This window comes from Miscanthus floridulus, chromosome 8 (assembly GCF_019320115.1).
Source record: "Miscanthus floridulus cultivar M001 chromosome 8, ASM1932011v1, whole genome shotgun sequence".
In the NCBI taxonomy this organism is placed as follows: domain Eukaryota; kingdom Viridiplantae; phylum Streptophyta; class Magnoliopsida; order Poales; family Poaceae; genus Miscanthus; species Miscanthus floridulus.
Genome location: NC_089587.1, coordinates 117,597,550 through 117,669,638, shown reverse-complemented (window position 1 = coordinate 117,669,638; position 72,089 = coordinate 117,597,550). Strand labels below are relative to the sequence as shown.

The 72,089-nt window shown below is 45.4% G+C and overlaps 2 protein-coding genes and 1 pseudogene across 2 annotated transcripts; 2 read left to right on the top strand and 1 right to left on the bottom strand.

Moving 5' to 3' along the window:
* Positions 1 to 228: 228 nt before the first annotated feature.
* Positions 229 to 844, top strand: LOC136475364 (uncharacterized). The gene is made up of 2 exons (XM_066472885.1): positions 229 to 536; positions 646 to 844. The coding sequence occupies exons 1-2, from the start codon at positions 229 to 231 to the stop codon at positions 842 to 844; spliced, it is 507 nt and encodes a 168-aa protein (XP_066328982.1).
* A 26,077-nt stretch (positions 845 to 26,921) lies between these two features.
* On the top strand, positions 26,922 to 44,116 carry LOC136469791 (predicted GPI-anchored protein 58). The gene is made up of 2 exons (XM_066467852.1): positions 26,922 to 27,300; positions 43,815 to 44,116. The coding sequence occupies exons 1-2, from the start codon at positions 26,922 to 26,924 to the stop codon at positions 44,114 to 44,116; spliced, it is 681 nt and encodes a 226-aa protein (XP_066323949.1).
* Positions 44,117 to 66,789: 22,673 nt separating this feature from the next.
* LOC136469789 (uncharacterized) lies at positions 66,790 to 67,651 on the bottom strand (annotated as a pseudogene).
* Positions 67,652 to 72,089: the final 4,438 nt, after the last annotated feature.

Genomic DNA, 72,089 nt, shown 5'->3' with positions numbered 1-72,089 from the left:
TGCCAACGGTGCCAACAAAAAAGATTCTCTGGACAAAAATAAGCACAAAATGACACAAATTCAGAGCAAGGAAACTCCTTCACTGTGGTCTCCCTCCAACCATATATATACCTCCCCTCATCGCTCCACTATACCCTCCACCAATTGATCACTTCTCTTCTTTTCCCTCTCTAGCACACAGTACAATCGAGCACACGTGCATCCCGAGCAGTAGCAACGTCGGGAAGCATGTCAACCCATGGTGCCCTGCACATCCCCACAAAGAAGCGCTCTGTCTCTGCGGGAGGGCCGTTCGCGACCAGGGTCCCCTGCAACCCAGAGACCAGTGTTGGTCTGCAGGCAGCCCTCGTGGAGCCCGCTTCGGCGCACCTCCCTGTGGCCGAGCCCGAGCGCTGCAGTGCCCGTGGCATCACCCTGGCGTTGACGACCAACCGATACTGCATGATGACCAGCTCGCCATTCTGCGTCGACGATTATTCTATCTTATGCAAACTCTGTGACTGCCACATGGATGACCGCATCATCTACATGTACATGTAAGCCTCGATTGAGCTTGCCGCTTGTTCTCTCTCATGTCCAAGGACCATATAATAATATATATACTAGGCATGGCTGGTTTCAATCTTCTTTTCCTTTGGAATGCAGGAGCATGGGGTTCTGCAAAGAAGAGTGCAGGAATGAGTATTTTCTGGAGTACAGGTATAGGCTCGCTATAGCCATGGAGGCCGAGAGCAGGAGGACCAGGAGCGAGGCGAGAAGGAAGGCGCCGGTGACGGAGGGAGAAGCAGCTATCTGCTACAGGCGCAGCTTCTTCACTTGTGCCGAGGTCGAGTCATTCCCGTAGGCTTAGCTTGAAACAGCCGTATCACCTTGTTGTCATCACTCATATAACTCGCTAAAATTCAGCTAACACCGACCAAAAGTCTGTTGGGCATAAAGACAAATTCCGCTCTAATTGAGCCTGGCTTTACAGCCAAGCTTTCACATAGAACACACTGTCAAAAGGTAACTGATGTTATCTCTTATTTAGAACGTTTCTTATATGCTTGTCGTCACAACAACGAGCCAAGAAATCAAGTTGTAGCCTAGCTAGCTATGCTTTACACGTCTGATGAGCATAGTACAACTGGCTACCAGCACTAACTGGGTTGTTGACTGGATACAAGGATTTTTTTTTTTTGAAAAAGAATGTCGAATTAATTAAAGATTCCCTATTATATTTGACCCGCATCAGGTTGAAACTTGAAAACGGTTCCAGATATATTTCCATAAGCATAGATGTAATACATATGAAAACTATCCCTAATTCCCATGACGACACGCGGGAAATCCATCTGGTATAACAAATTGGGGATCCCAAAGTAATATCATGTGAGCTTGGGGTCTAAATAATATCCTAAGATAAGTTCGAGGATATGAAAATGCAATTTGAGAGTTTGACACCTAAATGACACGTCATAATAGAATTTCTAATGTTCCATTTCTGAAGTACAGAGTAGGCTTCGTACGTGCTGCTCAAGATGCTCCTGCTGATGCTTTAGTTTTGTTTAAGTAATTAATGAACCATTTACTACCCGTACAAGTGAAATGGGGAGATAGAGATTATATTGCACGTGTAGTGAAGTAACAACATAGTACTCCCTCTCCTACGCAAAATAAGTGTTATTCTCACTTCTCGAGAAGTAAATTTTTTTACTTTGACTAAATATATAAAATATAAATATTTATGGTTCATAATTAATATCATTAGATGAATCATCGACCAACACGTATCCCATCGTGAGTACGGAGTAGTACTGCTGAATTATACAAGATAGCAGAGTTTTACCAAACATGCCAAAAAGAAGTGCTGACATGTGATTATTAGCGACTGTGTTTTGACCACAAATTGTTACAGATCGACAGAACGCCACAGAGATAAACATAATAGCAATGCGCTGACAAAATTTATTCAACAACTCACAGTGTCACACTCAGCGTCCTTTTTTCTTCGATGATTAATTTCGAGTAGTTATCAATCACTGCTGCCACCAGCACCGTCGTTATGCTTCTGGTTCTCCTGGATAACCTTCAAGACGGAGGCATAAACCTGTGCCTTCTCATACTTCTGCTTTTCCATCTTTTCCTTAATCGCCAGCAGGCCTATCGTCCCAACATTTCTCAGTGCAGCTTGCTCGAGCTTCTTGATCTTACTGTCGAGTGCATTGATCTGGAGCAACAACCGTTATAAGTGAAACACGTGCTCGGTCATGTTTGCGAAAAAGATATGAGTGACATATATATATATATATATATATATATCACTTCAATATAGATCAATGACATGCAATCGTTTCAATAGATTGTGTACCTGGTGAGTTGGCCAGCGGTCAGTGTTGTTCTTCCGGCAGAGCCGCTTGAGAGATGTGACTGAAATATTCAGTTCCTTGGCGGCATCTTTCTTGCTCATGTGCATTAAGTTGGCTATGTCTTTCATGGTCAACTGGGAGATTCTTCGGCGTTGCTTTGCTAGCAGACTTTCGTAGCCTGTAGCACTGGCATCACTGGACGACAACATTCCATGTTGAACACTAATTGCCCTGAATGGCTAGGTGACTGGCTGTATGTGAAATAGGCACACAGGCAACGTCCTGCATGCGCAACTGCAAAGAGAAGAGGCACTGTGTGTGTGTTTCTTGTGTGCTCTTTCAGCTTGTGTGTTTCGATCGGTAGGCCATGCGGCTAGCCTATGCCACAACTTTGTGGTTCTTGTCCAGCATGTTTTTGGTTTTCTGTACAATGGCATGGCATGGTATTGTTGATTTCATGATAAAAGGCAAATCAAGGTTTCCTGATGAAGTCTTAGGTGGCAATCATCGATATTGTTATAACTCGAGATTAATCGTTGCATCATTTTTTTAGGATCAATTATTCACTACTGGATTCGGGTTCTTTGCCGAGTGCTTGATGCACTCGGCAAAGGCCCAATTGCACTCGGCAAAGCCTTTGCCGAGTGCGGCACTCGGCAAAGAACACTCGGCAAAAAATTGGTCGGCAAAGATCTCTTTGCCGAGTGTCTTTTATCGGGCACTCGGCAACCGGGGGCACTCGGCAAAGAAAAGCGACCGTCACGACGCCGGCCCCGTTGATGATGGCTTTGCCGAGTGCCAACCCTACAGGCACTCGGCAAAGATTTTTTATTTTTTTTAAAAAAAATTCTTTGCCGAGTGCCCATTGACCGACGCTCTGCAAAGACGTTTTATTTTTTTTTAAAAAAAAAATCCCGCACTCCGCAAAGATGGTGACGCGCTTGGCGTGGATGGCGCAGAGGTTGGTGTCCTCGAAGAGCCCGACGAGGTAGGCCTCGGCGGCCTCCTGCAGCGCGGCGACGGCGGAGGACTAGAAGCGGAGGCCGGTCTTCAAGTCCTGCGCGATCTCGCGGACCAGGCGCTGGAATGGGAGCTTGCGTATGAGCAGCTCCGTGCTCTTCTGGTACTTGCGGATCTCACGCAGCGCCACGGTGCCTGGGCGGAAGCGGTGCGGCTTCTTCACGCCGCCTTGGTCGCCAGCTGCCTCCTCGGCGCCTTGCCGTCGGTGGACTTGCGCGCCGTCTGCTTCGTGCGGGCCATCGCGGGGGATTGGGCTGGGGAGAAGGGAGAGTTGTTGCTGGGGTGTTTGAAATGGAGATGGGGCTCTGGATTTGCTGCGGTGGGGGAATGGGGCGAGAAGAGACGGTATTTTGCTACGGTGGGGGAACTGCGTGGACACCGAGGAGGGAGGCGGGGCGTGGAAAATTTTGGGGCAGGGTGGGGATCAGGCTGGACGGGCGCCGTCGGATCGCGTGGGAATGGAGGGCTCCGATTGATTTGGCAGGCTCTCACGCGGATCACGATCCGTGGGTGGTGAATGGTAGCGAATGGCAGACCACCATCTGGCAGCTCCGCTTCGGATTGGTTTTGCTGATTGTTCACGGCTGCATGCGGCCACACAGCGGGAACCTGAGTACACGTGCCTACAGTTTTTTTTTTGTTTTTTGAGGGGAGAGTACACGTGCTTATAGTATGCCGCGCTACCACTCTACCACTGGACCTAAACTGGAATCACAGATTAATAGTAATTTGGTGACACTCCGAATTCAGATAGAAAATCTTTGCCGAGTGCCCTGATCTGGCACTCAGCAAAGTATATTTTAATTTTTTGTTAAATTAAGAGTAAATTGCTTGTTTGAGGCCCTAAACGAATTCAAATTAAAATGTGGTCAACTACAAAGTTTTATAACTTTTCGAGATGTATAATTTTTATTTAGGAAGTTTTTCCATCCGAGGTCGTTTGAAAAATTTGAATTTTAAATTTGAGAGATTCAAACGTAGTTTTGCATGATAAGATGATTTCAAATCAAAAAGGTGTCAACTACATAGTTTTATAACTTTTGGAGATCTACAATTTTCATTTAGGAAGTTTTTCCATCCGAGGTCTTTTGAAAAATTCAAATTTTAAAATTTTCAAATTCAAACGTCGTTTTTGCATGACAAGATGATTTCAAATCAAAATGTTGCCAACTACAAAATTTCATAACTTCTCAAGATCTACAAAGTTTATTTTGGTCATTTGTTCATCCGACATAGTGGTAGTAACATTGTTCACAAATCTTATATATCTTCCTTCTGCTTTCATGAAACTAATATGAGAGATATAAGAGAGATGTGGATTTTATGAACAATGTTATTGTCGTTTTGTCAAATGAAGAAATGACCAAAATAAACTTTGTAGATCTTGAGAAGTTATACAACTTTGTAGTTCAAAAGTTTTTCATTTGAATTCATTTAGGGCCTCAAAAATTGCTTTGAAAAAATGATTTGCCGAGGGCCAAAAAAATGCACACGGCAAAATGCCTCTTTGCCGAGTGCCAATACAAAGGCACTCGGCAAAGACGCATTTTGCCGAGTGCCAAAAAATGGCACTTGGCAAAATACATCTTTGCCGAGTACCAGAAAAAGGCACTCGGCAAAGACGCATTTTGCCGTGTGCCGGGAAAATAGCACTCGGCAAAATGCGTCTTTGCCGAGTGCCGAAAAAAAACACTCGGCAAAGCCATCTTTGCCAAGTGTTTTTTTTTGCCGAGTGTATTCTATTAGGCACTCGGCAAAGACCGTTTTTGCTGAGTGTCCGATAAAATACATTCGGCAAAGCCTCCGGCACTCGGCAAAGTGCCGGTTTCTGGTAGTGATTGTTGGGTCAGTTTAAAACACGGTAGGAGCAAAAGTCAGTGGAAAAGTTGAAATCTAAGCTACTGCAAGCGGCATCAGACCTTTGAATAGTGTAACGAACTGAAAAACACTGAAACATGCTAATCATGTTTACCCACGTTTCTCTCTACACTACCAGAAACAGTATGTATGCCAAGTGCTTGAGTGTTTGCCGAGTGCAATTCATGGGGCACTCGACGAAGATCTAATTTGCTGAGTGTATTCAAGAAGACACTTGGCATACACATTACACTCGGTAAAAAACATAATTTGCCGAGTCTAGAATAAAAGACACTCGGCAAACCACAACACGATACTCGACAATAACTTAGCAGTCGGCAAAATACTATCACGTGACTGGCAAGTGCGACGGCTGTCTGACGGCGTGCTCGTCGTTAGCAAACGTGCAACTTTGCCGAGTGTTTTTCCCTAGCACTCGGAAAAAATGATAAGTTTGCCGAGTGTTTCTCTATAGCACTCGGCAAAATTATAAGTTTGCCGAGTGTTTTGTCTCAGCACTCGGTAAAGTTAAAAAAAATTTCCTCTCCTGCCCTCCAAACTTTTTCTACCATCCACATACAACATGTGTTACTACATGTTAAAATTTAGTATATTTCTAGATTCGTTTGACATATTTAATTAATTTATTGTGTTTAGAGGATTTTTTTGGTACAAGTCAAATTTGAACCGCAAGTGATTCAAATAATGGAATAAAATGAGTGGAAAAATGATATTCATGTTACTGAGTCCATTTTGAGGCCTTACCCAAGAAATGAAAAGAATTTTTGAACATCATGTTCATGAAACCCGACCATGAACGTGTAGCCGAATGATTTTTAAATTCCAAAAAAAGCAAACGAAGTCTGAAAATCATGAGATTTATAAAAATCTCATGATATCATACGTGGAGGCTATGGTAAAAAATTGAGAACGTTTCGGACAATTTGTCACGTACGATGTTTACAATCTGAAGTATCTCAGAAGAAGAATCGTAGCGTACAGAAGGATCCGGTAAGATTTGGATTTAAAGTGACTTTCGAATTGGGGTTTGACTTCAGAACTTTTTGTATAGGAAATAGAGAATATAGATTGATTCATGTGTAATTTTGGTAAATTTATGGATCCATTCGATAATTTTAATTTGTTAAGTGCAATTATAGAATTTTAATTGATATACATTGAATTTGAGCTACAACTGCATGAACTAAAAAGTTTTTTTTCACTCCTGATGTTGAAACTTTTTCTACTCTCTACATACAACATGTGGTGCTCCATGTTAAGATTTAGTGTATTTCTGGAAGCGTTTGCTATATTTAATTATTTTTTTGGGTTTCAAGGAATCTATTGGTATAAGTCAAATTTGAACTGCAAGTGATTCAAATAATATAATAAAATGAGTAGAAAAATGATATTCATGTTATTGAGTCCCGTGTGAGACCTTATCCGGGAAATGAAAGGAAATTTTGAACATCTTATCTCAGAAGAAGAATCGTAGCGTAGAGAATGATCCGCTAAGATTTGGATTCAAAGTCACGATCGAATTGGGGTTTGACTTCAGAACTTTTTGTATAGGCAATAGAGAACATAGATTGATCCATGTGTAATTTTGGTAAATTTTTGGATCCGTTCGATAATTTTAATTTGTTAAGTGCAATTATAGAATTTTAATTGATATACGTTGAATTTGAGCTACAACTGCATAAAATAATAAGTTTTTTTTACTCTTGACCTTGAAACTTTTTCTACTCTCCACAAACAACATGTGGTACTCCATGTTAAGAATTAATATATTTCAGGATCCATTTAGTAGGTACATACAACATGTTAAGATGTGGTATTGCATGAAATAATAAGTTTGCCGAGTGCCCGATATATGGGCCTAGCTAGGTGCTTCTTATTTTTTTGAAGGTTATTTGTTAACTAGGCCTGATTAGCATTGGAAGTTTGTGAGTGTAGTTTCCAATACGTCCTCGTAGATATCAAACTGGCACAATCACATGTGAGTTCTACGTGATGTGGGCAATGCATTAGTACCTCAACGAGAGCACAATGGAAGGAAATAAAATAGTATGTATGTTTCTCATTTTATGTATATCGGTTAATTCAATAAAACACACTACTGTTTTGTCTAACACTTGTGCATGTTGATGTCATCTTGCTTCAACAATAGCGTGAGAAACTTAAAACCCCAAAAGCTATTAGACTTCGACATCAAAGAACTACAAGACATAGCATCCTTCGCCATGGACGATGTCTTGAGCAAAAGAGTTTCTTTCAGCATTGATCAAGCCAAGGATAAGAGTAGTATAGATCCAGAGATGATGAAACTTCTATCGTAGTATATACATTTTTACTATAACGACATATACATTATTGTAACATTTGTAATATAAATCTTGATGGATTTGTGATGTATGTGATGCTTTAAATATCCAGTCCAGTAACCATAAGAAATAAAAAATATATTACATAAAAATAATAAAATAAAATAATGAATAGGCATATGGAAAAATCAAATCAGCTCAATTTTGCTGAGTGTCATACCTGGGACACTCGGCAAACCCCTTCACGGCCCCACCGAGCAGTTTAGTTATTGAAAATGAAAAAAAACAAAATGGGGTTTGCCGAGTGCTAGATCGCGGGCACTCGGTAAACCTCCCTTCTAACAACCCAGTCCCCACCCGGCCGCACACACTACGTCAAAAAGGGTTTTTAGGGGCGGTTGTAGACCATTTGTAGGGGCCGTTTGCTCAGCCGCCCCTACGCAAGGGTCTCTACAAATCATGTATTTGTAGGTGCGGTTCCCAGGCCGCCCCTGCAAATCGATTTGTAGGGGCGGCTGGTTTCCAGCCGCCCCTACAAATCGATTTGTAGGGACGGAACGTATTACCAGTCGCCCCTACAAATAGATTTATAGGGGCGGCTTGTATTACCAGCCGCCCCTACAAACAGGTATTTGTAGGGGCGGTTCAATCTAGAACCGCCCCTATAGTACGTTTTCCCGTAAAAAAATCAAATTTACAATTCAAAATCGCATTGCCGAACGTGCCACGACCAACGTTCCGAACCGCGTTCGTGTTGCCTGAACGTCCCGCGACCAACATTCCGAACCGCGTTCGCGTTGCCTGAACAGCCCCTGCGACCAGCGTTCCGAACCGCGTTCGCGTTGCTGAACGCCCTGCGACCACGACTATAAGCACAAGAGTATTCTATAAACTACAATTACAAGTCCAATTCACAAGAATATGTACAATCCATCATTAAATATATAAATTCCATACATATTGTTATCAACGTCCTAGAGCTAGTCTTTCAGTCTCACGAAGGTGTTGGTACTTGAGGATTTGTACCTAACTCAGACTCTCGATCATGGTAGACGCCTCTGACATGTATAATCTGGTCCAATGTGAAGTTGCAAAGGTCACCAACGAGCTCTAAGAGTTGGTCATCCTTGTATGGGTCTCTTTTCATTCCTTTCTCTTCTCTCCACTACAAGAGAACAAGTTTCGGTTTAGTATTGCATACCATTTACAAAGTTTTTATACTACGGGTGAAGAGGTTCAAACTTACCCTTAAGGAGTGTCTCCTGTAGGCACCGGTGTTACTCATTATAGAACATATATAGTATCCACAATGTACACTCCTAGGCTTCTACTTGGGGCACTGTGTGTTTTGCATATGAAAATATTAAGTAATGCTTTTGATAGCCATGTAATGGAGTACTGAAGAAGTAAGTTACACTTACCGCACATAGTGTTTTTATAGCCAGCTTTTCCTTCCTTGCTGGATCATGCCTTCCATGATGATTAGTGACATAGAACCTAAATGTCCTATTTCGAATTATTTTAGCAAATACAACTTGTTAGTATCCAAAAGTGAACATTACAAGTATGTATACAAACATATAAGCTAATGAGGATTGTCGATATGTATATAGTCTTGAGAATCGGTATGAAGTCTTTGTATGTCGACGGGTCCTTATCTAATGAATCAAAGACCCATGCCATGCTCCTCCCGACATCGATGGCTATACAAATCTAGTGGTTGCTGCATGGATTTAATCATAGAACTAGATAAGCTCTTTTGCATCGAATAAAATATATCGAACAAAGCTTAAGTATAGAGTTGAGCTTACTCGAAGTTGTATGGTAGCCATATAGTAGAGTGTTGTTGGAGATTTTTGAAAGCCAGGGCAATGTATGCCATAACCTTAAGGGACTCTTCCCTTAGTTTCCGTCGTACGGATGTGCTCTTTCTCCCGAAGAGTCTTTGCAGCAGCTAGCTCTTTGGCATCAAGTGTCCACCATTTAGGGTAATTGAAATTTGTTTGGGCTATAGCTTGAGGGTCCACATACTCGACTTTTACACTTGGCATTTGTTTGACAATGTGCACTTGCATTCTACGAATCACGGCGTGGGTTAGTTACAACAAAATTCAAAGATTACATTCATATCATATTGAGAGGACAAGGACTTACAGGCACCACGTGCGAATTAGATTCATCTCCATTTCTCCCAGGTGAAAGCATGTTTGCATGTCATTGAAGTCAAAGACAATTTTCCCAGCTGGACTTCCAAATGTGCCGGTGGGAAAGCATGCTTGTATGATATCTATGCTCGTTGGGAGAACACGCAAGTACCAATCATGGAACCTTCTCATTCCAAGTGGTAGGCGCTGGATGTCCTAGTTTGGTAGGAAGGGCTTGCCTCTTTCATATGTTTTCGGGCAATCCTTTGACCATTTGATGGCATCAACATTTGGATACTGCTTTGCAATTTGGTGGAGTTTGCTAGTGACGGCCTCCTCAGAACCCCGTGATGGGACTTTTTTAACTTGGTTCTCAGGCTTGAACTGGTCATGGGAATACCACTTGGACACCGACTGAGACTGTCTTTGATCGGAACATAAACTAGGCCTTATAGGTGATTGGATGCTTCTTTCAAAGTTCCCATTCAGGCACGTCCTCATCTTCTTGTGCTGCAGCTTCTTCAGGAGGCACTCGTTGTTCATGTATCGGCTGTGCTTGTTGAGAAGACTATGGTATCTCATGATGCACTTGCTCGGTACTGAGCTAGGAGAAGGTTGTGGCATCTCATCAGGCACATGCTCGCTAGGAGGCGGGGAAGAATGTGGCATCTCAGGAATGTGGGGGTCACGAGACGGTGAAAATATCTCCCTAACCTCAACAACTCGCTCCAAATTTGGGAGAGGGGGAGGCGGCGAAGAAGCAGTCAATATAATGTCCTGTTTGTGCCAGAGGATGAACTGCCCCATAACGTCTCCGAGTAACACCAGCCCCTCGGGAGTTGCGTAGTCTATCCTCCACTGCATGAACTCGGGCTTCACTGTATGCACCTCGACCCTAGTGTAGTCTGAGGTATCTTATTATTGTGGTGTAAGCCATCGGGAGGATGTGCCACACCCGTTGCCACCTCCATCATAGTGTTCTGCCGGCCGCTGAGAAACACCAAGGTGCAACTAGTTGGTTCCCGTATGCGATCGACTAGGGTTGTGGCTGCAGTGGAACCTTGGCTGCTAGGAACTTTCGGAGGGCTGCCAACTAATGCCAGTTCTCCCGGCGGCGTCTCTAATATCCGAGGCTCCGTAGACAGTCCTTGCTCCTCCAAGCGCCTTCGCAACTAGATCCTTCACTTGGAGCTCAAGACTAGTCTCTCGGTCTCGACCATGTTTCTTGTACATGTGCCTGTCCTCTTCGAATCCTTGCTTCTAGGTCGTCCTTTTCCCTAGGCCCCCTGGTGCGGCCTGTGTGCTCCTTGTTTCCCAAGCCAATGGCTAAGCTCGTCCCTCTCTCTGGAAGGATTGAATGAGCCCTTCTCCTTGTCTTCAGCATATTTAGTATCCTTGATACCGCCTCTTGGGTCTCTGGCTTATCAAACTTAAGATTATTGCCGGATGATTTTGTACTCCTCGCATATATCCAGTTCCTTGAGCGTACCTTCAAATTCGTCACATCGATATTCCCAGCAGCTGCGGCCTCTTCGTCCATCTTCCTAAACTGTTCTTCCTTGGCATAGTAGCCACCGGGGCCTAGATGATGGTGGTGTTTGTTCCTCTTCGCCAGCTCGGTGTTACGGGCACTAAGCTCCAATGCCTCTGGTGAAGTCTTCTAAGCCACGAGCTCCTCCCATTGACTAGGAGTTATTTTGCCGAACTCATTGAAGGGAGTTAACACCTTTTGGATATACTTCATGTTGAGCTCCGACCTCCAACGTCGGAATGACTCTCCCATCATCCTGATAGCATTTTTTTACCAATTCGTGCTTACCCTCCGGAAATCTAAAATTGACCTTTAGCTGCCTATCTCATAGTGCATTCTTTGTGTTCTCTAGTACCTCTTTCTAGTTAGGGATTGCTAGGTTTAATCTATCTTTTACTAGGGCCCCGATCGCATTACGAAATTTTCCTCTTAATTCCTTCGGCTCAAGGATCTCCCCTGTTGACCCGACCTCCGTTATCACATAGCATGCCTTATCTGGATATAGATTTCCTTTTCTATCCCCTCGTTTCCTCTTAGGCTTGGTAGTCGTGGTTGTGTCTTGAGTTTGTGGAGCAGAGGCATCGTGATCCATCTCTGTGGCTGTTGCCTCCTGCTCTCCTTTCCTCTACTCCATCTTGTCCAATGAGATGTCGCGGACGTCGAACGTCGTCTTTTCCTGAGTTTCAGGAGGGACCTATATATACGATAGGTCAAAGTGTTAGCAGAGGTAACACAGCCAAAGCTTTAGCAAAATTTACAAGCTAAGGCTTTTTCCCTACCTCCTCGTTTCAGGTCAAAATCCTTGTCCAAATCTTCCTCTGTTGGCCTCCTTCTGGCTTCACATGGGAAAGGATCCTCGAGACTTTCATATCCCTCTTCTGAGTCATCCTCTTCTTCTTCACCTTCAGCAGACTCTCCTGCTCTTCCTTCTGCTCCCCCTTCCTTCTCATCACACTGCTCCTAAGTAAGCATCACTTCTAGATCCTTTTCTAACTCGTTATCGAACTAGTCCTAAGTTAGCTGGTCCTCTAGTGCTTGCTCCTCATTGGTTGGGTGCTCATCATGCTCGGGGCATCGGGCTACACTGTATGGTGTCCGCGACATTATTTCGCGCTTTATTCTAATAGATGCAAGAAAGTGTGCTTTAGGTACGTGAGAAAGGTATAAGAAATCAAAAGGGCTATAAACCAAAGTAGTCCTATAAAACAACAATATATCAAAAAAAGAGTAGTAGCAGTGGTAGAGGCCTCAGAAACATGTCAATCATCATCTAATCTTGAACTTGGAGCATCAAGGCATCATAACAGAGAAGAGAGGAGAAGGTAATGTAGGGGCTGCTGCTAATGATGCCAAGTTCCTCATAAGTTCTTGATCATCAGCTCATATTCCATATAATGTATGGACTTGGACAATTTCATCATCGACAAAACAAAGGAGACGAGAGGAGAGGGGAGATTTGGCAAAAAAAGCAATAGCTACTTAACAAACATAGAGAGGAAAAGGTGTAAAAAAAGTAGCTGCTGCTTCCCAAAAAACAGCTGACTGCTGCCAAATGGTTGGAAGACCCCTATAGATCAAAATCTAGTAACTTAGATGTGGTAAATAATGGATTGGGGTAGAGGAGGAGTAATAGTAGATAGAGTAATAGTAGAGGAGTAGAGTAGAGGAGGAGTAGAGAAGTGTAGCAGCTAGTAGTTAAGAGTTGCAGCCAGCAGCTAGGGAAGAGAGTAGAGTAGATAGAGTAATAGTAGTTCCGTAGAGTAGAGTAGTAGTAGTAGTTTAGTATAGTAGTAGTCGTCGTCTTGCCACTTGTACTTAATAATAGCCACAACACTTGAGAAAGAAAGGAAATACTTTCACTTATTAGATCCCACTTTTGCTACCAGCATCGATGCAAACATTACATCTCTGATCCGATTGTTGGCATCGATGAAACTTGGCAGGGGAATCTCTTTGGCACCGACTATGCTGTGGCTAATCTAAAACTACTACTAATAGCAAATTGATTAAGTGCAAGTGGCAAGACTACTACTACTACAATAGCAAATTGATTCGTGCCAGCCAGCAACAAAGCAATAATATAAGCAAGTATGTTCTAGCTTCACAAAAAAAACATAGTCGGCCTAAGCAAGATCAACAAACTAGAAAGAAAAGCCTTTACTAGATTAAATTTGCAGGTGATCACTTAACAGTTTCATAAGCTGAACCTCTACACAATAGGTTTAGTGTATTAACTTAACTCTATGCTAACCATTAAAATATTTGGATGGACATAACAAAGCAAGGATCACTGAAAGCAACGGCCACTTAGGAGTAGTAAGTAGAAAGTAGTTAGTAGCTAGAAGTAGCCACTTAAGAGTAGTAAGTAGAAAGTAGTTGAGTAGAGTAAGTGTAGCAGTAGAGTGGTAGTAGTAGAGTAAGAGCAGTAGCCACTTAGGAGTAGTAGTAGGAGCATCACTGAAAGAAGAGCAGCAGTAGGAGTAGCAAGTACAGGGAGGAGTAATAGGAGTAGTAAGAGGAGTAGTAGGAGTAGTAAGAGGAGTAGTAGTAGGAGTAGTAAGAGGAGGAGTAGTAGGAGTAGTAGTAGTAGGAGTAGGAGTGATAGGAGTAGTAGTAGTAGTAGTAGCAGCAGCAACAGCCACTACACACCGGCAGTATAGAAGCAAAAAAAACAGAGAAGGAGTAGTAGTAGTAGTGGTAGGAGTAGGAGTAGTAGTAGTAGCAACAGCCACTACACACCAGTAGTATATAAGCAAAAAAACAGAGAAGGAGTAGTAGTAGAAGCAGGGGGAGTACTAGTAGGAGTAGTGGTAGGAGTAGGAGTAGTAGTAGGAGCATCACTGAAAGAAGAGCAGAAATAGGAGTAGCAAGTATAGGGAGGAGTAATAGGAGTAGTAGGAGTAGTAAGAGGAGGAGTAGTAGGAGGAGTAGTAGGAGGAGGAGTGGTAGGAGGAGTAGTAGTAGTAGTAGCAGTATATAAGCAAAAAAACAGAGGAGTAGTAGTAGGAGCAGGAGGAGTACTAGTAGTAGTGGTAGGAGTAGGAGTAGTAGTAGTAGGCAAGTGCTTGCACATGCGTCTGACGGGAGAGCCGCAGTCAAGACGATGAACAGTGAAGAAGCTGACTACTGTTGGTACGTGTAAATACTTGTGCATACAAGAAATTTTCCAAAATCATAAGAAAACAATGATACATCTGAAAATTCTGAAACTTGCTATGTAGCTTTGCAGTGTGCTCTCTCTAATCCAAAATTATGAACCAACAACATAGTGTTTGTGATCAATTAATTCATATAAGACAAATTATAGAGCAAATAAAATGCTGAAAGCACTTACATTGGACACTGCTCTACCTATTTCTTCCAGGCTAGGAAAGGAAAAGGTTTAAGGTGAAGTTGTCTCGTGGTTGTGCACTACATTTAGTTGTATCATTACGTAGTATAAAATGCTTGTCCAACTTATTAGTCATGATGGTGCACTATTTTGGACTAGTTAGCTCCTTATTAGTCCTTACTAGTTGGAGCATTGGACCACAAATTGGCAGCGGATTTTGACATTTTCAATCACTTCTAATTGGCCAAACAGCTAGATATAAAGATAAAGATATGTACCAATTCAAATTAAGGTAGCAAAATCAGGCGTCACTCCTTTCTCTCTCAAGCATCAATCAATTAACCGGACACAACGAACCGAGAGGTTTAACAAGAAGCAAGCGCGATAGATTGCACCAAGATGCATGTATTCGAAACTGAAATGGCCGAGCAGTGCTAAACAATACTGTAAACACATACAGTGCTAAACTGAAATTGGAAATGATTATCTAGTTTCTCATCAAACACTTACAGAGCTTAAGTTATGTGGTTTCAGCTAAACATATAGCATAAGTTCTAGGGATTGCAACAAATGCAAGCTGCCTTTTAGTGATGGTGAGTCATGTTATTTCTGACTAATTTATAAAGGTTTGCATCACTAAAAGATTTAAAACAAATTTAAATTATACATAAAAAACAGCAGGCTATCACAAACATGTCATGGTTACTGTCGAGACAAACAAAAATAAGGCCTACTGGAGGCGTCCTTGTATGCACGCAATAGAGAAGAGGGAGAGAAAGGGTGAGGAAAATGAGCACCTGCCGTCCTTGTAGATCGAGATGTGGTGGGGACTAGTGGAGGCTGGAGACGAGGTGCCGGCGACGCGCACAGGTTGAAGACGGCCGTCAACCACCGACGATGCATCATCGGCGTGTGGGGGCGGGATGTCGGGAGCCGGGCGTGGGGCGTCGGGAGCCTACGTTGTCGGCGCGCAGGGGTGGGCGCCGGGGGCTAGGTGCGGGACCGCTGGAGGCTGAAGGCTCCTCGCTCGCCGGCGGCGTCCACTCCTCTGGAAACCCTAGGGCGGGTGCGCAGGAGGGGGCACGGGAGGGGGCGAGGGGGCACGGGTGTGGGGAGATGCGCGGAGATGGGGGCGGGCGTCAAGGGCCGGTGCGGGACCGCTAGAGGCTGAAGGTTCCTCGCTCGCCGGCGGCGTCACCGCTCCTCTAGAAACCCTAGGGCGGGTGCGCGGGAGGGGCGCGGGTGCGGGGAGATGCGCGGAGATGGGGCGCGTGGGTGCGGGGAAGGGGCGCGGGCCGGCTTTGGCGGGGCAGCCTGACGACGTCGGAGGAGAAGAGAGCGCCCAAATGAAGATGACACCCGTGCGCCCTCTGTTTTATAGATAGGATGATTTGTAGGGGCGGTTCCTGATCTAGCCGCCCCTACAAATGCATTTTAAGGGCGGTTCCTGATCCAGCCGCCCCTACAAATGCATTTTAAGTGGCGGTTCCTGATCCAGCTGCCCCTACAAATAGTTTTCTATTTTTAAATAATAAATTCTATATTTTTTATATCATAAAAACACAAAATAATTTAAAAAAATTGTGTATATGCACAAATATAATATTTTGTATTATTCTATATATGAAGAAATATATATAAACAATTGTGGTCAAAACAATATAGAAAACAAAAATTAAAAATTTGAATTTTAAAACTTCGACTACAATTTTATGACATTAAATGAAATAAAATAAAAATGTTGTAAACATAAAAGTTGTATAACTCATCAACATGTACAACTTTTATTTGGCCATCTTGTCATGTGACTTTGCTTGAACGATTCAAATTTTGAAATTCAAACAATTTCAACTTGAAACAATATTTTGAAAGAGTAAATGATTTTAGATGAAAAACTCATGAATACCAAAGTTGTAGAACTCATCAATATGTACAAATTTTATTTTGATCATATTTTCATTTGACCAAATTTAAATAGTTGAAATTTTGAATTTTAATAATTGGCAACTTCAAACAAGATTTTGAAACCTTAAATGATTTCAACAATAAAAGTCTGTGAACATAAAAGTTGTTGAAATCCTCACTATCTACAACTTTTATTTTGGTCACTTCTTCATGTGACAAAGTATTAGTAAACATTATTCATAAATTCACATATGACTCATAGTTTCATGAACTATACGAGAAATATGTTGATTTATGAACAATGTTTACTATCACTTTGTCAGATGAAGAAATGATCAAAATAAAAGTTGTAGATCTTGATGAGTTATACAACTTTGGTATTCATCACTTTTTCAGCTTAAATCATTTAATGGTTGAAAATCTCAGTTCGAACTTATCATTTTTTTAAATTTGAAAATTTGAAGTGCTCAAACTTTGTCAAATGAAAAGAATGACCAAATCAACACACTAACTTTGTCACTAATTTTGAACAATTCAAATTTTAAATTTCAGAAAATGACAGCTTCAAACCTGATTTTCAAACACTAAATGATTCAGCTGTAAAGGTGATGAATATAAAAGTTGTATAACTCATCAAGATCTCCTATTTTTATTTTGATCATTTCTTCATTTCATAAAGTGTTAAGTGATTTTGTAAAGTTTTAGTAGTAATAGAGTGGTAGTCTCACACACATGCATAAAATGTAGTCTCACACACATACAAAAATATGTAGTCATAAACACGTACATAAATATATAGTCTCACACGCATGCATAAATAAGTCTTACAAACACACACTTACACAAACACTACACGTTAAACAACTAGCTAGCCCGCTGTAACGACTTTCCCCTTGACACCTTTTTGTTCCCATGGCATTATGTCTTTGGGAAGGTTCTTTTCCACAACACTGATCTTTTTAGGAAAGTCTTGTGAATAGCGGCATCTCATCATAGTTATTGTAAGCTTCAACATCGTCCACAGCCATCAACTCCAATAATGTGTTGTTTTCCAGAGACAACCACGTGCTTTGTCTTCTTCTTCGAGGGGAGGTTACTTTGTGGGTCAGACATATAGAAAACTTGTGCGACACTGTGAAGCGAGCACCCAAGGGTCATCTTAGTAGCCTAGATTCTCGAGGTCCAGGACTCTCAATCCGATCTCGTTCAGTTGGTGTTGTTTGATCCAGCGGCATCGAAACAGGGCCACCGTTATATCCCTTCCATAGTCAAGTTCCCATATCTCTTCAATGATGCCAAAGTATTGGATCTTTCAGCCCCAATCCATCGATAGCCTCTATTCGAACGCCGTTGTTTTGGTTCACATATTTACTATCCTTTGCGTGGGTATAGTACGTATACCCATTGATGTCATAAGCATTCCAAGATGTCACTTGTCTCGATGGCCCCTCCGCTAACCTACTGATGGTAATAGAGTCTATGGTTTCTCCAGGCGGTATGTTTTGGTCCTTCAACCATGTAGTTAGTCGTTGCTTGTGTTGTTTCATGACCCAATCATCCGAACGGCTATTTCTCTCCGCCATAATGATAGCCAAGTGTTCATCAATGTACGGTTGCATCAGTTGTGTACTCTGCAAGACACTGTAATGCGCCCGACTCACCTCTTTGTAATCATGGTCGATGAACACTTTTCTACCACTGGTGCCCTTCCCAGCCAGCCTACCCTTAGTGACGAGAATCGGGTTTACCAATCCCTTTCTATACTTTTAGGTACTCTTGACAGCACTCGACGACTTCTTCAGTACTATAACCCTCTATCATGGAGCCCTCTGGGTATGCTCGATTATGCACGTATCGACTTAGAACCGACATGAACCGCTCGTAGGACCACATTTCATGCAAGTAGCAAGGACCCAACGCCTATATCTGATGAACCATGTGAATCATGAGATGTGGCATTATATCAAAAAAAGCAGGAGGTAAACACATCTCCAGTTGATTTTAGTGTCTCCACCACAAATTCATGTAGGTCACTCAGCTCTTGCTTGCCAATCGTCTTCTGTGAGATCTTCGAAAAGAAGTAGCACATGCGGGTGATGGCCATTTTCAAGAACTCTAGCTTTATAGCCCTGATTGCAATAGGTAGAAACACTGTCAGCATCACATGGCAATCGTGAGCCTTGTAGTGTGTTATTGACAAGTCCTTCATCGACACTAAGCTTCTTCACATTTGCTGAAAACCCAGTCAGGACTTTGATCCCCCTCAGGAAAGTGCATATAGCTCTCTTCTCGTCTGGTGTTAGGTTGAAGCACGCCATGGGCAGAGTGTATTTTCCATTAGCCTCAGGTACCGGGTGAAGCTGTGGCATCATGTTTAGCTGCACCATGTCTTTCCGTGCTTTCAGACCATCCTTTGACTTGCCTGTGTCCATCAAGGTAGCAATGAGACTCTCAAAGACATTCTTCTGCACGTGCATAGCATCAATGGCATGGGGGACCTCCAAGTCTGGCCAATAAGGCAGATACTGAAAGAAGATCGATTGTTTCTTGAAAGGTACTCCTTCGACAGGAGGTGTGCTTCTATCTCTGTTCGTCCCATCCGGATTCTTCTTTCCATAGACGACGCGTATGTTTTTCACCATTCTAGTACACGTGTTCTCCGTTATGACGTCTCTCCGGAGGGGGTTCAATCTCCGAGGGCGTTGTCATAAAATCTAAAGAACAATTTGCTGTGGTACTTGTGACTTGTCTTTAAGAAGCGTCGGTTCCTTAGGTAAACTATCTTCTTGGATGCATCTAGGTACACCCATGTAGTACCATCCAAGCAAACCAAGCATCCCGTCTTCCCTTTGATCTATCCAGACAAAGCAAACAACGCGGGGTAATCATTGGTAGTAACAAATATTATTGCTCTACATATGAAGTCCTCCTTTCGAACGCATCGTACATCTGCTCCCCATGCCTCCATAGCCTCTCCATTTCTTGCATCAAAGGCTCGAGGAACACGTCTATATCAATGCCTGGTTGTTTAGGGCCAGAAATAAGAATAGTGAGGAGAAGGTACTTTCTCTTCTGACACAACCATGTTGGGATGTTGTACATGGTCAAGATCACTGGCCATGTGCTGTGGTCGCTCATCCTCTCATTGAAGGGATTCATTCCATCGGTGCTCAAGCCAAACCGTACATTCCTTGGGTCATCGCTGAATTCTTTGTGCTTCTCATCAAACCTTTGCCACTGACTACAATCAGCCGGGTGTGCAATCTTATCATCATCCACCTTGCGCTCATCATCCCACCATGTCATGAGTGTGGCTTCTTTAGGGTTTAGGAAGATACGTCTCAAGCGGTCGGTCACTGGTAGGTACCACGTTACCAAGGCAGGAATTCTTCTCTGCTTTGCATCGTTGCCTAATGGAGTGTCCTCTGGGGGCTAAGATTCTTAGTACCACCTTTTTTGTACCCTTCTTATTCCTCTTTTTCCCCATGGAGGCTTCGTCCCCACCGTAAAGGTCATTGTTCTTGTACCGGCTGGCCCCACACCAGGGACATTTATCTAGTGACTTGAACGTTTCGCCACGAAAAAGTATACAGTGGTTGGGGCATGCATGGATTTTTTCAACCCCCATTGTCAATGGACTTATGACCTTCTTCGCTTGGTATGTGTTGGTGGGAACTGAGTTTGGTTGTGGCAGCACCCATGACAGGAGATGCAATAGATCATTGAAACTACAGTCTGACCAGCCGTACTTAGCCTTCAGGATGAGCAGCTCAAGCACAAAACGTAGCAATGTCCAATGTGTCGGACAACCCTTTTCAACACCATACACAGTCTCCTTCGATGCTTTTGTCACCCTTTCCAAATTTTCTAGACCTTTCGGGCTATTTAGTAAAATCTCTAGGTCCAAGGGCTCGAATCATGTCCTCCAAATCATCTTCATCCCCGACACGTGCTCCACCATCATTATTGGCACCACCTTCGTCATTACCATCCCAACCACCAGCATCACCACCTTGTTCATTGCCAAACTCGAAATCCATTCGTGCATCAAGCTCTGCTGAATATTGGGACAAGGATTCTATGGTTTCGTCGTCGTATTCCTCCTCATCCTCGTCGTTAACAATAACCAGTTTCACCATGATGAATCCACACTGTGTAGTCCTCAACAAATCCTCGCATAATCAAATGTGATCTGATGATAGTCACATCTGTCCATGCCATACGGTTCTTGCAATCTTTACTATGGGCAAATAATTGTATCCTTATTCTCTTTCAATGTCGTTGCATGCTTCTTTATGGCTTCAATAAATTTATCCACCTCTTCACGGAAACCTGCCTTGAACCTTAACGAACCATACATCCAAGAGTTCCTGTACTCCATCTTTTACAACAACAACAAAACAAACATTAAAGGACTACTTATTCAGATATATATAAAAATGAAACAAATTAATAATTACTTGAGAATAATTGTATATACTTCAGATATATATGAATATAAATCTAATATAATTACATGAAGCATACAAACACACCATGGTAAAGGAAAATTAATTAATGGCCCATTTATCCATAAATAATTAAAATACATAATTATTGATTACAATAAACAATTTCAAAGACAACAATTAGCAACAATTATACTTTACCCAATATCTTTCATACAAACCCTAGTCCAATTTCATCAAACATAAATTTACAAAAATAAATTAATAAAAAAACCAAACCCTAGATCTAGATCCACATGCACATGAAACATCCATAAAACTAACTAATTGTTCACTAAAATCAAGAAACATGGACCAAATAAGGGTATGATCTTGTTCCCCTCCCTAATTACCCTAGTACATTTAAAACTTGGGTCTAATTTGCTTCATAAGTAGCTCAAGCACCATAGAAGAGAGAGAAAAACAAAACTCTAATTACTCACTAACCAACCATTAAAACTTCAAAAAAAAGTATGGAATAGCATTTTCTTACCTTCTACGACCTCTCCACCAAAGGATTTGAGACCAAAACCTTCCCCCCTTAGTAGAGCAATTTTTGGGAGGTGCCCAAGGCCTCCCCACCTTTTTTCACTGGGTTGGAGTGAGTGACCCGAGGAGGAAGAAGGTGCTGCATATGTTTTATATGGGGGGCATTTGTAGGGGCGGCTGGTGATTGAGCCGCCCCTACAAATCGAAGCTATAAATACGGGGCCATTTGTAGGGGCGGCTCAATCACCAGCCGCCCCTACAAATAGCATTTCCAAGGGCGGCTGGTGATTGAGCCGCCCTTACAAATCAGACCCCATTTGTAGGGGCGGCTCGTAACACCAGCTGCCCCTGCTGTTCCATTTGTAGGGGCAGCTGGTGTCTGGGCACCTGAGCACGCCACTGTAGGGGCGGCTCCATCACCAGCCGCCCCTACAAAAAATTGAACCGTTGCTAAAAATCATTTTTTACATAGTGACACATGCGCGTAGTCAAACCTTTCGGCCGCTGGTCTCGCACACCACACCGCCGGCCGGCCCCGCTGCCCGCCCACACCAGCCCCCGACGCCGTGGGTCACGCGCGCCGCCGCTCGCCCACATGCGCCGATGCCGCTGTTCCCGCGCCTGCCCACAGCAGCCCCCGGTGCTGCCCGACCACACCCGCGTCGCCGCAGAAGCTCGACGCCGCAACCGCTACCGTCCGCTCCAGCCCTGCGCGCGCTCGGTGGCCGGCTCCAACGCCACATCTCGCATGGTGCGTCGGCGTCTGCCCCCAACATACCGCACCCCCGACGCCCGCCCCCAGCGTCCCGCACCCGGCACAGCCAGACTTGGGAAGCTGCGTGGCCGGAGCAAGTCTTGAGCGAGAAGTAGTGTGCCGCCAAAGCGTCCTTCCTTCTCCTTCCCCTTAAGCAGCAGCAGCCCTCGGTGGCCAAGGCCAAGAGAGCCGTCGCGCACCCACCCACACCCAGACCGAGAGCCAACACGCCGATCCGCTCTTGGTCGACAAGGTACGCCGCCGCTGCCCATCCTCATCTTGCACAGACTGCTCACGCTCTTCCCTGCCATGTGCTAGCTTGTACGCAGTTGCTTGCGCTGGGGCCTGCGTTCTCAGGAAATTCATACATAGCTGGGCGGCTGGGCCTGGGGATTGGATTGCTTCTGTTGCGGATTAGCGAGACTTGTGTAGAAGGTGATTGATTTGTTGTGCTCATATGGTTTCTTGGTTGGGATGTAATGTCGCCTTCCTCTGGTGGAGCTATGAGTTTGATTTGTGCATTCCAAGCTTTTCTCAGTTCTCATTGAAGCAGATAGTTGGTGCATAAGGTCCAAATTGGCTGTGAAACTCGTGTTATCTCAAAGCTTTGACTACCCATAGAAGCCCATCTATTCTTAGGCTGTGCAGTTGGTCCAAATTGAGGTCAAAATGGACCGTTGGTTCTCAATTTTTATTGGATAGGGATTTCCCTGGTAGCATGATATCAGTACATCAATAGGACATCCATAGTTATTTGATTTGATTATTATAAAAAATTGGTATAATTACATGAAGATTGAGATATTCTTATCCTGCAGCCTTACCGCCTTTCTTTTCGCCCGTTTCCAGTCATGTGAGGTGAAAACTGGAAACTTATGATGTAGTTAGGATTTTCCTTAAACTTTTGCCTTCTCTTGTCTGTGTGAGCTATTAGGACATTGCTTTGTCCTAAGATCAGAAGAATATAACCTATTTGAATAGTGAAACATTGCTTAGGCACAGTCACGGAGAAAAGTCATACCAACAGTGTTACATATATCATGTTGGTACCGTTGGTTTTGGGAAGCTAATATTTACATCGTACCGTTGGTTTGTTGTGTATGTGGTTGTCGGCCATCATGCCGTTGGTTTGTTGCAGGTTTTGGTTACCTCACCATGCAGGGGAGGTGCTGCCAAAATTTACAATTGACACTATTATGTTCATTTGTTGCTGGAGATACTATTGCAAGGATCATTCCCCACTGTCCTCGACTCGTCACTTTGCAGGACAGCAAGGTGAGGCATCCTACACCCCTCTTTTCATATCATGTTCGTATATCACATAACCTAGCTAGGTGTCTCCCATTCGAAAGAGATATGGTTGGAAATATGCAGATCTTTGCATATCTATAACCGTATCTGTTTCGAATTATCCATGTTTTTTAGATAGCCGGAGGATGTGTAGATGGAGTTAGTTTCCATGCTCTACTCGGATCCGAGATAGAGTTTCAGTAGCATCTCCCTGTTGTTCTTCGGATACACAATCTCCCTGCCAGGACCTGTATTTGGAGAACAACAGGGAGGTGCTGCTGAAATTCTGTCTTAGATAGGAGTAGAGCATGGAAACTAACCCCATCTACACATCCTTGGGTGGGATTAGGACCTATCTTCACCTATTAGACAGTATAGGAACCTATAGATATCATTGATTTTTATATTACTTGGTGATATGTTAGAGGATGGATGACCGTGAGTGGATGTACATGGGCCGCTCTAGTCAGGGTTCGATGACCAATGAATGGATTGCGAAGACCGATGCTTTTTTGGAACTAGCATTTGCAAGGGTTAAAGGAGCGCATGGCACTTGGTGTCCCTGCAGCGTTAGTGCAAACACACATCGATAAACAAATGTGGTCATGGGTAAACATCTTTGCAAGAATGGATTTATGGTGGACTATTCCCGGTGGATCTACCATGGTGAATCCGATCGTGTGAGAGACGAGGTCGTGAGACAACGCATCGAGGATTATGATGCTAATGCCGGGGTAGGAGACATGTTAAATGACTATCATGAAGCACACTTCGATGAAGGACGTAGGAGGAGGAGCCAGAGCCAACCACAAAGGTGTATTATGATATGTTGTCTGTGGCACAGCAACCCCTTCACGGGCATGCCAAGGTTTCTCAACTGGATGCCATTGCACGCCTAATGGCCGTAAAGTCCCAATTTAGCTTGAGTCGAGAAGCCTTCAATGTTATGCTGATAGTTGTTGGTAGTCTGCTCCTGGATGGTCACATCCTACCAAAGAGCATGTATGAGGCACAGAAACTCCTTCGTACACTTAAGATGCCATATGAGCAGATACATGCTTGTCCGAAGGGATGCATCTTATTTAGGAAAGAACATGCGGAAGCAAAGTACTGTGTGAAGTGTAAATCATCTAGGTTCCTAGAGGTAGACTATGGTGATGGTCAGAAGATGTAGCTCACCATCCCCGTAAAGATCCTACGGTACCTTCCATTCATACCGAGGATCCAACAACTTTATATGACTGAGGAATCCGCAAAAATATGACATGACACAAATACGGACGTCGATACAATCCTGAGAAGCTGGTGCATCCATCTGATGGTGAAGCATGGACAATGTTTGATATGATTCATTGTGAGAAAGCTCTAGAGGCTCATAATGTACGTGTTGCGCTGGCAACAGATGGGTTTAATCCGTATGGAATGGTGGCTGCCTCATACACTTGTTGGCCCATGTTCATTATCCCTCTCAATCTCCCCCCTAGCATCCTCTTTCAACGACAGAACATATTCTTGTCGTTGATAATTTCTGAACACCCAGGGAATAATATGAGTGTGTACATGGAGCCTCTGATTGATGATTTGATCCATGCTTGGGAGGAAGGGGTATGGACATACGACCGAGCTACAAAGACAAACTTCAAAATGTATGTTTGGTACCAGTACTCCCTACATGACTATCCGGCGTATGGGATATTCCACGACTGGTGTGTTCACAGGAAGTTCCCATGCCTAGTATGCAAGGCGTCTCTGATGTTCATTTGATTGATGAAGGGTGGCAAGTATTCATCATTCAAAAAACATCGACAATTCCTCCCTCTTGACCATCCATTAAGACAAGATATCAAGAACTTTATGAAAGATGCAGTAGTTGAAGGTCCTACACCCTAGATGATGATTGGTGCCACGGTTTGTGCCCAGTTAGATGCTCTTGAGGTCAATGACCAAGGAGACCATTTTCTAGGATATGGTGAGGAACATGCATGGACTCACAAGCCGTGCTTGTGGAATCTCCCCTATTTTGATGACCTTCTACTTCTGTAACAACCCAAAAATCCATACACCCAAAAATACCAACTACAAATTTTTTTTAGAACTCCCATATGATGATGAGTGTCATGTATAGAAACCCAACCTAAGAAATGCATTAGGTCTGACCCAACCAAGACAACACATAAGCATGGCATGTCATTTGTTGATGATGATTATTTAATTTCTAACAAAATAAAATGTTGCATACAATGTTAACTTAAATTGTGATTTGGATTCTCATTTTCTTTATGTTATGCTTAACAATTCCATTAAAGTAATAAACCATAAAGTTATTATTAAACAAAATTCCCTAAACTCCAATGAACAAGTTACCTCAGTTTTAAATTCAAATTCTAAACCAAATTTGAATTCAAACAATGGAAAAGAAATAAAAAAAACAGAAAAAAGAAAAGGACAAGAAGGCCTCCTAGCCAGCTGCTCGGCCCAACCCGCGCGACCAACTACCGGCCCAGCCCTCCACTTCTCCCCCTCCACTGGCCCACACGCGCACAGTAGCAGGCCAGCCCCAACTCGCACACAATAGCCCAGCTCGCGGCCCAGTGCGTCGCCCATGCCCACGCGCCCTGCTGCCTTCGCCAGCTGCCGCTGCCACTTGGCCCCATGCATCAGCCACACGTCGCCCACGCCCGCGTGTTTCCCCGTCTCACTTGCAGTTGCTGCCGCTGGACCCTGCATGTCAGCCCTCCTATTCTTCTTCTCCACACCGTGCTCAATCGCTGCGCGACCAAGAGCCGACAGCGGTGGCAGGGGCGGGCCAGGGGTCATGCCTGGGGCATGGTCCTGTCTCCCCCTTGGCGCATCACCCACGTGACCTCTGTGCCAACCACCCCACGCCGCAATGTCGTTCGATGCCCACGGTGCATCACCAACCGTCTGCCCATCCGCCGAAGATGGAGCTCAGAACTCCGGCTATAAAGCCACGCCCAGAGCCCTAGGGTTCTCCCAACACCCCGCCGCCACCATGGTGGCCGACCACAGCACACCTGAGCCAAGAGAGAAGAGTGGGGGAGAAAGGGGGGAAATGCTAATGCCGCTGCGAAGGGGAAAAGCTCGCCGAAGTCGCCGGAGCCAAGGGCGACACCGTCGTCTACATCATCGACGCGGTTCGGCATGGCACTGCACGGCTACCGGAGCTACACGGCCTCGAATTGACACGGCACCACCATCCATTCTTCCACGCCACCCACGGTGAGCCCCCCCTTCCGGTCTCTCTCTGCCGCCGAACCTCACCGTCGGCCATGGCGCTCCACACCTGGAGCGCGTAGGCTAGCGCCTTGTCTCTGGCCACTAGGAACACACGCATCCACGCACACCCCACGACCATGCCGTGACCACCCCGTGGGAGCCCCCTTGATCACCCGTGCGCATCGCCATCGTCACCCTGTCGCCATGGCCGCTGGAGCCCCCACCGGCCACCGAGAAACCAAAGCCCCGCCTCGAGCTCGGGACACCCGCGCCGCGTCCACACGAAGCCATAGAAGCCTCATCTGCCCAGCACTAGCCACTGGAGGGCCTGCGTGCGCGGCCTCACCACCGGCGAGCACTGTCGAGCCGCCGACCGCCGTGGCCAACGCACTGGAGGACCTCGACCACCACTTAGACCTTAGGATCATGACCGCCATGACCCGGGGAAGCTTTCCCCCTCCCCAATTGGACACCAGCACTGCCACGGAGGCTCACCGGGCACTCGCCGCCGACGGGAGCACCGCCGCGGAAGAAAACAGGGGAACACCCCCTCGCCGGCCACCCATGCGTGAGCTCGGTGCACGTGAGCCGAGCCAAGGAGAAGAGACGGTGGACTTGGTCCACCATGCGCCCTGCCGTAAGTCCATGGACCATGAGCGCTGGTCCACCGTGAGCCACACGGTGTGAGCCGCGCTGTGGACGAAGCCCAATAAGAGCCCATGACCATGACGTGGCAGTGTCACAGCGTGCCACGTGTCCGGCCCGGCTCAGCCCAACCCGAAGCCCAACCGGCCCAGTTCGGACCCGGCCTGTATTGACCGTTGACTGGTCAACATTGACCGTTGACCTGGCCCCACATGTCAGCGACACAGTGTTGCTGGACCCCCATGTTAGACGATGACGTCATGCTAGCGTCGTAATGACGTCACACGGGACCCATATGTCAGCAGCCCATGCAGCCAGGGTGACGTCATGCTGACGTCACGCTGACATCAGCTGCTGACGTCAGCAGCCCAGTCCCCACATGTCAGTGACCCTGACTGTTGACCGTTGACTCACTGTTGACTGACGTTGACTTTGACCGGACCCACCTGTTAGTGACCCAATAGCCTTTGGCCCCACCTGTCGTTGTGGATGACGTGATGATGTCATGCTGACGTCAGCTGGACCCCACCTGTCAGCTCGGAGCCATGATGCTGATGTCATGCTAATGTCAGCAAGCCATGTGGACCAACCACAGCATGACACGTGTCAGCCCAGGATTAATTCAGCCTTTTTCTATTTTCAGAAATAGATTTAAACTTCGGAAATTCATAACTAATTCATATGACCTCAGAAAAATATGAAACTAGGACCAAAATTCATCTAAAATCAAGCTCTACGCAATGAACCCATGTTTGAGTGCATTTGGCTCTTTTGAATTTTCATTGCTTCTTTGTGCTATTCTATAGACGTCGATAACGTGACTATAATGCGATCGTTTGCAGACTCGGAGGAGAATCGGATAGACGAGGATCGTGAGTACCGTGAGGAGTACAAAGACGACTACACTGAAGGTGCCACATCCCACCCAATCTCGTAGCACCTATTACGCATGGCTAATGTAGAACTGCTATTGCTTTACTTTACTATTATGATCATACTATGATATGACTTGCATGGTAGTATGCTTTCTTGATGGCCTTTACCTTGACACAACCATACCCCTGCATACCCTGCTATTAGGTTAGACACATGCTTACTGCTATATTTTATTTGCTTGTACTTCTACTACGCTTATACTACATTAATGCGTGGTGTATTTTGGACTACGGGGAGAGTGCTGCGTATGTGTGACTTGGGTGTGTAGAGGGTGAGGGTTGTGTCGACCAAGTTGGAGTATACGATGAGCCTAGGGCAAGTCATGCCATGTGGTGCTACCTAGGCACCCTTGGAATGGATACCTGTGGTGGGTAAATAGTATATGAGGTGGTCCTGGGTGTGAACCTGTGATGGGAGGAGCCCGGGATGGAGGTGCTATGGTGGCACGATAAATGGAAACCCTGATGAAGACATTCTGGCTTGGTCACCCCTAAGGACTTACTAGTACTCAGATTCACCGGGAAGCCTTACATACCACTCGCCCTATATGGTGCGAGACGGCCAGACTACTTGGTAGGATATTGCCACTACTGCTAGGTTGATAGCGGACAGTGTAAGGAGGTACGGGGCGCGAAGGATCTCCCCTACACCCTTCCGAGATTTCATGGAGACCTTGTGGACCTGGCTCATGACTCATAGTTTCAGCCACCCCAGATTAGACTTGGGGTGTACCAGGGCTGAATGGTAGTGGTATTATCCTAAGCTAGCAAGCAGCCGGAATTAGCCCAGTTGACGACGGTCAGCGAGGAAGGCGGATCTTGTGGTTATGTAAAACCTCTGCAGAGTGTATGGTTGATCGATCGATACATGTGCCGACTTGTCGGCTATGGACCTTTCCTGTGTTTCGCTTAAACTAGATAGTAAGATGAGTCCTTCTTTTCTTCCCCCCTGGAAGTGAGTGTTCGGTCGTAGCCAGGGGCTACGGGCCTTGAGACGGTGCCGAGAGGGAGTTGGCCTATCGACTGAGCGATGGTATAGTATGGTGATGGTGTGAAGGTGGTGGTATGTCGATTCCCAGGATCAAAACCTGGCTCTGGAATGGAAAATGGGGTGGGATGGGTGTGTGAATGGTGTTAAAACTTGACCAACTGTTAATAAATACTGATATGCTGATACATAGGAAACCCCAGCCTTATAGGTTCCTTTTGATTATATCCAACTTGCATCCAATTTCCACAAAGCAATGCTCATAGGGTTGGGAGTGGCCAGTACAAATCGTACTGATAAATTTTGGCATACAGGTTCTGCTGAGGAGTATAGCTCCGAGGAGTTTGACAGTTGAGGGGTTCGTGCCTATGCTCGAGTTTGGCGATCTTATCATCAAGCTGTTCTGAATGAATGCTACCTTTGATTCCATCAATGCGGCGATGTAATAATTTATATAATTCCGCACTATTTGTACTCTGATATTATCGTTGTATGGATGTGATATTCGACTAGAATTTGGGTAACATGATCTACCATGGTCTTATTACACTTCAACTCTGTGGATTTCCCTTCATGGAAATTGGGGTTGTTTCAACTTCCACATAACATTGATGTAATGCACACTAAAAAGAATATCGTCGATGTAATTTTTGGTACAATCATGGACATTCCTGATAAGACAAAGGATAATGTTAAGGCTAGAGTGGATCAGGCGAGGTTATGCAATAGACCAAAGTTAGACATGGCGCCTCCCAGAGACAGAAAGTCATGGAGAAAGCCTAAGGCCGATTTCGTTCTGACAAGGGCCCAAAGGAGGGAAGTACTAGAATGGTTTCAAACGTTAATGTTCCCTGATGGGTTTGCAGTGAATCTGAAGAGGGGAGTGAACTTAGCTACTATGCGAATCAACGGGCTCAAGAGTCATAACTACCACATATGGCTTGAGTGACTACTGCCGGTGATGGTTCGAGGCTATGTCCCTGAGCATGTCTGGATAGTGCTAGTGGAGTTGAGCAATTTCTTCCGCCAGCTTTGTGCTAAGGAGTTATCTCGTACCGTGGTTGCAGACATGGAAAAAATGACACTTGTGTTGCTCTACAAGTTAGAGAAGATCTTTCCACCTGGCTTCTTCAATCTGATGCAGCATTTGATTTTGCACCTCCCGTATGAGGCACGAATGGGGGGGGCTGTGCAGGGCCGTTGGTGCTATTCAATTGAGAGATTTCAAAAGGTTCTTCGAACTAAATGTAAAAATAAATGCAAAATTGAAGCAGCCATAGCAGAGGCATACATTCTGGAGGAGGTGTCAAACTTCACAACAAAATACTATGCTGATAACCTTCCTAGCGTGCATAATCCACTTCCTTGTTACAATGTTGGCGAAGATGAATCGAACCTTAGCATTTTCCGAGGGCAACTAGGAAGTGCAAGTGGTGCGACTAACAAGACCTTGAAACATGAAGAGTGGGACACTATTATGCTATATGTCTTGACCAACCTATCCGAAGTGGAGCCATACATGCTGAAGTTCTCAACAAACTTTTTCTCAAGTAGTCACAATTCTGTGTCCAACTCCCTTGTTTCTCGTTGGTACTAGGAATTTTATGAACGATTCTAGCGAGAATCAAGGGAACCTACCCCGCAGGAAACTTCGACCCTTCTTGGAGAGGGTGTGGCAAATGGAATGCCTGATTTTATTTCTTGGTTCAAACAGAAGGTACTGTCCATTTTGGCTTGTACGTAGTTTGACATTACAAGTTGCTTGTACGTGTGACTAATATAATGAACTACCCTGCTTGAACTTGTAGGACAAATCGATGCGTCTATGAGTGCCGAGTTGAGATAGGTTGTCGATGGTTGTTCCTATAGGGTCAAGTCATTTACCAGTTATGACGTGAATGGATATCACTTTCATACAACAAGCCACGAGCAGAGTCGGCCCAATCAAAGAATCACAAATACCGGAGTTTTTACGCAAGGCTTAGATGGGGTTGAGTATTACAAAAGAATTGAAGAAATATACGAACTCATGTTTCATGGTTGCAAACCTCTTAATCCCGTTATATTCAAATGCCATTGATTTGATCTTGAAGTAGTGAGGTGGACCCCTAATCTTGGGCTAGTCAAAATTCGACAATCATCTGTCTTACCAGGAGACGATGTCTATATTGTGGCGCAACAGGCAATGCAAGTTTATTATCTCTCATACCCATGCCAAACTATAGACCATCTTAAGGGTTGGGATGTTGTGTACAAGGTATCGTCACACGGTAAACTACCTGTCCCCATCAATCAAGATTACAACATAGACCCCAACACATATGACGGAGAGTTCTTTCAAGAAGATGGGCTCGAAGGGAGTTTTGAGATAGACTTAACCGATGCTCAGGGAATGGAGGTAGACAATGAAAGTGGTGTTGACAAGGATGCCGGTGACGAGGTTCAGAATGTGAAGGACTTAGAATTACTTCAGTGATTACATCTAAGCAACGACGGTGATGACGACATTCCTCCTTCGGAGCACGGGGATGATTATATCGACATGTGTGATAGTGATGATGAGACCTATGATCCAGCTAATCCCGATGATGATGATTATTTCTAAAACATGTATGATCCGTGCTAATTGATTTATTATTTTCTAAGTATGTTTTATTTATTTTGCATCTATTTTGATGTATTATCTATGCTAATTGATTTACTCTTTTTAATTGCAGGTGATTGAACAATGGTGGGCGGTATGAGGAGGGTAACGTCGCTTTATTCAAATGCGACAGCTGAGGGGTCCGGGAAGAGCCCTCGGGGTAGACCCAAGGGTCGAGCGAAGGGTGGAGGCAAGACGAGGCCACCGTCACCTATACCTTCGTCATCGTCTGAGTTACCTTCCGCTCACTCATCCTTTGAGGAGGAGGTATAGGTGGAGGAGGAGGTACAGGTGGAGGAGGAGGCAGGGGTGCAGGATGAGGCAGGGATGGAGGAGGAGACAGGGGGTACCTCTTCCTCTAGTACAGGTGTGTGGTTGCGAGGTCCCTCGACCCTCCCGAAGCGACCGATACCTCTTGACAGACGCCTGCTGATTTGACCTGATGGAGAGAACTAAGTAACTTTATATGTTATCACTAATTTTTCATTTGATATGTTCAAAATTATAATAGAAACTAATAATTTATCTTAATCACTTGGATAGGGGATGGAGAAAGGTCAGTGGGGGTGATCACGCACGCCATGTGAACGACATCCTTGGTCTTTTGATCAAGGAAAAGTTCCCTGGCCTGGTGCAGTTCGATGGAACTGTCGAGTCGGCCTACACTTGTGATGAGGACATCAACACCGATCATACATCCACGCCGTCCACGCCGACACCTGCTGGTCCAATTACTCGTGCTTGTGCTCGAAAAGTTAATCATCAAGTGAGTTCCTTCTTGAGCTCTTGTCCATCCTGTTTAGATCTTGGAGACACGTGCACTCTTGTTTTGATTAGGAAGAGAAGACCGAAAGGGAAAAGGACTCGCGTAGGCTGGATTCGGACTGCAGCACACCTCCAACTTGCGACGGTCGCCACGGTTACATACGGAGTCAGATTGGGGTGATTCTGGACTTGTTGGAAAGCTAATAAAGTCTACTTTCATACGGATCTGACCTCGTACTCATACCTGCTCAGAAGCGGCGCCAACAGTCCAAAAATCACCGAGAGGTCTATTCTGTCCAGGGTGCTGCGCCACCTTAAGTTAGCCCAATGGGCTTGTATCGTTTAGAGTCCAGTAGGGACGTGTCCTAGGGTTGGAGCACGACCCAAACTCTCTTGTGGTCATCCTCCACACGTCATATACCCCTTAGCCGCCACCAGGAACACTGGGGTTTTGTTTAGATCAAGTTTAGCCTTTGCTACTTGCTTGTAGGCGCGCGTGCTGATCCAGCCGCCCGTCTCCTTGTCTTCGGAACCCCACTCATAGTAAGATTTAGTTTGAGGCTTTCAATTTCATCTTGCAAATTTAGTGCTTGTTTCGTTGTTCTTGCTAGTTCTTCGATTGCTTGCAGGACGGGAGCCCTAGTGGCTGGTTGTTGCGCTCCACAAGATCGTGACGGCCTTTGGAGGTGGTGTATCGGTTGCTAAGGTGCAGTCTTGGAAGGCTGTAGTCGGGCCGTGAACGTCATCTCCATCCACCAAATCAAGTTGTCTCACGCCTCTCATCGAAAGATCATCCATAAACCCTAGCGGGTTCATATCAATTGGTAATCAGAGTAAGGTTTATCGGTGAGAGACTTCCAATCCTTCACTGTTTTATTTTTCCTATAGTCTAGAAAAGCCAAAAAAATAGTAGATTAGTTTCCTGCAATCCTATAGACCTTTGAGCCGTGGCTAGTGCTACCTAGTTAGGGCTTGTTGAATATTCGGTTGCATCGGGTGTGTCGGATTGCTGGTCTTAGTTTATTCCCTTAGAGTTTCGAGTTCTTGTCACTTTCCTATCACAACACGCGCTATCATATAGTCTCTCTGTTGGCCGAATCCAAGTAGGGTTTGAAGTTTGAATCGGACAAGGAATCGACTGTTCCTCTCTGTTGGCCGAATCCAAGTAGGTTTTCAAGTGTGAGTCGGATCAAGGAATCGGTTATTCCTCGCTGTTGGCCAAGTCCGAGTAGAATTGGAAGTTCCAATCGGATGAGGAATCAGTTCACCCTGTGGTACAAATATCAAACTAACCATGCTGCAAGTATTCATATCTAAATGAGTGGCTTACTCTAGAGAGAGAGAGAGAGAGTGTGTGTGTGTGCTGAGTTACTCTTTGGGAGTGTTCTTGTTCATATAATCAGTTTTGAGTGCCCCCTGAAAAAAATGTATATATATTCAAAAAAAAAAGAAAAAAAAGAAAAAAAAAGCAAAAGAAAAGAAGAGACAGGGGCTGATCTTAGAGATTTTTCGTTCACTTTGGGTGGTGTGTTGTGCTCTCCTTTGTGTCCAGGCTCGCGTCTCTAGCACAGTCTAGACTAGGACCAGCACAGTACCGCCGGTTGAACGATTATTCAGCTTGCTTTTTGTAACTAACGTGGTGCTAGTTCATTCCTTGTTTCAGTCCACCTATAGCTCCACATATTCTACAGCTTGACAGGTCTCGTGCTGCGGCACCGATACACTTCATCCATTGCTGCAGACTTGTTGGTAGACGACCCCTCCTGTCGAGCAAGGTAAGAACTGGTAAGAACTTGTGTAACAGGTGGAGAGTGAGCGACTTGCTGTAGCTACATCCTAGTAGTTGTAGGGCTTTTATTTCTTCACTTGTCTTCTTGTTGTCTTTGTCTTTGAACCATGCCAGGGTCCGACGGAGATAACCAAATTCCACATTTGCCTCGCACAAAGGGCATCATACAACATTTTGAAAGGAAAGTGAAGCTGCACACGGAGGGACTTGATAATGACTTGCAGGTGACAAATGACAAACTTGGGCAGTTGGAGGACTACGCAGATTGCCGCAAACAACAAGCTTGCAGGTTTGGAGAAGTCCATTGCTAGTGTGGACAAAAGCCTTACTGCTCTGCTGAGGCGTTTTGATGACCTCCACAACAATGATAAAGACCAGCATAAAGAAGAAAAGAAGGAGGAAGATCGAGAGGATGGTAGTTATGATGAAGAATACACAGGTGATACTAAACATGATGATCGAGACACTCGTGATCGACGTCGCCTACGTCACAACCGTAGAGGTATGGGTGGCCGCCGCCGACGTGAGGTACACAATAATGATGATGCTTTCAGTAAGATTAAATTTAAAATACCTCCTTTTGATGGTAAATATGACCCTGATGCATACATTACTTGGGAGATTGTTGTTGATCAAAAGTTTGCATGCCATGAATTTCCTGAGAACACACATGTTAGGGCTGCTACTAGTGAGTTCATAGATTTTGCTTCTGTTTGGTGGATCGAATATGGCAAGAAAAATCCTAATAACATACCTAAAACTTGGGATGCGCTGAAACGAGCCATGAGAGCTAGATTTGTTCCATCTTACTATGCCCGTGATATGATAAATGAGTTGCAGCAATTGAGACAAGGTTCTAAAAGTGTAGAAGAATACTATCAAGAATTACAAACGGGTATGTTGCGTTGTAAATTAGAGGAGGATGAGGAACCTGCTATGGCTAGATTTTTAGGTGGGTTAAATCAGGAAATTCAGGATATCCTCGCTTACAAAGAATACAATAACGTAACCAAACTGTTTCATCTTGCTTGTAAAGCTGAACGGGAAGTGCAGGGACGACGTGCTAGCGCAAGGACTAATGTTTCTGCAGGGAAAGCTAGTTCATGGCAGCAGCGCACGTCTACAACTCCGTCTACACGTACTCCTATGCCATCATCTAGTGACAAGACTCGAGCTGCCCCCACCAATTCAGTAGCGAAGACAGCGCAAAAGCCGGCTGCGAGTACTTCATCCGTGGCATCGACAGGTAGAACAAGCAACATACAATGTCATCGGTGCAAGGGATATGGCCATATGATGCGTGACTGCCCAAACAAGCGTGTTATGATTGTCAAAGATGATGGTGAGTGTTCATCTGCTAGTGATTTTGATGAAGATATACTGGCATTGCTTGCGGCTGACTATGCAGGTAGTGAGGAACACATAGAAGAACATATTAATGCAGGTGACGCGGAGCACTATGAGAGCTTGATTGTACAGCGAGTGCTTAGTGCACAAATGGAGAAGGCAGGAGCAAAATCAGTGACACACTTTATTCCAAACAAAGTGTGTCATCAAGGAGCGTTCGTGCCGCATGATCATTGATGGAGGTAGCTGCAACAACTTGGCAAGTAGCGACATGGTATAGAAGCTCGCCCTCACCACCAAACCACACCCCCATCCCTACTACATCCAATGGCTGAACAACAGTGGTAAGGCAAAGGTAATGAGACTTGTGCGAATCGATTTTGCCATCGGATCATACAAAGATATTGTTGAATGTGATGTTGTGCCTATGCAAGCTTGCAATATTCTGCTAGGTAGACCATGGCAATTTGATAGAGATTCGATGCATCATGGTAGATCAAATCAATATTCGTTTCTATACCATGATCGAAAAATTGTGTTGCATCCTATGTCTCCTGAAGCTATTATGCAATCTGATGTTACTAAGGCTACAAAAGCAAAGAGCGAGAGCAATAAAAATGACAAATCTGTTGTTGATGACAAAGATGAGATAAAATTGAAAGGATGCTGTATGCTTGCTACAAAATTTGATATTAATGAGTTCAATGCATCCACCTCTGTTGCTTATGCTTTGGTATGCAAGGATGCTTTGATTTCATTTGAGGATATGCAACGTTCTTTGCCCCCTGCTGTTGCTAACATTTTGCAGGAGTATTCTGATGTGTTCCCCATTGAGATACCAGCGGGGCTGCCACCAATACGCGGGATTGAGCACCAAATTGATCTTATCCTTGGAGCATCTTTGCCAAACCGTGTGCCATACAGGACCAATCCGGAAGAAACGAAAGAAATTCAGCAACAAGTGCAAGAACTACTAGACAAAGGTTATGTGCGTGAGTCTCTTAGTCCTTGTGCTGTTCCAGTGATTTTAGTGCCTAAGAAAGATGGAACATGGCGCATGTGTGTTGATTGTAGGGCTATTAATAATATCACTATTCGATATCGACACCCTATTCCACGATTAAATGATATGCTTAATGAATTGAGTGGTGCTATTGTGTTTTCAAAGGTTGATTTGCGTAGTGGGTACCACCAGATTCGTATGAAATTGGGAGATGAATGGAAAACTGCTTTCAAAACTAAGTTCGGTCTATATGAGTGGTTAGTCATGCCTTTTGGGTTAACTAATGCACCTAGTACTTTCATGAGATTAATGAACGAGGTTTTGCGTGCTTTCATTGGGAAATTTGTTGTCGTCTACTTTGATGATATACTGATTTATAGCAAATCCATAGATGAACACCTTGATCACTTACGTGCTGTTTTCAATGCTCTACGTGATGCACGTTTGTTTGGTAACCTTGAGAAGTGCACTTTCTGCACCGATCGAGTATCGTTTCTTGGCTATGTTGTCACTCCACAGGGAATTGAGGTTGATAAAGCCAAGGTGGAAGCTATACAAGGATGGCCTGTACCCACGACGGTCACGCAAGTGCGGAGTTTCCTAGGACTTGCTGGTTTCTATCGCCATTTTGTGAAGGACTTCAGCACCATTGCTGCACCATTGAATGAGCTTACAAAGAAGGGAGTTCCCTTTTCTTGGGGCAAAGCACAAGAGCACGCCTTCCATGTGCTGAAAGATAAGTTAACACATGCACCTCTACTCCAACTCCCTAATTTTAATAAGACTTTCGAGCTTGAATGTGATGCGAGTGGAATTGGATTGGGTGGTGTTTTGTTACAAGAAGGCAAACCTGTTGCATACTTTAGTGAGAAATTGAGCGGGCATATTCTTAATTATTCTACATATGATAAGGAATTATATACTCTAGTGCGGACATTAGAAACATGGCAGCATTATTTGTGGCCCAAAGAATTTGTTATACATTCTGATCATGAATCTTTGAAGCATATTCGTAGTCAAGGAAAACTGAATCGTAGACATGCAAAATGGGTTGAATATATTGAATCTTTTCCTTATGTTATCAAACACAAGAAAGGGAAGGATAATATCAATGCAGATGCATTGTCTAGGAGATATACTTTGCTGAATCAACTTGATTACAAGATCTTTGGGTTAGAAACAATTAAAGACCGATATGCTCATGATGCTGATTTTAAAGAAGTGCTGCTGCATTGTAAAGATGGGAAAACGTGGAACAAATTCATCGTCAATGATGGGTTTGTGTTTAGAGCTAACAAGCTATGCATTCCAGCTAGCTCCGTTCGCTTGTTGTTGCTGCAGGAAGCGCATGGAGGTGGCTTGATGGGGCATTTTGGAGCGAAGAAGACGGAGGACATTCTTGCTGATCATTTCTTTTGGCCAAAGGTGCGATGAGATGTGGAGAGATTTGTTGCTCGCTGCACAACATGTCAAAAGGCTAAGTCCCGGTTGAATCCACACGGTTTGTATATGCCTCTTCCTGTTCCTAATGCTCCTTGGGAGGATATTTCTATAGATTTTGTGTTGGGATTGCCACGGACTAGGAAAGGGCGAGATAGTGTTTTTGTGGTTGTGGATCGATTCTCTAAAATGGCACATTTCATACCATGTCATAAAACTGATGATGCTACAAATATTGCTGATTTGTTCTTTCAAGAAGTTGTTCGCTTGCATGGTGTGCTAAATACAATTGTTTCTGATCGTGATGCTAAATTTCTTAGTCATTTTTGGAGAACTTTATGGGCCAAATTGGGGACTAAGCTTTTATGTTCCACCACTTGTCACCCCCAAACTGATGGTCAAACTGAAGTTGTGAATAGAACTTTGTCTACTATGTTAAGGACTATTTTAAAGAAGAATATTAAGATGTGGGAAGATTGTTTGCCTCATATTGAGTTTTCTTATAATCGTTCGCTGCATTCTACTACGAAGATGTGTCCCTTTGAGATTGTTTATGGCTTGTTACCACGTGCTCCTATTGATTTAATGCCATTGCCAAGTTCTGAAAAGTTGAATTTTGATGCTAAGAAACGTGCTGAATTGATGCTAAAACTACATGAAACCACTAAAGAAAACATAGAGCGCATGAATGCTAAGTACAAATTTGCTGGAGATAAAGGTAGAAGGGAATTGATTCTTGAACCTAGAGATTTGGTTTGGTTGCATTTGCGAAAGGATAGGTTTCATGAATTAAGAAAATCTAAATTGATGCCTAGAGCGGATGGTCCTTTTAAAGTGATGCAACGAATAAATGAGAATGCATATAAGCTTGATCTTCCTGCAGATTTTGGGGTTAGTCCCACATTTAACATTGCAGATTTGAAGCCTTATTTGGGTGAGGAAGATGAGCTTGAGTCGAGGATGACTCAAATTCAAGAAAGGGAGGATGATGAGGACATCAACACCGATCATACATCCACGCCGTCCACGCCGACACCTGCTGGTCCTATTACTCGTGCTCGTGCTCGAAAAGTTAATCATCAAGTGAGTTCCTTCTTGAGCTCTTGTCCATCCTGTTTAGATCTTGGAGACACGTGCACTCTTGTTTTGATTAGGAATCAAGGAGAAGACCGAAAGAGAAAAGGACTTGCGTAGGCTGGATTCGGACTGCAGCACACCTCCAACTTGCGACGGTCGCCACGGTTACATACGGAGTCAGATTGGGGTGATTCTGGACTTGTTGGAAAGCTAATAAAGTCTACTTTCATACGGATCTGACCTCGTACTCATACCTGCTCAGAAGCGGCGTCAACAGTCCAAAAATCACCGAGAGGTCTATTCTGTCCATGGTGCTGCGCCACCTTAAGTTAGCCCAATAGGCTTGTATCGTTTAGAGTCCAGTAGGGACGCGTCCTAGGGTTGGAGCACGACCCAAACTCTCTTGTGGTCGTCCTCCACACGTCATATACCCCTTAGCCGCCACCAGGAACACTGGGGTTTTGTTTAGATCAAGTTTAGCCTTTGCTACTTGCTTGTAGGCGCGCGTGCTGATCTAGCCGCCCGTCTCCTTGTCTTCGGAACCCCACTCATAATAAGATTCAGTTTTAGGCTTTCAATTTCATCTTGCAAATTCAGTGCTTGTTTCATTGTTCTTGCTAGTTCTTCGATTGCTTGCAGGACGGGAGCCCTAGTGGCTGGTTGTTGCACTCCACAAGATCATGACGGCCTTTGGAGGTGGTGTATCGGTTGCTAAGGCGCAGTCTTGGAAGGCTGTAGTCGAGCCGTGAACGTCATCTCCATCCACCAAATCGAGTTGTCTCACGCCTCTCATCGAAAGATCATCCATAAACCCTAGCGGGTTCATATCAACTTGGGCCCACTATGCCACCGTCTCCGACACCACTGATCGAGAGGGCAGGTGTTTCACCGATAAGGCACAGCGTGTCAAGGCCGAGCTTTGGGTAAGTCTTTCTCGCATTACATTGCTCAATACATCGCATTGATTGGACATTAATGACTGGATACATCGCATTACATATGTAGGATTTCTTTAGATGCGAGGAGGGATACGAGGCTAAGGTGGATGCTGTGGCTGACAAAGCTGCCAAAAAACTTGTCAAAGACATGCACTACGAGGGGCGCACCAGGCCGTGATCCAATACCACGCGGAATTTCTTGCCGAGAGGATCACTAAAAGGGCGGCAAGAACCATGAGCATGACCTCGGAACAATACATGAAGGTAAATATAGAACATTAATACTTATTTTTTTTTCTGAGATTAATTGCGCTTAATTTCATCTTCTTATATGTCATATACTTGATGACGTAGGTGCCTCCGTGTTGGTGCGCCTACGAATATGCAGTGCTGGGCCCGGATGGTGGAAAGGTGGTGCGACCTCGCTTGGCAGGAGAATCACAACGCTTGTCGGGAGCGGCGTTTGCTGATGCCGGGTCCAACACACCATCAAGGCCACCTCAATCTCTCAGAATACGTGGCTAGATGGGTACGCGAATTCATTTCTTTATTCTAAGGCTCAACTCTACATAATTTTTAATCATATTGCCTTTTTTGCGGTCGGCGTCACATGGTGGCCAGTCCTGCACCTAGTTCGTGGCATATGCTTTGGCCCACAAGGGGAAGGTGACGTCTGATGTCGCCTACAACCCAGAGGACCCGCCCTCGACGTACAGCAACGAGTCCGTCCATAGCCGTCTCGAAGGATACACATCGATGGCAAGGTAGGTCCGTAGCCCAGAGTACGATCCGAGCGCTCATGACCTTGATGGAGAAGTGGTCATGAGGGCGGGAGGAGGCAAGAAGCATGGCCAGTTCTAGATTGGCGACGGCACCATCAACATGGCCAGTACTCCCACTCTCTATCAGATTCGAGCACGGAGCACGGGTTCCAGTTCAGCGATACGCCCACGGCCGAATTCTACATGGTTCAATGATTTTTACATACTTTTGCATTGCATTGTAACATTGGGATGAAATATTGTAGGCTCAGCTAGAACAAGAAACGAGACGCCAGGAGGAGCTAGACGTGAAGATGGAGGCAGAGTGCTAGAGGATGGAGGCAGAGATGGTGGCAGAGCGGTAGAGGATGGAGCTACAGATGTTTGAATATATGACGGGTGTTTATGCTGCAATCGGTCAACCTCCACCACCGTTTCCAGCCCCTCCTCCTCCTGCTCTAAATACTGTTTCAGGCACTGTGAGTCGCTTTACAACCTTGTAATCTAGTTTATGCAGAATCAATCTTACTTTGCATCCTTTGAAAGAGAGTAAAGTTATTCAAAATGTTATCTAGAGATTGTCAGTTATTTAAAATATGTGTTTACCTTGATATTAATCATGTCGATGTTGACCTTCATGCCAATCCCTTCTCCTTTGTGCAGCATCAATCGGTGGCATCGAATAAGCCTCATGCCCCTGCCCCGTCACAGTGGAACTCATGGCCCAAGTGAAGCCCTGTCGTAGTGAACTAGTGGCCTAAGTACTTGTGATTTTATTTGTATTTCTATTTGTGGATTACCTGTGACTACTTGTGGTTGTGAATGAGCTATGACTACTATTTGTGGATTCTGAAGTTTATTTGCTTCTATGTGCTGTCGATATATCTATATGAATTGCCTGTGATGCCTATTTTGAACTATTTGTGATGGATGTGATGTTTATTTGAATGTGGTACGTGGCTGTGACCGAACCAAATAAAATGATTATTTGTGGCAGCTTTGCCGAGTATAACACTCGGCAAAGACCCCTTTTGCCGAGTGCCAGCTGTAAAACACTCGGCAAAGTGGACACACGACATCATTCTGTGCATTCTGGGACTAAAATGGCATGTTTGTCGAGTGTCCGCCCTCTGACACTCGGCAAACAAGTCAAATTCTATCAATTTTAGAACGATCTTTGCCGAGTGCCCAAACTATGACACATGGCAAAAGTAGTAAGTTTGCCGAGTGCCACTATTTGACACACGGCAAACTGGACAGATTTGCCGAGGGCCCCAACTTTGACACACGGCAAAATGGAAACCTTTGCCGAGTGCCCATCTTTGACACTCGGCAAACGTGCCGTGACCGTTTCCTCTCCGTCACGTACTTTTTTTTTTGCCGAGTGTCGTTTTCAGCTCTCGGCAAAGTATTTGTCGGGTGCCCGACAGAAAACACTTGGCAAAGATACTGTTTGCCGGTACTGTAGATGCCGTGTGCTCTTTGTCGAGCGTTACACTCAGCAAATCCGTTGCCGAGTGTTTTTTGGCCTTTACCGAGTGCTTGTGGCACACGGCAAAACTACTGTTTCCGGTAGTGCTAGACAACAACATGTTGTTTTAGCCCCTCCTAACAACTAAGTTTTGCCCATACACTTATATTGTCTTATAACAACTGAGTTTGGCGATGATACAAATAATGTCAAATTTTTTAGAAAAAAGTTATAAATTATTTCTATAGATTGTAGATATAAGAGAATATATATCAAATTATTCACAAATTTCAAAACAAACTATAAATTTTATAAACAAATTCTAGTGGGACCCACCCTCGCCAACCTTATTTCTTCCCTTCCCTTTTATTAGCCACGCACGACCAACTGGTTCCCTTCCCTTCCCTTTGGTTAGCCATGCACGCCCGACGGGTCCGGAGGATTCCGGTGTCCTAGCTTGGCCCGCCGTTGGGGCAACGGCGCCCCTGCTCCTTCCCGGCCAGGCATGGCGGCGCCCCTCTCCTTCCCCGCCCCGGCGCTCGTGCGGCGGCGCCCCTGCTCCTTCCTAGCCTGGCACCGCGGAGCCCCTCTCCTTCCCCGCCTCGGCGCCCGCGCGGAGGCGCGCCTGCTCCTCCACACCACGCGGAGCGGAGGCCCCTCTCCTTCCGCACCTCGCCTGCTCGCCCATCCGCGCAAGATCCGATGGCCCAAATTCAATTGTTAGGAGGGGCCAATCAACCGGTTGATGTTATCTGGGCCTTGTTTAGATGCCACCAAAATTCCAAGTTTTTTCACTCTCTCTCCATCACATCAATTTTTAGCCGCTTGCATGGAGTATTAAATGTAGGTAAAAAAAATAACTAATTACACAGTTTAGTTGGAAATCACGAGATGAATCTTTTGAGCCTAGTTGATCCACGATTGAACAATATTTATCAAATAAGACGAAAGTGGTACTATTCATTGGGTTGAAATTTTTTCAGCATCTAAACGAGGCCCTGATGTCCAGAATACAAATTCTCATTTACTACGTCAGCCAATAATAAATACTACTACTTGCCGGTCAGTTACGACATCAATAGCATTGGTAGTCCTGCATAATCTACAGCTATAAATTCTAGGGATGCAAGCGGCGCGGGCCTGGCCGCAAACCTGCTTAGCCCGCCCCGCAAAAATTGACCCGCTGGACAACCGCAGACAGCTTGTTTTTTCTATTGCAGACTGAAGCGGGCCGTCCTGCTAACGTAAGTGGGCAATTGAGAAAGCCTGCAAAATCCTGCATACGCCCGCAAAGAGACGAAGACTCCCGTCGCGCCGTCCTTACCTCCCTCTGATCGCGATCCGTGCGGCTCCGAGGAACGTCGCCGCCGCCGCTTCGACAAGTCGTCCTCGAAGGCCAGCCTAGCGACGGCCGCCGCGCTAACCTCCCCCGCCACCTCAGACCCGGTCACCACTCCCTCCGCAGCCATATCTCCCACTGCCGAGGCGCCAATGGCCGCTCCACCCGCGGCCATGCCCGAGGTGCCCGTCGCGGCGCCGGCGCCGGCGCCGGAGGCCAAGCCCTCCGATGCCCCCGCCACCGCACTGGCCAGATGATTTTTCCTCTTATTTTATTTTTTTTTTAAACTTTTGGTTGGTTATAAGGTTGCTTTGGGACGCTGGAGGCAAGAAACTAAATGATCAGATGGTGGTGCTGAATCCTTGTGTGGTAGTGGTGTATGTACATCCTTGTTATGTGCTCAAGGCTCAAGGCACACCGCACACACATCCAAAAATTATTCAGAAAACACATTGTGGTTGAAGCGTGTGTGCTGTGTCCATATCTTCTTGTGCAGATTCAGTCTCTGGTAGAAACTAGTTGAAAAGAAACAGAGATGGTGATGCAACACACAGCTTGTACGTATTTGTAAGTGTAACTGCATGAGAATATGAGATGGAGGCGATGTCTGCAGCTCGTTCAGTTCGCTGCAGATGTGCTATAGCGGGCAGAAGTGGGCTTTGCAGGCTCTGCCGCTAAACCTGCAGGAGGATGCGGTTAGCGATCATTTGTGCGGCAGGCGTCCGCGCAGCCCGCAAAAAAGACTGGCAGGCCCCGCTTGCATCCTGAATAATTTCCGGCTGAACCGCTTGGAGTTTGCTTATCGTCTCCATTTGTTTGTACAAGTCAGAGCAGAGGTCACAAACTGCAGTCTAGGAAAATCACGGGCTTGCTGCAGGGGTAAGAAACGAAAGGCACACTTTACTGTACCATCTTACTGCACCACAGATGAATAAATTAGACCTGCAGATTTACTGCGAGCTATTGTTACACATTATCAAGCTACTTATCCCATCAATATGATGTACTGAACATCTGCCACCATGCAAGCGCTAGCACAGCACAGAAAAATGCAAAGATTACGTTACTTGAACATCAAATAGAAACAATTGTGCACAGAGGCGCAGTCGCGCATGCGGTCTGTGACTCTGAGTCGGTGATCGTCACTCCCACCCGCCGCATGCCCGCATCCGTACAGGCAGTTGGCAAATCCAGCGCTGCATGTGTCCCCACTCCTCTTGAGCCGAGCCGAGCAGCGGCCAGCAGGCACCCGTCGTGCCGTCCAGGCGTCCCGAGAGCGCCGCTGCCTCTATATAAGCGCAACGGCCCTTTTGTGTTTCAGACGCCGCAACGAAATCCAAGCTCTAGCTACCAACCTCGGCGCCTCCACCCGTCCACCGCCATGGATCCAAACTGGCAGGGCGGCGAACCCAACGGCCGCGGCTCCTCTACAACTACAACCCAGCGCAACCACCCGGCGATGGCCGCCTCGGCTACAGGAGGCCACTCCGCTGCAGTTGTTGACCGCGTGGCCCCAGTTCCAGCCACGGGGTGGCTATGGCTACTACATCGTGAACCAGAGCTCCTCGGACGTCGGCATCCCTACCGACGGCAACATCTCGGGCTACGGTTTGGCGCCCGTGGTCGTCCCCATGCCCGACCCTGGCTACCACTACTCGGAGTCGGTGGCGCCCTGGCCATTGACGCCGGATGTCATCAGCAGGCAGTACCAGTACCAGCGTGGCTTCGCCACCGTCTTCCCCGCGCCCGGGTAATACAGCAGCTTCCTTCATCCCGCACTGCTCCGTGCCCCCGTCTATCTGTCCGGAGCGAGGGTCTACGCTGAGCAGCCCGGCTCCACCACCGTCTTCAACGCGCCCGGGTACAACAGCAACCTGCACGCCTCCGTCTATCAGCCCGGCGGCCGCCACCGACTTCTCCGCGTGGGACGGCAACGCCAACAATGGCCCGTACAAGTACAACTCTGCCGGTCTGATCGTGCCGCCCCCTTATAACGCTAACCAGGGTGCGAGTCGCGGCCCAGTGGCTGGCGTTCCAAACCGATCCCGTCTGTCTGGCGCTTCAGAATGGCCGGGCGAACGACCTGCTGGGCGCCGTCTAGCGTGCGCGCACGCCCGGCGACGTGCGAGTCGCGGCCCAGTGGCTGGCGTTCCAAACCGATCCCGTCTGTCTGGCGCTTCAGAATGGCCGGGCGAACGACCTGCTGGGCACCGTCTAGCGTGCGCGCACGCCCGGCGACCTCGAAGCCATCATCAATATCGTGATATATGGAACCAATACAACCCCCCCCGGCGCCGCCGCCGATGGAAGTCGCCGAACCTAGGTCCGGATCAAGTTTTTTTTTTCCGGAAATTAAAATTTATCAGATATTCAGGATAAGCATGTTATATCGGAAATATCGGACCAAATTCAAAAAATGCATTTTTTTTCAAAACAAAGTGTAGAATTTGACTTAAAAATATTCCTAAGCTATTAAACATCACTTGTTCACAGATAAAAACAAGAATAAAACATTATGAGTGCATTAGATAGGTTCTACGCCGAACGTTGCTAAGTCCCACATATTACAGTCCATTCTATAGCATATATAATAAGGTAAGTAGTCTCAAATTCATTACAAAATATAGGAGTGCACTAAAAGCTAACAGCACATCCACTGAAGTGTGCCATGCACCATCCAGATCTTTTCCTTTGATATTGAGCCTACAGCTTAAAAAATATTGACATAGACAATTTTCAAACTCAATGAAATAAAATCACAATGACAATGCTGATGTTAGCATATAAAAGGGCCATCTGACCTTTTATAGGCCGTAGATGCTCTTGACAATCGGCTTTCTTTTCTTAGTTGATCTTGGCCGTAGAGGGGTTGGTTCCCCATGATTAACACCTACTCAAATATAAATAACTCAAGAGCATAATTGTAGGATACAAAATCAACTATCACAACATGTATGCATTTTTAAGTCACACGTGAGTTGATTTTAGTCACCTGAACCACCTGGTACATGTGGACCAGCTGTAGTACCACCGCTTCCATCACCAACATCATTATCACCTTTGCCCAAAAAAAGACAGACCAACATTTAAAATAATAACTACAGTCTATTGACAACAAATCCAAATTACTGAAACTGATTTAAACTCATCATCATCTTCATCGTTCGAACTGTTGTCCCCTGACTCGGCATACACTGGGCTACCATGTTCTTCTGAAGAAGTGTCATAGTCATCTACAATACATTCATCATCTTCATCCAATTGCATCTTCCTTTTCTTTTTCTTGCCCAATTGCATCTTCCGCTTAAATGCAGCTATCTCTTCATCGTCCATGTGTAAACTTTCAATGACGAAGTTGCTAGGTGTTGACCAATCATCATCGCTATCATCATATTCATCAAGAATCGGTGTAGACTCACTATGGAATTGTTCAGCCACTCCATGATTGGGCAGCCAGGTACTTTCCCCTTGCCACCGCTATGGCATTCCATCTCTCCTAGAATTTATCTGCCAATTAGGATTGAAACATGCTGTATCAAAATTCCTAAAATAAATTTCATTTATACAAGAGTAATTATTCAGTACAAAATTGCAGGTTGATACACGCTTCCAGTTAAGTGTACTATTCTCTAATCCACCAAGTTGAACAAATAAAAGAAATTATTTTGTACTCAAACAACATCCTAGAATGATTCAGCACTAATTATTCAGCTAGCAAACCACCACTGCACTTTTCTACCATCTACCATCTATTGCTGGCAAGAAAGTTAAATCCTTGAGTAGAAAAGAGAAAACACACCAAACTTGACTCTGGAGTGCTGAACTGCTGCAGGCGTCAAGCTCACCAGCAGGTCCCCTGCCGCGATGGGCGCTCGAGGAGCAGTTCGCGGCGGTGGTGCTGCCGCACGCCAGCACACGTACCCGCCGTTCGTCGACTCCGTGTGGCACCACGGGGTGGATTCGTGGCCTCGTGGGTCCAGGCTATGGCGGTGGCAGCGCTATGAGCGCGTCTGTGCCTGCGTGAGGGAACAAATGGGATTACGATTGGATTTCTAGGGTTTGGGGGATTTTGTGGGCTGGGAGGCGCTGTTGGACTGTCGTGTGGGAAGTTTGGGCCCATCTGCGCGGGAAGAGGAAAAAGCCAGAAAATTGGCCGATACCTATTTTTATCGGGCCCCACCAATAGAGACGATATTCTGGAAAAATCCATGACTTTCGGCCGATAAAAATTTCCTTGGTCCGGATACGTTCTGGGATGAATTCCTCTTCCATGGCTCCATCAATTTGCAAAAGCTGGTTCGGGGTTTGAAGTTTGAATCGAACCCTCCCAAGTCCCACCTTTGTCACGTTTTGATCACACGTGATTCAACGAAGCTACACTACCGGACTCAGGCTCTTTGCCGAGTGCCTGTGACACTCGGCAAATCTCCATATACACTCGGCAAAGCCTTTGCCGAGTGTAACCCTCGGCAAAGCCAGTGACGGCAAAGGCCTCTTTGCCGAGTGTCTTTTGCCGAGCACTCGACAAAGGCTTTGCCGAGTGCCCGTAAACCACTCGGCAAAGAAAAGTTGCCTGACGGTGCCAATTGACGGTGACAGTCGCTTTGCCGAGCGCCTGACGGATGTCACTCGGCAAAGCCCGCCCTCTTTGCCGAGTGTCAGTCCTTCTACACTCGGCAAAGGTGGCCGCTTTGCTGAGTGGCTAATGGGCGGCACTCGGCAAAGGCAGGGAGGCTTTGCCGAGTGCCTTACTAGTGGCACTCGGCAAAGCCTCCCTGCCTTTGCCGAGTGTAACGGCGATAGCACTCGACAAAGCCTCCCTGCCTTTGTCGAGTGCAATGACCGTAGCCCTCGGCAAACTTCCCAGCTTTGCCGAGTGCTTGGTGATTGCACTCGGCATAGCTAGGAAATTTGCATTTTTTTGCATTTTTTTGTTTATTGCATCCACACATACATATATCACACAACCATCACATATATATCACATATCACACAACAATCACATATATCACACAGCCATTACATATAATCCATAACCATGACAAATATCATCATAAGTTGTCCACAAGTATCACATAGTCCACAAATATCATTCAAGTGCCGCCACAAGTGCCACCATTCACAAATAAGCATCACAAGCACAAGTCCATCTACCTCTATTGTTGACGGCCACTCCACCGGTCCCACTGCGATGGAGGTGTGCCTTGAGCTGGAGGTGTGCCATGAACATCATTCGACGCCACCGATTGCCCCTGCACAAAAGAGAAGTGATTGCATGTGTGAGACAAGATTTAAGGTAGGTTCTAAAAACTTGAAAAAAGCAACATATTAGTGTCAGTTCGAAATTTCGGCAGCACCTCCCTTGCACGGTGAGGTGTCCAAAACCTACAACAAAACAACGGTACGATGACCGACAACCACATATGCATATTCACATATCATGGTGCATTTGTCTCAACCTATCATTTGGATTCACATTCATATATCCATATCCATATTCACATTTAGATTTAAGGTAGAGAAACTCACAGGAGTGACAGCAGGATCATTTGGTGGAGTGAATATCATCGGTGGCGGAACATAGCCTGAGTAAGCTCCAAGACCTTAAATATACTGAAACATCTGCTCCATCCTCCACCGATCCTCCTCAGCCCTCGCCTCAGCCTCCTCCCGTCGCCTCCTCTCTTCCGCCACCTCGGCCTACAATATTTCACCCCAATGATACAACGCAAAGCAAAGGTATGTAAAAATCAATGAACGACGAATAAAACAGAAATAACCTTGAGTGCCTGCACCGTGTGTTGTGTATAGTCCGGACATGTGCGTATGGCCGGGCTCGAGCTCGTGCTCCTTGCTCGAATCTCGGAGAGAGACCTAGTATGGGTCGGGTCGATTGCGCTGTCGCCAATCCAGTACCGCCCGTGCTTCTTCCCTCCTCCCAACCTTATGACAACTTCTCCATCAAGGTCCTCAGAGGTGGGATCGTACTCTGGCCCATGGACCTCCCTTGCCATCGCTGTGTACTCAGTGAGGCAGGTGTGGACGGACGAGTTGTTGTACGCCTCGGGCGGGTCCTCCGGGTTGTAGTGGACGTCGGACGTCGCCTGCCCTTGTGGGCCATTACCCACGCCTCGAACTGGGAGACGGGCGCGCCACCATGTGACGCCGACTGCGAAAGAAATAGCAGGATGATTAGAAATTTGCATAGTTGAGCTTTAGAATAAAGAAATGGATTCAGCATACCCATTTAGTTGCGTAGGCCAGGAGGCAAAGGTTGCCTTGATGGTGTGGTGCACCAGGCATCATCAAACGCCGCACCCGGCAAGCGTTGTGTGTCTCCCACCACTCGGGGCTGCACCACTTGTCCACCATTGCCTCCTAGCAGTCTTCGTGCCCAGTGCACCACCACGGAACCACCTACACGACATCAAGTATATGTAGATCAAATTAAGCTTATTTAATCTTAGAAAAAATCAGTATTAATCTTATATATTTACCTTCATGTATTGTTCCTTGGTCAGCGTCTCCTTTCTTGCCTCTTTTTTCGTGACCTTCCTAAACTCGAAGGTCGCGTTGTATGTCACGACGGCCTGGAGGCGCGCCTCGTAGTGCATGTCACCCACGAGTTTGTGACAAGCTTTGTTAGCCGCCGCCCTCACTGCCACCTCCCATCCCAGCTCGCATCTGAAGAAATCCTGTATGTAGACGCAATGTATCCTATCATTATTTGAAGAATGTCCAATGAATACGATGAATTGAGCAGTGTAGTGAGACGAAGACTTACCCACAGCTCCTTAATCACCCGTTCTGCCTTGTGGTCGTAGATCCTACCATCCCGATCATATGCATTTGTGTAGACGGCGTAGTGGGCAAACGTCCAGGCCGGCTGCCGCACTCCGGCAAAGTCAACAAGGCCAGGGAAGTGTGTCTTGCACAAAAGACCAAGAACGCCATTGGGATGGCGTACGTGACCACCTGCACCCATAATCACAAAACCCCTGCCCAAGTGATCAAGAAAAAATATTAGTTTCAACATAACAAATGAGAAAATAGTGATAGCATGTAAAGTTACTTACTTTGAACCACTGGGTCGAACCATCTGGCGTCTCTCAAGAGGTATCGGTCGCTTCAGGAGTTGTGAGGGACCTCGCTGATAGAGTTTAGTCGTGCCAGAGGAAGAGGAGCCCCCTGCCACCGCACCACAGGAAGAGGAACCCCCCGCTGCCTCCTCAGCCTCGTCCTCCTCCTCCTCCTCGTCCTCCACCGCCTCCTCGTGCTCCTCAGGCACCTCCTCCTCCTCCTCCACCGCCTCCTCGTGCTCCTCAGGCACCTCCTCCTCCTCAGACTCCTCCTGCACCTCCTCATCTTGCCTCTATAGCGGAGGAGCCTAATGACCTCGGCCTCTGCTACCTGGACCCCTGCCTTTCTTTGGAGGTGGCGGAGGAGCTACCTCCTCCACCCTCTTGTATTTCGACTTTACTTTCCTTAAACTCCTTAAGAGACCCCCGCCGCCTGGCATCTTTGTTCAATCACCTGTAATTACAAAGAGATACAAAATGAATAAAACATAATTAGAAAGAGATGTAAAATAAATAAGATGTATTGCAAAATGAACAAAACATAATTAGAAGGTAACATAATATTACATGTCTTAGAAATAATCATCATGATCGGCATTAGCTGGATCATAAGTCTCATCATCACTATCATGCATGTCTACTTCCATGTTGATATCATGACCATCCGGAGGAGCAATGTTGTCATCACTGTCATTGCCTAATTCTAATCGCCGAAGTAATTCTAAGTCCTTCACATTTTGAACCTCATCCCCATCGTCCTCATCATCAACCCTTTCATTGTCTACTTCATTCTGACCGGATCGGTTATGTCTATCACAAAGCTCCCTTGTAGCCCCTCTTCTTGAAAGAACTCTCCGTCATATGTGTTTGGGTCAAAGTTGTAATCTTCATTGTTTGGGACAGGTAGTTTACTGTGTGGCGATACCTTGTTCACAACATCCCAACCCTTAAGATGCGGGTCGTCTTGGCACGCCCATGGGAGATAATAAACTTGTGTGGCCTGTTGAGCCACGATATAGACATCGTCTCCTGGGTACTTGGAATCCTGTCGAATTTTGACTAGCCCAAGATTAGGGGTCCATCTTATTTTTTTAGGATCAAACCAATGGCATTTAAATATGATAGGATTAAGAGGTTTGCGGCCATGAAACGTGAGTTCATATATTTCTTCAACTCTTCCATAATAATCGAGCCCATCAAGGGCGGGCGTGAAAACTCTGGTATTTATGGTTCTTCGATTGGGCCGACTCTGCTCGTGTCTTGTTGTGTGAAAGCGATATCCATTCACGTCATAACCGGTAAATGACATGACCCTAAAGGCACAGCCACCGGCAACCTGACTCAACTCGGCGCTCATAGATGCATCGGTTTGACCCTGCATGCTCAAGCAGGGTAGTTCGTTATATCATTCGCACGTACGAGCAACTTGTAATGTCAAACTAAGTACGAGCTAAATTAGAACGTACCTTGCATTTGAACCAAGAAATGAAATTGGGATTTCCATTTTCCGCATCCCGTTTAAGAAGGGTGTGAAATTCCCGTGGGGTAGGCGCCCTTGATCGATGCCAGAATTCATGAGTAAATTCCCTGTACCGACGAGAAATAAGGGGGTTGGATGCAGAATAGTGACTAGTCGAGAACAAGTTTGTTGAAAATAGTGACTTACCCCATGTACGGCTCCACTTCTTCGAGGTTGGTCAGTACATATAGCATGATAGTGTGCCACTCTTCACGACTCAAGGTCTTGAGGGTCTTACCACTTGCACTTCCGAGTTGCCCTCGGAAAAGGCTGAGGTTCGATTCATTTTCCCCAGCACTGTAATGAGGGGGTGGATTATGCACGCTAGGAAGGTTGTCACCATAGTATGTTGTTGTGAAGGTTGACACCTCCTCCAGAATCGATGCCTCTGCGATGGAAGCTTCAATCTTGCATTTATTTCTACATTTCTTTCGAACAACCATTAGGGTTCTCTCAATTGAATAGCACCAACGGCCCTACACAGGCCCCCCATTCGTGCCTCATATGGGAGGTGCAAAATCAAATGCTGCATCGGATTAAAGAAGCCTAGTGGAAATATCTTCTCCAGCTTACAGAGCAACATAGGTGCCATTTTTTCCATGTCTGCAACCATGGCCTGAGATAACTCCTTAGCACAAAGCTGGCGGAAGAAATAGCTCAACTCTGCCAGCACTTGCTTGACATGATCTGGGACATAGCCTCGAACCATCACCGGAAGAAGCCACTCAAGCCATATGTGGTAGTCATGACTCTTGAGCCCATTGATTCGTATAGTAGATAAGTTCACTCCCCTCCTCAGATTCGCTGCATACCCATCAGGGAACATTAACGTTTAGAACAATTCTAGTACTTCCCTCCTTTGGGGCCTGCTTAACATGAATTCGGCCTTAGGCCTAGTCCATTTCTTGCCATTTCTAGGAGGTTGCATCTCTTGCTTTGGTCTGTCGCATAACATTGCCAGATCCACTCTAGCCTTAACGTTGTCCTTTGACTTATTAGTGTCCATGATTGTTCCCCAAAGTGCCTCAGCGATATTGTTTTCAGTGTGCATTATATCAATGTTATGTGGAAGAAGAAGGTCATCAAAATAGGGGAGCCTCTCCAAGCCCGACTTGTGAGTCCATGCATGTTGCTCGCCATATCCCACAAAACCACCTTCTACTTCATTGACCTCGAGAGCATCTATCTGAGCTCGGACCACGACACCTGTCATCATCACCGGTGGAGGGTCTATAACTTCGAGGCCTTTCATAAAGTTCTTGGTGTCTTGTCTGAATGCATGGTCAAGAGGGAGGAATTGTCGATGTTTGTCAAACGAGGAATACTTGCCACCCTTCTTCAACCAAATAAACTTCAGAGCTATCTTGCATACTGGCCATGGGAACTTGTCGTGAACACACTAGCCACAGAATATTCCATATGCCAGGAAGTCATGCAGGGAAAAGTGGTACCAAACATGCATCTTGAAGCTTCTCTTTGTAGCTCGGTCATATGTCCATACCCCTTCGTCCCAAGCATTGAGCAATTCATCAATCATAGGCTCCATGAACACACCCATACTATTCCCCAGGTGTTCAGGAATTATCAACGACAAGAATATGTTTTGCCGTTGAAAGATGATGCCGGGAGGAGATTGAGCGGGATAACGAACATGGGCCAACAAGTGTATGGGGGCAGCCATCATTCCATAAGGATTGAACCCATCTGTTGCCAGCGCAACACGGACATTACGGGCCTCTAGAGCTTTCTCACGATGAATGTCATCAAAATGTTTCCATGATTCACCATCGGAAGGATAGACCATCTTATCTATATTGTATCGACGTCCATTTTTGTGCCATGTCATCTGTTTCGCGGACTCCTCGATCATGTATAGCCGTTGGATCCTCGGTACAAATGGAAGGTACCGTAGGATTTTCGTGGGGATGTCAAGCTGCCTCTTGAGACCATCACCATAGTCTACCTCAAGGAACCTAGAGGATTTACACTTTGGACAGTGCTTAGCTTCTGCATTCCTAAATAAGATGCACCCCTTTGGACAAGCATGTATCTGCTCATATGGCATCTTAAGTACACGGAGGAGTCTCCGTGACTCATACATGTTCCTTGCCAGAATGTGACCTTCCGGAAGCAAAGTGCCAAAAACTGTCAGCATAGCATCAAAGGCGTCTCGACTCAGGTGGCACTGGGACTTGAAAGCCATAAGGCGTCCAATGGCATCTAGTTGAGAGACCTTTGCCTGGCTGTGAAGGGGTTTCTGTGCCGCAGACAACATGTCGTAATACGCCTTTGCGGTTGCCTCTGGCTCCTCATCCCTACGTCCTTCACCGAAGTGTGCTTTATGATAGTCACCTAACATGTCTCCTACCCCGCCATCAGCATCAAGATCCTCGATGTGTTGTCTCACGACCTCATCTCTCCTATGTCCTTCACCATGGAGGGTCCACCAGGTATAGTCTGCCATAAATCCATACTTGCCAAGATGTTTACCCATGTCCACCTTTGTTTGTTTACGCCTGTTCTCACACTCGCTGCAGGGACACCAAACTTTATCCATTTCTTTAGCCTCCCGAAATGCTGCTTCCAAGAAAGTATTGGTCTTCTTCATCCATTCATCAGTCCAGTCTCCATAACCCTTCTGGCTAGTGTACATCCACTCACGGTCATCCATCCTTTACCATATACGCGAGTAATATAAGAATCCATTGCATCTACATGAGGATCCTACTATCTAATAGGTGAAGATAGGTCCTAATCCCACCCGAGAATGCGTAGATGAGGTTAGTTTCCATGCTCTACTCCTACCCGAGACAGAATTTCGGCAGCACCTCCCCGCTCTTCTCCAAATACACGTCCCGGTAGGGAGATTGTGTATCCGGAGAAAAACAAGGAGATGATGCCGAAACTCTGTCTCGGATCGGAGTAGACCATGAAAACTAACCCCATCTATGCATCCTCGGGCTGTCAAAAAATGTGGACAATTCAAAACACATACGGTTATAGATATGCAAAGATCTACATACTTCCAACCATATCCCTTTCGAACGGGAGGCACCTAACTTGGTTATGTGATCTACGAACATGATACGGAAAGAGGGGTTATACCTTGGGTGGTGGTGGAGTCAGGCTAGCGGGGCCATGGCGGGTCGGTGCAGTGGCAAGGCAACGCGGTGTAGGCAGACCCGCAGTGGCGAGGAATACGATCGGGGTCGCTGAGGTACTCCGGCTCGGCTCCAACGGGCTCTTCTTTACAAAAAAAAGAACATACGGGCTTAATTGAAAATTTTGACAGAACCTCTCCTACACGGTGAGGTTTCTAAAACCTGCAAAAAAAACATACAACACGATGGCCGATAACCACATATGCATATGCATTGGATTCACATTCATATAAACATATATAATCACAACTACTGCTACTACCACCACCACTAGTCCTACTGCTCCTCCTCCTCCTCCTACTACTACTACATATATAATCACACAGTTTCATATGAATTACGTTAAGGTTTGGGCGCACGATTTTTTTACTTATGAATTACGTTAAGGTTTGGGCGCACTGGGAATGGAAATAGCTTAGGAGTGATTCCTAAGTACTACCTCTCAGTGCCATTAGCTAGGATGGTCAAACAGCACTACTGAACTGGCAAGGGTAATAAGTAGCTCGCATTGAAACGATATGATACAGCAGGAAAGGCATCAAGTGCAGTTTAATAAGTCCATCCAACCATGAATCATGTAATAATATATATACTCCATCATCAGTGTGCACCAAGTGAATGGCTGGGTCAAGCCAACCGACACAGTGCTGCTGGTTTTGACCAATTGGTCGCAAGCAAGGGTTCAAGCCACCCACCAGCACTTGGGTAGTTCCTTTCTACTGTATCCCACATCGCAGAGTATATACGTGAAGCTTCATCTGTTTCAGAAAGTTGAACCAGCTGCCTAGCTAGGATTATTCAGTTGCACCGTGTGTGTTTTATTTGTGGCTGTTTCTTGTTTGAAATCAATCCCAATTCCTTGACAAAAAGATTGTGACTACTGCAGCAAAAGGGAAAGGAAAAAGAAAAGAAAAGAAAATACTGTAGTTTGCAAACAAAGCAGGGATCTGCTTCCTGCGGCATTGCAGCCTTGCAGGTCGTCCATGCTACGTTTGTGCTTGTGACATAAACCAACTGCAAGGTGTGTTTGCGCGCCGCAGAGCTCAATCAGCTAGTACGTACTAGCAGGGATCGGCGGCCATGGTGTTCTTCGCCGGCGTCACCGCGGTGCAGTCCACCCTGATCGCCGACTGCTACATTTCCCACGACCCGGAGCGAGGCGTCGTCAGGAACTGCTCCTACGTCGACGCCGTGCGCCTCTACCTAGGTACGTACGGTCAGCCATCGATCGTCGATGATTTGCCCTTTTTTCTCGACGGAATCTTTGACAAGATGATCATCGATCGATCGAGTGTATGAATCGATCAACCATTCCAATTAATAGCCTGCACCTTGAGTGCGTGACAGAACCAGTCAGCCAGCCTGTTGGTATTATGCATCCATCCATCCATAAATACGAAAGCGTTTTGCAGGACCATAGGTCGCTATATATGCTAGTCCTTGACTCCCTGTAGGAGTCTATAATAAAAACAAATAGTGACTGAAAACTGCGTACTGATTTGCATTAGCATGCAAGTTACCGTGAAGCAAGCAAGCGTGGGTCACAAGTTTGAAAATAAAACGGTTAGATATTACTATGTCAGGATCGGTTGCTTTCACAAGTTTGAAAATAAAACGGTTAGATATTTTTGACTGCTTTGTTCAAGTCCTTCCTGTCTGTATTTGTAGACCTGCAACACATCTGTAGCTTTTCTGACAGCTAGGTCAATGCCTATCGAATAAAAATAAAACAAATACAATAGTCAACACGTCTACCTTTAAATGTTGTTTAAGTGGTTTTGCTTTTGATTTGTCGTTGTAGCAATTTCTCATGCTTTCCCCCTTCTAAAATTTCTTCCACTAAGTCACTTGCCTATTGCCGGCAAAAAGGTTAACGGGGCTGCTGTATCACGCCAAGCTTTAGGATTTTACCTAACTAGTGAAAGCTAAACTTAAAAAATTATGCATCGATCACTCTACTAGTGAAAGCTTTTTTTTTGCACTTGATCTCAGTATGAATATGAATTCAATGAAACTACATTCTACAGACAGATAAAATGATATTACAACATTTCACTCCAGGGGAACTAGGAATGAGGCAATTCGAAACACCAATGTTCTGCAGCATGGAACCTTTTACCTTATTTCTATCAGACAAAGGGAACATGAAAGAGATGAACAATGGATTACCTAGGTACTGCGCAGGAGGCCGGGCGCCGAAGCCTGCGTCGTCGGTGCACGGGGGAGGGCGCCGGGTGCGGGACGCCGGGGTCCAGCCGCGAGAGCCTGCGTCATCGGCGCGCGGAGACGGGCGACGGGTGCGGGCGAGACGAGTCCAGGCAGCGGGCCGCCCGCGGGAGCGGCCGGCGTGGGCGGGCGCGCGCGCGCGGGGCGGCGCACAGGCACGGCGTTGCGGGCGGGGTGGCATGCAGGGCGGTGACGGGGGCGGCCGGCGGGCCAAACTTTGCCGGTGGAGGCAGCTTCGGGGCCGCGGCCGGCGGGCACGAACGGGGCAGCGCGGGAGAAGGCGCGGCGGCGCGAGGATGACGGGCAGGGCGGGGGGCGGCGCTGGCAGGGGCGGTGAGGGAGCGAGGGGACGGGAGTGTGCGTACGTGCGTGAGTGAGTCTCGGCCATGCCAGTTAAGTCTTCGGTCAGGCCTTTGCCGAGTGTCCGGGATCCGACACTCGGCAAAGCCGGGATTTTTTTTAAAAAAAACATTAAAAATCTTTGCCGAGAGTCAAGCCGATAAGGCACTCGGCAAAGACTATACTTTGCCGAGTGCTAACCCTAGGACACTCGGCAAAGATATTTTTTTTAAAAAACTTTTCTATGTCCTTTCACTTTTCCTTAACCGTTTTTTCCAAATTTGTTCCAATACACTTTGAAAATACCTTGTTAAATTCACTCAACAATGCAAATTTGATGCTTCAGCGAAAAATAGACCATGATTTCATGTAGTTATAGCTCAAATTCCATTTATATAATTGCAATTAAAAATTAAATTATCAAATGGATCCAAAAAAATCACTAAAATTTAACATGACACGATCTTTGATGTCTATTGGCTATACAAAATGTTTCGGAGTCAAACCACAACTCGACCGTTACTTTCACTCCAAATCTTACCATATCATTCTCAACAATCATGAAATAAACTTCTTCGGAGATGTTTCGGTTTGTAAGCAATGTACGTTACAACTTATGTGACACCTTCTCAATTTTTACCACAGCCTCCACATATGATATCATGACATCTTATCAAATTTCATGATTTTCGGACTTTCTTTGCTTTTTATAGAATTTAAAAATTATTCAACCACATGCTCGGGGTCGTGTTTCCAAAATAAGATGTTCGAAACCCCTTATAATCTTATAGGTAAGGCCTCAAACTGGGTTGAATAACATGAAATCAATTTTATACTCATTTTTTCTAAATATTTGAATCACTTGCGGTTCAAATTTAACTTAATTCAAAAAATTGCTTGAAATGAAATTAATTAGTTAAATATAGCAAATAAATTCAAAAATACACCAAACTTAAGCATGGAGTACCACATGTGGTATGTGGAGAGATGAACATTTTTGAAGTGCAGGAGTCAAAAAAAAATTGTACTTTGCCGAGTGTCTACTTTTGACACTCGGCAAAGAGCCTCTTTGCCGAGTGTTGCATTTGTACACTCAGCAAAGAGCTGACGGCGGCAGGCTGGTTTAACGGCGGGCCAAAATTTGCTAAGTGTGAGACGTTGACACTCGGCAAATAAAGTCTTTGTCGAGTGGCATGTCTAAGCACTCGGCAAAGACGAGCACTCGGCAAAGAGGACGTCTTTGCCGAGTGCCGACCCTGAGCACTCAGCAAAGACCAGCTTTGCCGAGGGTCGTATCGTTGTCGAGTGTTCGAGTTTGGGCACTCGACAAAGACAGCCTTTGCCGAGTGCCCGAGATGTAAAAACTCGGCAAAGTTCTTGGCACTAGGCAAAGCTTGCGATTCCGGTAGTGCTACCTATAGTCCGCATGTGTTTCACTTCTTTCCCTGTCAATCGAAATCGATTAGTAAATCGTGGCCTAAACTAAAACCTTAACTGCTAGTCCTTTCGTTGAAATGTCAGAGCATTTCATGCGATTCATTGATTCTGCCGTGAACTTAAAAGCTGTGGATGATATGGGTGTTGCCCTGCTGTGTTTTGCCTTGCTGTTGCTTTGCACGGTGCAGGGAGACAGCTCTGAGGCAGCTCGTCAGGTTGGCGGCCCCGAACTTGGCCCCCGAAGTATTGCAACGGTTATTCAGGTGCCTACAGCTTGTTCGTTTGGCTGTGGCTTGTCGTAAACGATCGTAAATTTCTAGCTGGAACAGTATTTTTCTTATACACAAACTAGCCAGCAGTACTTCTTCACGAACCAGCAATGATACGAACCAGCCAACCGAACAAGCTGCTAGTCGATGGATGGATAATGGAACAGAGCAAACCACTTGGGCCTGCTTCAGCATTTCCTTCCCCGCCGCCGTGCTACTTGCTCCGTCCTCATGCCGTCCAACGCGGAGCTCCAGCACGCGGCCACCGAGGCTGGACGTGTTATGATCTATTATGATCACATAGTCATAGATCTAGTCGGGTATATCTTGTAAATGGATGACATGTCCTAGTACGTAAACTAGACAGAGATTAGACGGAGGAGTAGTGCTAGGTTACCGACCATCGTAGGCCTTCGATCCAGAGACATCGGCCATGGTCATTGTGTCGGTGTCTGTGCGAGGGCAGCGACGGTCGGTGAGGACAGTAATGGTGATGGGCAGTGACGACCGACGGTGAAGGCTGGTGGCGGCGCAGTGCAGTGGTGGTGGTGCTTTCGGTCACTGGCTGCGCACCCTCTAGATCGGGTTAGGGTTTATCGGTGGGGAGCTCGGCTCAGGCGAACCTCATACACCGAGCCGTCAGCCCCCACCTATATATATTGCGCAGTGTGACAGGGGCCCTCCAGCCATAGTGGGCTAGGCGCGCCCGATCAGGGCGCGGATCAAAGGCCCAACTGGGTCGTTGGGCACAGTTTGGGATTAGAAATCAATCTAACAATCTCCCCTTGATCTCCTTTCATCTTTTAATTTCATATCATTTCCTTTTGTTCATTCCATTACAGATTAGCGCATAAAAGCATGTTTCATCGTCACGATCAATTGCCGATAGATTTAACAACTACAACACACCACTCTGTTCTGAAAAATAGATACTTAACTTTGGGCCTTCTTTTGTCCAGAAATTATATATGTTCTTTGAACACGTTGGGTGGTAAGCCTTTTGTAAGTGGATCCGTGAGCATCTTTTTGGTACTTATATGCTCAAGACTTATGACATGATCCCGGACTTTATCTTTCACAACATAATACTTTATGTCAATGTGTTTGGCAGCACCACTTGACTTATTGTTGTGAGCATACTGTACTACCGGATTATTATCGCAGTATAACTTAAGTGGTTCATAGATATCGTCAACCACCTTCAATTCGGGTGTGAACTTCTTTAGCTAGTTCACCTGCCCCGATGTCTCATAACACGCTACAAACTCGACATACATTGTGTACGATGTAGTGACAGTTTGCTTTGAGCTTTTTTATGAAATAGCTCCCCTAGCGAGAGTGAATACATATCCAGACGTAGATTTTCTATCATCTCCTGCATAATTAAAATCTAAATATCCCATTATATAGAGTGAATCTGATCTTCTATACGTCATCATGAGGCTTTTCATTCCTTGCAAATAACGCAAGACTTTCTTTACTAATTTCCAGTGTTCTATTCCAGGATTGCTCTGGAACCTGCCAAGTAACCCGGTAACAAATGCCAAGTCAGGGCGCGTACATACTTGAGCATATTGCAAGCTTCCGACAGCTGAAGCATATGGAGCCATTTTCATTTGATCGATCTCATACTGATTCCTGGGGCATTAAAAATCCCCATATCTGTCGCCCTTGACTATAGGGGTAGGTGAGGGACTACATTTGTGTATATTGAATTTCTTTAAGATCTTTTCTATGTATGGCTTTTGTGACAGTCCTAATACCCCTTTACTTCTATCTCGGTGAATCTCGATCCCTAGAACGAACGAAGCTTCACCAAGATCTTTCATATCAAATTTTGAGGACAAAAACTTCTTTGTCTCTAGTAGTAGACTGACATCACTACTAGCAAGTAAGATATCTTTCACATATAGGATAAAAAAGATAAACTTTCTATTCTTAAACTTTGTATAGACACAATTGTCCCCTATATTCTCTTTAAACCCAAAATTCCTTATTATCTGATCAAACTTCAAGTACCACTGTCTTGAAGCTTGTTTTAATCTATAAAAGGATTTCTTTAGGCGGCATCCCATTCGTTCTTTTTCTTCCATGACAAAACCTTTCGGTTGTGCCATGTAAACATTTTCCTCCAAGTCCCCGTTGAGAAATGCCGTCTTTATATCCATCTGATGTAATTCTAAATCGTAATGTGCCACTAATGCCATTATGATTCTGAAGGAATCCTTACATGAGACTGGAGGGTCTCATTGTAATCAATCCCTTCTTTTTCCGTAAAGCCTTTTGCCACAAGTCGCACTTTATATCCTCTATATTCCTTTGAGAGTCAAGTTTTGTTTTGTAGACCCATTTACAGCCTATTGTTTTGGTTTCTTTAGGAATTATTTCCAAGTCCCAAACTTTATTGGCATTCATAGATTTCATTTCATTTTCTATGGCCTTAAGCCACTTTGATGAATGATCACTTCTCATGGCTTCTTCAAATGAGGTGGGATCATCCTCTATTTGAAAATCCTCAATGTAGTATACTTCATAATCAGCAGGAATAGCTGATTTTTTAACTCTTTGAGACCTTCTAGGGCCTCCACATTTGGCACATCTTCTGTTTGAGGTTGTTGTTGCTCCCCCTTATGTGTGGCAATAGGTTCTATAGGATCCTGAAGAACAGGTTCCTCATCGTCATTTATTGTTGTCATAGGCGGAATAACAACAGGTGCTGGCACCAAAGTATCTTGCACCGTCGGTGCAGCGATAGCAGGTAGTGAGAAAAATGGCTCATGAATCATTGGAGTAGGGGCATACACCCGCTTCTGTTCAAGGTCAATTTCTCGAGCTACTATGCTCTCCCTCATCATTTCATCCTCTAGGAAGACAGCATGTCTCGTTTCCATAAACTTTGTATGTCTGTCTAGACAGTACAAACAAAAACATTTTGACTTTTCTAGGTAGCCAATGAAATGATAACTTACTGTTTTGGGATCTAGCTTCCCAATGTTTGGGTTAAATACTTTAGCCTCAGCAGGACTCTCCCACACACGTAAGTGGCTTAGTGAGGGTACTCTTCTTGTCCACAACTCATACGGTGTTTTGGGCACCGACTTACTTGGTACTCAATTGAGAATATGAATGGCAGTTTTTAACGCCTCCATCAACAGGCTCAACGATAAGGTGGAGTAACTTATCATACTGCGCACCATATCCATCAGGGTGCGATTGCATCTATCAGCTACTCCATTCTGCTGAGGTTCGTCCGGTGTAGAATACTGGGCTACTATGCCATTCTTCTGTAAGAACCTTGTAAAAGGTCCAGGAACTTGGCTATATGGGGTATGCCGACCGTAGTACTCCTCCCTATGGTCGGACCTGACTATCTTAATCTTTAAATTGTGTTGGTTTTCAACTTCTGCCTTAAATATCTTAAATTTATGCAATGCTTCTATTCTTTCTTTAATTGGATAAATATAGCCGTAACGGGAGTAATCATCTATGAATGTTATGAACGAATCATAACCATCCACACTCTTTACAGGAAACGGACCACAGATGTCTGTGTGAATAATCTGTAAAATTCCTGCATTTCGTTTGGCATCTTTCTTAATTTTCTTTACATACTTTTCTTTTATGTATTCTCTGCATTATTCTAAATCTGAGAACTCTAATGGAGGAAGAATATCATTCTTAACTAGTCTTTCTATTCCCCCCCTCGAAATATGGCCTAAACGATAGTGCCATAATTTCGACGACGCATCATGAGCTCTATTTCGTTTTCTGTTTATATCCGCAGACGAGGATATATTCTCATTGTCGCACGCAACGTTTTCATCATCGCATACAACATTCACATCATCACGTAGTGATAACAAATAAAGTTCATTTTGTAAGATAGCAAGACCAACACATGCATTATTAAATGTTATCTTACATTTGTCATTCATAAAATGGCAATCATATCCATCATTGTCTAAGCATGAAACACTAATCAAGTTTCTCTATAAAGAGAGAACATAAAGTACATCTCTAAGTAAAAGTGTGAAGCCATCAGCAAGCTCTAGAGAAAGATCGCCAACGACTTCAACATCTGCTCGGATTCCATTTGCAACTTTAACATGTCTTTCTCTTATTTGCGTAGTCCTCGTCGAACGAAATCCCTGTAAGGAATTAGCAACATGAACAGTTGCACCTGAGTCAATCCACCAAGTAGATTTTGAATATTGTACATACAGAGATTCATTTATGAACGTAATAATGTTCTCACCTTTCTTTGCCATAATCATCTTTAAGTAATCGGGACAATCTTTCTTATAATGTCCCGTCTTTTTGCAATAGAGACACTGGTATTTCTCTACTGTGAACTTGTTCTACTGAGGCTGATGCAGCATGGGACCCTTTCCCTTTGACTTTGAGGAGGAGTTAGCATTATTCTTCTTCTTCTTGTTGTCTTTCACATAATTGATAGTGCCACCATTGGCAACTTTCATTCTCTCCTCCTCTTGCACACATAGTCATGAGCCTCTCTAAGTCTCACTTCTCGGGCTGTATGTTATAGTTGACAATAAAAGTGTCAAATTCCTTTGATAAGGACGCAAAAATCAGATGGATAAGGAACTCTTCCTTAAGAGCCAGATCCATTGGTTTTAGCTTGGATGCCAAATTGCTCATCCTTAGTATGTGCTCTCTTATGTCACCAGCTGCTTTATCAGCTGGGTAGCATATGTCTTTGAAGAGTAAGTGAACTGACTCTTTATTCTATCGAGATACTCAGTGATCGTGTCACACTCTGGGATTGAGCCCACAATTGTAGACTCAATCGTGTTCTTTATCACAGCCAAACATTTCTTGTTGACAATGACCCACTTCCTATGCTCAAGGTCATAGGACATCGTTTGGGGTGCAAAATTCCTCTCTCTAGTTGTCCAAGCGACATCAACCTCGTTTGTCTCCCTCACCGGTGCCATAGGCTCAGTGGGACACGGTGATATGACTACCCAGTCCACCTCAGCCAAGATAAAGGCTAGGTTAATCTTTTTCTTCCACTCCGTGTAGTTGTCACCTTTGAGAGTAGGGATCTCTTTGATACAACAACATCAAGTTGTATCCGTCTGAAAACACAATTCATATAGAGTGAGAACACAAATAATAATAACAATTGCATGCCTTGATTCCAATGTTGGTTAAAATTAAAACATACAACTGTTTATACACTAAATCTACATCACCGTTGGGCAGAAATAAAGATAATGCATAAAATCGTTAAAATTATGATATTGTTATTAATAATGTTGGTTAGAAAATAACAACATCGTAATCATGTCAAAATCTCTTTTTCTCCAATTAAATATCACGTTGGTTCAAAATAACTGGAGAATAAATAATTTCTTTAGCATCGGAAAAACTAATTCAATTTAATGAATTTTGCCCACAGAAAAAATATCTTTTCTATTTTCTTTGAGCCATTTATCCATTTTCTAGGAAATAACGATTTACTGGAAAAAAGAAAGAAAAAATGGACTCAAATCAGTACTGTTCCTTCGACCCGACCAAGAAAGCGTCCCCGCCTACCTTGCGCACGCGCGGGGCTCCCACCTAGGCCGCAACCTGGGCCTGGGCCAGGAAAGCGGCTTGCCCACTGGCGCCCGCTTGGGCCGGCCTCCGGCCCGTTGCTTCCGCACCGTCGATGCATATCGAACGGCTGAGCGCGCGCTTCGAAGGATCAAAAACCGCGATGCGGCGGCCAGCACCCGAAACCCTAGCCATTTGTTCTCTCGCCCTCTCTCTCTCGCACGCGCAGCAGCTCTCAGTGCAACGAGCAACAGCCATGGCCGCCAGAGGAAGTGGCGGCGCCGCCGCATGCCCCTTCGCCGGTGCGTGCGTCCACCCGAGGGTGAGCGCACCGCCATCGAAGGGCTGCGCTAACGGTGCCCTTGACACCCGAGCCCGAGGCGGAGCCACGCGGTGGCGTGACCTACCCGGTCGGCGCCTCTGGTTCTTCCCGCATGCCGGCCATGGAGATGGCCGGCGGCGAAGACGGGACGACCGGACCCTAGGTAGGAAGCCCCTTCTCTACCGTCCCCTTTCTCTTTCTAGGGTTAGGGTTTCTTTTCCCGATTCGATTCGTTCGATTCGGTTGATCTCTTTCATTTGATTTCTTTTCTTTTCTATTTGTATCCATACCGAGATCTACTCAATAGAACCTAGCTCTGGTACCAATGCTATGATCTATTATGATCACATAGTCATAGATCTAGCCGGGTACATCTTGTCAGTGTTTTCCTAAACGCTAAACGGTAAACAGTCGGTCACCTACCGTTTAGCCATTATTCGGGCAAAACGTCCCATTAAACGGGCTAAACGGCTAATTAAACGGGGTAAACGGGTGATTAAACGGAAACGGCGGACCACCGTGTAGCGTTTACACGGTCTTTAAACGGGCTAAACGACCGTTTAGACAAACAGTGCATCTTGTAAATGGATGACATGTCCTGGTACATGAACTAGACAGAGATTAGAGGGAGGAGTAGTGCAGGTTATCGACCATCGTAGGCCTTCGATCCAGAGGTGTCGCCCATGGTCATTGTGTCGGTGTCTGCGCGAGGGCAGCGACGGTCGGTGAGGACGGTGACGGTGATGGGCGGTGGCGACCGACGGTGAAGACCGATGGCGGCGCAGTGCAGTGGTGGCGGTGCTTTTCGTCACTGGCTGCGCAACCTCTAGATCGGGTTAGGATTTATCGGTGGGGAGCTCAGCTCAGGCGAACCACGTACACCGAGCCACCGGACCCACCTCTATATATTGCACAGTGTAACAGGGCCCCTCCAGCCATAGTGGGCTGGGCGCCTCCGATCTGGGCACGGATCAAAGACCCAACTGGGCCGTTGGGCCAGTTTAGTATTATAGATCAATCTAACAGGACGAGCTCGCTCCGGCCCCCGCTCCGCTCCGACCCCCGCGCCACCGAGGCTGGACGAGCCCAAAGCTTCGCATCAGCTTGCTCAGGCATCTCTTGGCCCGCCGTTCCCGCGCTTCTCTACCATGCCACCGCCGGAGAAGATCGCCTGGAGGCCTCGAGGTGACCGAAGTGCGTGCGTCTTCCCTTGTACGCCACCTCATCCGGGTTCTCCTGAAACCGCCGTGGAAATCAAGGTCATGCATCAATCAGGAGAAGCTCATCCGGGTGATACGCCCAGCAGCGATCCGCACGAAATAGCACGTACCGCTTCCACTCGGCCTCCTTGGCGACGACGACCCGGCGACGCGCGTCGTAGGTGAACCGCGGGTGGTCCTTGATCCGGCTGACGGCGCCGAACTCGCGTCGGAGCTTGACCAGCCGCCGCTGCAGGTCCTCGACGGGGAAAGCGGACCCGGTGGACGCGTTGTGCTCGGCGCGGATGGCCGACCAGTCGTCCGCGGTGAGATCGCCCACGCCGGCGCTGCCGCGCATGCCGCGTAGCAGCAACAGGTCCAGGAATTTGGCGTCGTGCTGGTCAATCATCAATAGTTGGCTCACGGTCGTGACTGGTTGCTCTGGCCGCATTTGCACGCTACGCATCTCCTGCCTTCCATGTCGATGGAATGGTCAGTTGGTCCCAAACTAATGGACGATAAGTCTGAGAGCAGCGAGCGAGCACGTACTGCGAGGCATCGGCAGCGGCGCGGAGTCAGAGGCCTTGAGCTGCGCCATCGTGGCGGTGCCATCGACGTCCAGCGCCACCCAGTCCCCGCGGAGCGTCCGCACCATGATCCTCATCGTCGTGGACACAGGAGGAGCTGGCTCGCCGCAAAAAAGGGCAAAAGGAAAAAAGTGTGTTAATTCTGCACACATGACGATTTCAGATAAATCATCCTTACACAATTTGGACACAGATTGGATGATTTCAAGCGTCGCCCCGCTTCTGCGCATATCCTCAAATATGGAATGAGAGTCCAGTTTCCTCAGATACGGAATCCCGATCACGACATGACTGATCAGGATGGACAAGAGACGTCGATCTAACCATAGGCCGAAAATTACATGCATGCATGGGAGCGTACTTGTGTTAAATGCTAGAGTAAAGCATCTGGTCACCCGGTCTATGGTGCGTAAGGCTGGATAACGAGTCAGCTCGGCTCAGCTCGTTCTGGCTCGTTAACATATACTTGGCTCGGCTCAGCTCGTTATCCTTAACGAGCCAGAAAGCCAGCTCGGCTCAGCTCGTTTACGAGCTCGAGCTGGCTCGTTAAGCTCGTGAGCCAAGTATAAAAAGTACATAAAATATAATATTTGCATTTATCTAAAGCTTAGAATGGTAATAATATAAAAATAATACATCCAACAGCCTTAAATCGAACAAAATATTCATATGCACTAACATATCGACCATTTGTAAAGTGCAAGACATGAAATAATACAAAACTAATATAAGTTATGATGACTTTTTTCCTGAAACTATGGCTCGTTTGGCTTGCGAGCGGCTCATGAGCTGGCTCGAGTTAGCTCATTATAGCTAAGTAGCTAAAATGTTGGCTCAGCTCGGCTCATTACTATAATGAGTTGAGCCAAATTGAGCCAGCTAACGAGCTTTGAGTTTTTCGTCCAGTCTTAATGGTGCGTTGGATATGCATGTCAGGGAATGGATCGAAACAGGAGACTTGGAGTCCGGGCCGACTTGATCAAGTGTTTGCTTTGTTGGGCGTCTATAAAATTAAGAAGTCCACGGTGAGAGGACACACACCACATAGACTTTGATCTGCGAGTGCGCACACAATGACGCTGCCGAAATCACTTACCACGCCTCTCTGGATCCTGCTACCGGCGCACGGTGGTTAGTGAATAGCTAGCAAAAACCGTCTATCCAACCATGAACCATCCCTGTCCGTGACGAACACCCTAGTGAGATCTTTGTTTATTCATGCCTATCTTTTTGCTTGGCCTGTTCAGTAATAACAATTATTTAATTACATCGCTTTAATGTTAGCTACGAACAAAAGTTGTACATAGTGCGAAATCAATTGCTTGGCCTGTTCAGTAACACTTATTGATTCCCTTTTATGTTTTTAAGGCGTAGAGACTTGCATACCACTGATTTTCAGTTAGTGACACCGATAGCTTTAGCTAACTTAGTCACGATACATAAGCTTTTTGCATGTCTTTGCTCCACGATTCAATTTTTCAGTTTAAAGGTTATAAAAGTCTTTTAGTTTATCTTACAGCTGGGTTAGTACTGCTGAGTGCTTAAAAAAACATAGGTGATCTTGTTAGTTATTACTATAGGTGAATGCAATAGAAAATAGCTGTTCTCACTACGGGAACCAGGAGGTTTGCCGAGTGCCAGGGGCACTCGGCAAAGCCTAAAAAATACTCGACAAAGGGTTTGCCGAGTGTCGACACTCAGCAAACAACACTCGGCGAATTTTAGTCGGCAAACAGACTTTGCCGAGTGTTTTTTGTCGGACACTCGGCAAAGACTTCGCCGAGTGCCGGAAAAGCACTCGGCAAAATAAAAATACGAAAAAACCCAAAAATAATAGCAAAAAAATCCAAATTTTTTTTTCGAGGGAGGCCGCAACCGGCCAGCGCCCGCCTGTCTCCATCGAAGTCGCTGCATTTTTTGCGCTAAATTCGCGGCTAACACAGCCGGCGGGATTCGAACTCATATGAGAGATATGAGAGATGTAGATTTTATGAACAATGTTATTGTTGCTTTGTCAAATGAAGAAATGACCAAAATAAACTTTGTAGATCTTAAGAAGTTATACAACTTTGTAGTTGAAAAGTTTTTCATTTGAATTCATTTAGAGCCTCAAAAATTGCTTTGAAAAACTGATTTGCCGAGGGTAAAAAAAAATGCACACGGCAAAATGCTTTTTTGTCGAGTGCCAAAACAAAGACACTAGGCAAAATACATCTTTGCCGAGTGCCAAAACAAAGACACTCGGCAAAATACATCTTTACCGAGTGCCAGAAAAAAGGCACTCGGCAAAGACGCATTTTGCTGTGTGCAAAAAAATAGCACTCGGCAAAATACATCTTTGCCGAGTGCCAGAAAAAAGACACTCGGCAAAGACGCATTTTATCGAGTGTTTTTTTTTTTTTTGCCGAGTGTGTCTTATTTGGCACTCGGCAAAGACCGTCTTTGCCGAGTGCCTGATAAAATACACTCGACAAAGCCTCCGGCACTCTGCAAAGTGCTGGTTTCCGGTAGTGTCTCGTGCACTGGTAGGAGACCCGACTAATACTACAAAGAGAGGTATGTAATGATATTCTCTGTGATATTCCATCGGATGCACTGTGTACATCTATGATATGCTACCAATTCATGCCTAGCAGTCGACGATGCTAAAGAACGGAATTGAGAAAGTGATAGAGCCCGATGGCAAGCATTGATCGATTAGAATTACATATTGTTATCGGTCTTTACTAAAAACTTACGGTACTTGATATTTATAATAATACATAGATAGTATATAAAAATTAAAGTTATCGGTCTAAATATTTTTATGCTTTGCAAGAGAATAAAAAAACCTATCAAAGTTATTTTATCTCGATACAGGCTTAATAGAACATTGTATATTATTGTCAACGTGGTCGTCATAAAATAATTAAATTATAGATTTTAAATTTTATATACAAAGGATAAAAATATAAATAGATATGTATCATTTTTGTCATTGTTTCTCATCGACATTTGATAGTTTTCTTTCTCTCCCGTTGTAACGCATGGGCATAGACAAAAAAAAATGAATTTTAGGATCCCAATGCAAAATCATTTATTACCTTTTTATTATTTTCTAAAAATGATTAAATCTGTCACCGTACGCGTGGACAAAAACATGTATTACCCGTGCAACGCTAGGGCATAAATCGAGTGTGTGTGTATATATATATATACTATAATGGACCAGTCAAAATTATATTAGGTCCCCCACGAAAACATCCCCGCTGGGAGCCTCCAACCATTGCGCACCTAGAAAAATACACACACGAATTCGACACTATTAAAATCAAGGGTTAATCAAACACCATAACTAAATTCGATGGCCACAGTTCGATGTGGGATGCCAGGCTTCTCACCCCGCCTTCGCAGTTCTCACTACTGGAAACGCGTACTTTGCCGAGGGCCTGAGGCTTTGCCGAGGGCCTGAGGCTTTGCCGAGGGCCAAATATCGGGCACTCGGCAAAGAGACTCTTTGCCGAGGGCCAGACAAAGGAGCCCTCGGCAAATAACGGCCCTCGGCAAAGAGGCCTTTGCCGAGGGTACGACCCTCGGCAAAGACAGGCCCACGGCAAATCAAATCTTTGCCGAGGGCCTCGGCCCTCGGCAAAGATACCCTCGGCAAAGTAGGCCCGTTGGGTCACGGCGGCCATTTCCCGTCAAACTTTGCCGAGGGCTACCCGTTAGGCCCTCGGCAAAGGTTCGGCAAATTTTTTTTTAAGTCTTTGCCGAGGGCCCCAGACCAGGCCCTCGGCAAAGATTTTTAAAAAACCAGTTTTCGGCCAAATTTTTTTTTTATAAATCCGCTTTGCCGAGGGCCCGAGGCTAGGCCCTCGGCAAAGAAGACCTTTGCCGAGGGCCAGGATAGGCCCTCGGCAAAGATTTTTTATTTTTATTTTTAAAATTCTTTGCCGAGGGCCACGGGGAAGGCCCTCGGCAAAGAGCCCTCAGCAATTTTTTGTGTTCGGTCCTTTGCCGAGGGCCCAGATCCACGGCCCTCGGCAAAGATTTTTTATTTTTATTTTTAAAATTCTTTGCCGAGGGCCACAGGTCAGGCCCTCGGCAAAGAGCCCTCGGCAATTTTTTTTTTGGTTTTTTTAGCCCATTTTTTTTGTGGTGCTACAATACATTGTTTTTAACTCAATTTTAAAATTTAGGCCAATTTTGATTTTGTTTTGTATATTTCCTTAATTTATTTTGATTCTTCGATTTTTTTGAATATGTCAAATTTGAACTACAGGTGCATGGAATATTGCAATGTAGTGTTTTGAAAAATGTTATTCATGTTAATTGGTGCATGTTGAGTCCCTATCCACAAGCTCGCATCAAATTTTCACGCATCTTGTTCGCGTAACATGGCGACCGACTTGCCGGGAAAGTGTTTTAAAATTATATAAAATCCATACGAAGTCCGAAAATCACAAAACTTGGCGAGATGTCATATTATCGCATCGAACCATTCTCAATTTTTTACCACAGCCTACACAGCCTATATATATATATATATATATA

Excerpts from the sequence above, each read along its gene's own strand:
- LOC136475364 (XM_066472885.1), top strand. The coding sequence starts at position 229 with ATGTCAACCCATGGTGCCCTGCACATCCCCACAAAGAAGCGCTCTGTC. Across the intron at positions 537-645 it reads CGCATCATCTACATGTACAT|GAGCATGGGGTTCTGCAAAG; the intron begins GTAAGCCTCGAT and ends TTTGGAATGCAG.
- LOC136469791 (XM_066467852.1), top strand. The coding sequence starts at position 26,922 with ATGGCCGCTGGAGCCCCCACCGGCCACCGAGAAACCAAAGCCCCGCCT. Across the intron at positions 27,301-43,814 it reads CATGCGTGAGCTCGGTGCAC|AGACGAAGACTCCCGTCGCG; the intron begins GTGAGCCGAGCC and ends ACGCCCGCAAAG.